Source organism: Mytilus trossulus, chromosome 13 (genome assembly GCF_036588685.1).
Source record: "Mytilus trossulus isolate FHL-02 chromosome 13, PNRI_Mtr1.1.1.hap1, whole genome shotgun sequence".
Lineage (NCBI taxonomy): Eukaryota > Metazoa > Mollusca > Bivalvia > Mytilida > Mytilidae > Mytilus > Mytilus trossulus.
Window position 1 is genome coordinate 42,325,433 of NC_086385.1, and position 72,089 is coordinate 42,397,521.

The 72,089-nt window shown below is 31.3% G+C and overlaps 2 protein-coding genes across 4 annotated transcripts; one reads left to right on the forward strand and one right to left on the reverse strand.

The window, feature by feature from the left end:
* Window positions 1-4,797: 4,797 nt before the first annotated feature.
* LOC134695003 (hemicentin-2-like) lies at window positions 4,798-14,749 on the reverse strand. The gene is made up of 8 exons (XM_063556129.1): window positions 14,686-14,749; window positions 12,698-12,991; window positions 11,750-12,031; window positions 10,008-10,271; window positions 8,505-8,810; window positions 7,601-7,936; window positions 5,810-6,100; window positions 4,798-5,167 (listed from the first exon to the last, which is right to left on the reverse strand). Exons 1-8 carry the CDS (start codon window positions 14,738-14,740, stop codon window positions 4,818-4,820), a joined length of 2,178 nt encoding a protein of 725 aa, XP_063412199.1. The 5' UTR covers window positions 14,741-14,749; the 3' UTR covers window positions 4,798-4,817.
* Window positions 14,750-20,874: 6,125 nt separating this feature from the next.
* Window positions 20,875-41,283, forward strand: LOC134695029 (uncharacterized). 3 transcript variants are annotated; one of them, XM_063556164.1, is made up of 10 exons: window positions 20,875-20,969; window positions 23,851-23,918; window positions 25,858-25,914; window positions 26,818-27,117; window positions 28,030-28,335; window positions 29,480-29,785; window positions 30,617-30,733; window positions 31,067-31,094; window positions 35,942-36,003; window positions 39,379-41,283. In XM_063556164.1, exons 2-9 carry the CDS (start codon window positions 23,852-23,854, stop codon window positions 35,961-35,963), a joined length of 1,203 nt encoding a protein of 400 aa, XP_063412234.1. In that variant the 5' UTR covers window positions 20,875-20,969; window position 23,851; the 3' UTR covers window positions 35,964-36,003; window positions 39,379-41,283. The 3 variants fall into 3 exon arrangements, with proteins under 3 accessions (XP_063412234.1, XP_063412235.1, XP_063412236.1); XM_063556165.1 differs by having other exon boundaries at window positions 39,503-41,283; XM_063556166.1 differs by lacking the exon at window positions 28,030-28,335.
* Window positions 41,284-72,089: the final 30,806 nt, after the last annotated feature.

Below are 72,089 nucleotides of genomic sequence, written 5' to 3' on the forward strand. Positions count from 1 at the left end.
AACGAATTCATACTTTAAAAGACAATGCAATATCTATTCTTCGTATATTTTGCGCCAATATATTCTTTGCCTTAATACTCATGAGTAACTAAAAGGTTTTTCAAAAATGTGACATTTTTTTATACAAACATCAAAAAACGCACGACGATATCAATGATAAAACGTGCTTGGTATTTTTAAACATTCAAAACTTAATGTTTCTCGTACCTCATAGTTTTTAAAACATACATTTTTGAAAACTTCATAGTATAAATTAACAAACTTATAAAGATCGTTTGTTTATGTTGTATCTAGAAACAAAAAAAATACACGTTTTAAAATGTCTCTATTTTCATGTTGTGTACGCTTCGTTGTCATTACACCTTTTTATACTGTACGCTTCGTTGACAAAATATTGCGTTTGTCAATGAATTTTGCATGTTTTAGATTATGCTTTGATATGATTATAACCAATATGCATGTTTGAAAATAATAATTTGCCATCATAACATGCAGACAGCAACCCATAATGTCAGTTGTATTGTCGAAAAACACTTGGAGGAAATTTTTACATTTAAAAAAATCCTCATGTATACAAAAGTGTGAATTGATAGGAAAATACAGTAACTCAAAAGATGCAACTATGACAAAGCATACAGATACACACGTCCGATTTCTAATTTCATAGCATATTTGAAAGTGTTTACCATACAACAGTCAATGTACGGTTAGGTGGTGGGTTGGGTGCTCGCTAACATGTTTAATCCCGCCATATTCTGTATGTGCCTGTCCAAAGCCAGGAGCCTGTAATTCAGTGGTTGTATATATTTTTTTGTTCACACTTTTGTGCAAAAATTGAGCCGTTAGTTTTCTCGTATGCACTGAATACATTTGTTATTTCGGTGTGCTTAATAGCGGTGTGGGCCTTTTCATTGTTAAAGGCCGTACGGTGACCTATAGTTGTTCATTTTTGTTTCGTTTGGTCTCTTGTGAAGAGCTGCTTCAATACCGCATCTTCTATTTGATATAGAAAGTAATCAAATATAATCAATGGATTATAGGTTAAGCCTTTTGGCCTGAATCTCAGAGACGGGTCCAAGGGGGTCATAGATTACCATAGAGTTACATTAAGGCTCAAGAATAGGTGTATGCAAGGAACATGTAACTGATAGCCATCAATAGTAATACAGTTACTTTAATGTGAAGATATAAAGATGAAGAGACAACACTCAATATTAACTGGTTTGCTTTCTTTAATTATGTTTTTGTGTTTGTTTAATTTTTATGGTATAAAGATTATGCTTAAATTCCTCGAACATTACAGTCTTTCTACTGTGGTGCAAAAATCTAAATGATTGGTCAGGTCATTCTGGTTATTATACACACCTTTAAAGTCTATACTCACCCATATGCATTTCATTCAAATTTTGATTTATTTCACAGAAGACCACAGGGACCATATAAATATTCCCCAGTTACCCTTGGCGTCATTGGTAAATTATGGGTTAGCAAAGCATCAATCACCAACTTAACCTTAGACATTTGCTGTGTTTCTTCTTTACTGTTGGTACTTAACAATATATGGACCCTTTTATTTGTTTATGACACGCGTACGTAATGGCTGATTAATGGTTGCTTAACGATCACTTGCAAATATGCCATGCATGTTCAGGATAAGCACAAAGTAGCAACACATACATGTAAGTCCTGTGGGGAGACCCTCCGGAATTACGTCAGGGACGTTTGGATTGCCACTGGATAAAATGATGTATATTTTATAAGGACACAAATGGTGCCTTTCAACAGGCTATTTATAGACATCTCTTGAAGTTTTTGCAGGGGTTCGTACTGTGTAGTTAGCGTGGTACTCTCTTTACACGAGACATTGGATTTTATATTCCCATTCGGACAGGACGTGACTGTGTACTGTTACATCCCACACAACTAAATGGGTGGCCAACTTCAGTCAGTTTTTACTGCCGATCGGAAAAAGACCAAAGTGATCATAACTTATAGTATATCTCCCAGTCATCCTTCACCAAATTCTTTCATAAATAAACTGTGAAAACAATTGGCCACAATATAGAAAGTTTTGCTCTACCTGTTAAATCAAAACATCACTTAACATTATTACAATTTATGCACACAATACCGTAAATCCTCTCGATACTGTTCATATTTGGCATAAAATTGCACAAGTTCGTGCGTTTTATTACGTCTTTACCTAAAAGCGTAGGATATACTGATTAAAACACTTTGGATACACAATTTACTTCTTAGTTGTAATTCGCTTTGAAATAACTATCAGTTACTACAATTACTCCTTTGTCGATATTTTATGTATATGGTTTTTGTGCCTTGTACCGACATTTTGAGTTAAGCCAATTGCAACTGAACTTTTTTATCATGTTGTGCTGTTACACCAGTGTTCTATGTTAAGGAAAGGGTTGGGGGCTCACATGTTTAAACCTGCCGCACTTTGTTTTGTCGGTCCAACGTCAGAATCCTGCAGTACATTGGTTATATAGATCTCTCATTTCAGAAATTATAAATTATTAACCGTTAGTTTAATCGTTTTTTTCATATTTTTTTCCCATATCGGGGCCTTTTTTATGCGACTGTATGGTATAGGTTTTCTTCATTGTTCAATGTTGTACATTGGACTATAATAGTTTATACGCCAACTTCATTTAAGCTTTGATGGACAGTTGTCTCACTGGCCATCACACCACATCTACAAAGCTCCGCATGTACAAAAAAGTAATAAAAAAATTAAAGCAGTTGGAATGCCATCTATGGCATTCGGCAAATTAAGTTCAACGAGCTCCTACATGTATGTCTGCTTTCGTCTCGGCGAATTTGGACCAACATCGGCATTTGGAAGAGCCTCAAATTGTGAAAAGGAAGTCATTAAAGTTTTAATGACTGTACTATACTTTTTGAAACTTTCTTTCCTCTGGAATATATTTATTAACTGTTCATTTCATCTGGAAAAACATTGAAAGTCTCAATTTTCAATAGAAACATTCCAAGCAGATGTACGCGAGTTACATATTTCAATTTTGGCTTTGTATGACAGATATTTTAAGTTCAACTACTTTGACTAAGTTAACAGATAAACATTTACAATAAAATACAGAAAAAGGGTCGCCGACACCATCTCGAAAACCTTGACAAGAAAGTGTTTGTCACGGTTTTTGTCAACGAACTGTACAGTGATTATTTCAAAACGCACAACGAACGCGACACATTTGGTGGAACGAACAATACAGTCAGAGAAAATTTATTTTGTATGATATTGCGTTTATTCTAAGTTCTAGGGCACATTTGAAGGCACGTAGTAATTCAATGTATAGTTATTTAGTATTGCTTAAGGTATTAATACTCAAAGGTGTATGCACGAAAAGATATTCAGCATTGTTTACATCGTAAACCGTATGAAATTGCACCATGTCTGTGCGTTTTGCATCTAGCAGTTTAATCAAACGTTTTATACAATATCTAAAACTTACTTGCTTGTCCTGATTATCGCTTCGAACGCGTCAACGTCCGGATTCATTTGTATCGGGGTTATACGGGGTGAACATCGTAAATTTGCCTCCACATGTTGTGAAGCAGAACCGGAAGTGATAAGTTGTTTACAAGACACGATGCACTGGACAAAAATCATCAATAAAAATGATTTTTCTATCCAATTTAACGCAATAAACAATGAATCTTAACTAAATTATTAATTTCTCAACACTGATAATTGCAGTTTTATAAAAAAAATGCAGAATACATTATGAAATATTTTTTTTTACTTGTTTTGAAGTTGAACAAGAGTTGTCTATCTTGAAATAGTTAGTAAAAGCGGTTAATTTAAAATGAAAATAACTTTTTTTTGATAACAGTCTACAAATATAATTTTTTGATATGTTGTTTGGGAGATTCCATATTTTCTAAAATGCTAAATGGTTGACTTCAACTCGCCTGATCACGGCAGATATATGTTGAAGAGCTATATGTCAAAAATATCTAAAATAAATTCATCTTAAGGTAACTTCTGCCTGAGGAGTTGGAACCTTATTTGCTTAAAAATTTGAAAATTTTTAAACGGATAATTTTTGTAAATTGTACTTAAACATGTCAGAACCGAAGTACAAACTTCTAAAGAGATTACACCCTCAGGGACTGAAAGTTCACTAACAGTGATGTAAAAATTTGAAAACAACACGGTTAATATTTTTCTAAGGGTGCTGCAGGTTGAAGCTCCTACCGTAGACTTAGGAATTACGACACATCATAAGAACACACATCATTTAAAAAGGAAATACTCTATCACAAGGAAACAAAGCTGCAAAACGTGTGGCTTTTGTATTTGATTAAGATAAAAGTTCAAACGGCATTGTAAGTAAAAATTTACTTTTGTGTACGAGTTTTTTGTTTAATGTTTTGTTTTAAACTGACCAACGAATAACTCGTGTTCGAAAATGAAATGAAATATGTTTTTGATAATCATGGTCCACTTCAACTGTGAAATAAGTGTTTGGTCCATATACATCTTTCCGTAAAATGTGGCTTGCTAACTTTCCAAAGAAGAATATAAACTGTATTAAATAGAACACACGTCGTATCTGTTTAAATTTTAGTAAAGACGTAGTACGCATATGTTTGTAAATAAACTCTTCAAAGATACCCGGTTTAAATTTTATATATACGCAAGATGCGAGTTTCGTATAAAAAAATTCATTAGTGACGCTCGAATCCAAAAAAGTTTAAAAAAAAAAGACAAATAAAGTACGAAGTTGAAGAGCATTGAGATACACAATTCTACTGTTCATACAAACACGTTTTTGTTAGAACTGTTCATACGCGTTTTTAACATGCAAGTTCTCATGAGATAGACGAGTGTTTGCATCTCTGTTTTCGGTTTGTATTGGCCGAATTCCATCCTTGTTGTCATTGCCTTTTTTTTTAGCAGTTTTTGTCAGGAAACTTACCGACAACTGGTTTTCGTCTATTTCATTATACACACGTTCCTCTAAATTGTATGCTTGAGAATAGTCTTTGATAACTGATTTTTTCTTTGTCTTGCCTTTTTTATTCGTCCTTTTCTTTATCATATAAATTAAACACAATATCAAAAAAAGGGATACCAAGGACACAGAACCAACAACACCGTAGAGTATTGCCTCGTTCTTCTCTTCTGAAAATATAAATCATATGGATAAAATACAAGAAAAAAAAAAGGCACACAAAACACAAACTTAAAAAAACTAAAGACTGAGGAACACGAAAACCATGCACAAACAAAGGGTTAGTCTCATACACTCCATGAAGGTTATCAGATTTCGTTCCACATACTCAACCCTCATGTTGCTAATGTAAGTGCCAATACGATATTAAGTATATTCCATTGTGTCACTTTTAAAAGAAAGGAAATTGTGATCACGAAGATTGGAACGGCCAACAAATTCGTTATGTTTTCAAGTTCATTTGAACTCTTGGTCAGCAACAATCCTAAATCAGGAAAATTATGATAGGAACAACTAGCCCCGAATACCATACCAACGGTTTGATATAGTCTCCGTATGTAGGTGCTGCTATACTTTCGCTACATAACAATTAAGCATTCCTACATAGATATAAAACAATATAACAGATCACCTGGTAAATACTATGAGTCTTTATACTAGACTTTTAGCGGGAATCGGCGTTTTAAGTTACCTTTCATGCAACACATAATTCTTATCAGATACTTAAAAAAATATGTGCACACATTTTTATAAACATCAATAGCAAACTTACTTATATTTAAGTTAAACACACATATATACAATAAACTTACTTAAGATTTTAAAATCAACCTCCCGCGTTGTATTACTGTCTCCAATTTTATTTCGAGAAAACATTCTGAAACTGTATGAACGATCTTCATGAAGATTGCCTATCGTCCAAAACATTCTGTTATTCAAAGTTGTGGGTAAAGTTTTCACTTTTTCCCATCTTTTATTTCCTTGCTCACGATATTCCACAAAGAAGGATTGCTTGAACCCGCCATTGAAATTTGTTGTCCATTCCACTCTGGCTCCGTTTGCAACAGGAGCGACGGTTACATTTAAAGGCGGTTCAGGAGTACCTGCAATATGACATATTAAGTATTTATTTCGCAACATTGAAAAGTTTTATTGCAAAACTAATATAGAGTAAATTTAAGACGCAAAAGCCTTCATCAAATAGAAATCTAAAACTAAAATATATCTTACCGAAAATGAAACAAGTGTCATATCTATAATTTGGTACAGGCATTTCCGTCAGCAGAAAATGGTTGATTGAACCTAGTGTTATGGCTTATTAAAACATTGACTGATAAAAAAAAAGTGGCATAAAATTCCATTCTATTGACATCAGTAAAAATTTGAAATGATCATATTGTAGTAAAACATGATCTTTATAAGACTCTACATGAATGTAAATATACAAAATAAAAAGGAGAGGCATTGGTATTAGGAATTGATGTGTATGTGTACTCTGTAGGTCTATTAATCTAAACTTGTATCAAATGCTTAACAAGAACTATCTTTAAAAAAGATATCCGACGTATTTAAATTTGAGTATATGTTTAAAACTGAAAATCATTTCGATAATTTTCGGAAGCACTATGACTTAATGATACAGGACCTCCTTACTGAAATCTCCAATCTAAATGTAGCTACAAGAAATTCTTTACTAAGTCTGGTTATATTAAGGCAATAATATATAAGAATAATGATTGTGATGACACCTAAAAATTCTATTTGTCAAAAAGTCCAGTGCAAAAAACTAGAAACAAAAAAACATTTACTACTGCTTACATTAAACTTAATTCATGGTTAACAAAGCTAGAAACTATTGGTAGTATGTCTCGAATAAACAGCTGCCATGGATGCAAAGAGCTATTGTAGAAACACTTATTTTAATAAAACTATAAATCTTTGTAACATCTAGTTCAAATATTTATAGTCTTTCACTTGCTTTCCATCACGATATAATTTTCGGGACGTTTTTACAAACACAACCAAATCACCTACCATGACAGCATTTTGTCAAATCACAGAAAGGATGTTCGAGCATGCGTATTATGTTGCCATAGTTGAGCGTCCTTAAGTTCAAAGTGCACAAACCGAAACTATACCGACTACGTCGGAAAAAATATTCTTCTAATGCATGCTAAAAGTTTCACCCTTATTTGGACAGTATCTAATAGCAATCATCATAGATACCAGGATTAAAATTTATATTTACGCCAGACGCGCGTTTAGTCTACATGGGACTTAAATTATTAATTGTTTTCTACTTAGTTGGGAGGGAGAAAAAAACGCTTAACGCACACATTACATATATGTCCACCATTTATAGCAAGGCTTATTATTAAAACATATTAACACACTGGCTTATTCTTAAACTTTTTTGTAATTCGGCACTTTTACTGTGGAAACCCATTTAATAATATGCAAAAATTTTAAAATTTGTCCTCGGATTGAGATTTAAACTCTTGTTTATCGACCATTAAACAATATTTTTCAAAGAATGATAATAAAGAAAAACATGTTAAAATGTATATGAAAAAAAAACTTTAGACTAATGAAAAAATGCTTACCTGCAGAAAGTACTGATATCTTGTGCACGCTTTGTCCAAAATCGTTCTTTGCTTTAAAAGTGTACGTGTCAATATTGTCATTTGCAAGCCGCTCTATTTTCACTGTTATTTTATAGCCTTTTACTTTTATCTCTGTTCCAAGAAACCGATCCATTACTGAAGTATTTTCTTCTATAAGTCTAAAATTACTTCCAAAAGTGATAGGTTGACTCCTTCCATCAAGGACTTCCAATTTGGTATATTTTGGGATACTGAAGATGTTCACGACCAAAAAAACGTAACCAAGGTATGTACCATATACTTCGTCAACGTTGTCAGAAACAAAAATAGGCTTTCCTGAAATATGAAATTGACAAAAAAATACAGAATGAAATGGGGAATTGTGTCAAAGAGACAAAAAAGGGAACCAAAGAGCGACAAAATTAATATGACACCAAGGGTTGAAAAAATCCACACCTGGAGGTGGGCTTCAGCTATCCCATTAACAAATAAACGCCGAAACATACAAATGACTCACAATTATTAAAGCTCAAAAGACTATCACAGCCTATACTTTCATATTTTATGACAGGCACAACAATGCGTCGAATAAATCGTATGTTACCAACCCTCCCCTATTCTAGCCAGTGTAAACTATAAGAAGAAAAAAAACACGCATAGTCGTGCAAGACTTAAATGATGAAATGTATTCTACTTATCGATTCAAACAGTACATGATTGAACAATTCAGAACAAACATTACAAAAAGGCATTTCTCAGTATTTGAGGAAAAATGATGTAACTACAACCATACAGAAATTCGTTTAAATAATCCTTATTGGTGGATTACTATTTTTTTTACAGCTATGACATTCCTATTTGTTCTCCGTGTTGTCCAACAAATTTCAAGCGAGTTTTACTATACCTTCAACTACTAAATACACCTCAGCACTTTGTTTCACAACACCGTGACTGTCAGCTATACCGTTACTAGCAGTACATTTATAATAGCCATTATCTTGATATCCAGAGTCTCTTATTGTATCTGTTTGTAAAGTAAGAGAACCAGTTTGATTCCCAGACATAAAACGGATGTGGTCACCATAGTATGACTTGTGTTCCCATTCATAGAAGGTGTATTTTTCAGGAACTCCTTTCACTTTACAGACCAAACACCTTTGTTTCGTGTTTTCTGTATAATTTGTGTACATTATATCTACTTTCGGGGAGTCTGTAATATAATAAGAAGTTAGGAAAAGACGCTTTATGTCAAACAGAGTGGTACATACATGTAAATGTGTTTAACTCACGACATTTAAGATTACGATAGAAATAGCATAAAACTTATTTAAATTCACTTTGGCATTTTGTAGCACTTATTATCGAGACAGGATTATTGCTGTTTTGTTTTGTTTGGTCGTAAGTTTCGTTTGTAGTCTTTTGTATAACATTGGTTATCGTTATATTGATTTGCACTTTTTTCTCCACCCTTTAAGTCGAAGGTTTTCCTTCGAAGTATACTTGTTACTTCGGTATATTTTCCTATTTGTTAAGTTAATTGAGAGTTGTGTACGAGTAAAATACCCAAGCGATAGATTTTTGGCATTCGATGCATTATATGTTTATTGAAAAAGTGTAGACATAATTGAAAATTTAATTAAAAAAGGCACTACAGAATGTTTGTGACATAGTTGTAAAACTGTTTATTTTGTCCGATCAAGTGAGTTTTTTTTAAATACATTACCTATGTTTTGTTCGTTCTTGTGTTTAACTGTTACTACACTGTCTCAGGTAAGGGGAGGATTCGGATCTACCTAGCATGTTTAATCCCGCGACACGCTGTATTCTTGTGCCTGTTCCGAGTCAAAAACCTGTTATTCAGTGGTTGTCGTTTGTTGATGTGTAACATATATGTATTTGTTTTATTTTCATTTTTGTACACACATTAGGTTGTTAGTTTTTTCTCGTTTGAATTGTTGTTTATTTGTCATCGTGGGGTCAATAATAGCTAACTATGCATCATGGTCTTCATTTATTGTTGAAGGCCGTGCCATAACATATAGTTGTTAGTTAGCATGTCATTTGATCTATACTGCTTAGGTGTTTCATTGGCAATCATACAACATCTTCTTTTTTTATATCTGAATTGTGCTTTACCAATGTATTTTGTATTATCTTCACAGTTTATATTTGAAAGCATATCATACTACTTATACAGGTTCACGATGTATGTTTTTACGCGGACGAATTATTTGCTGATTAAACATTATTTTATTCTTTCGGTCTGTATATTCCAATTAGCCAATTTGAATATCTTATTTTTGTAATTCAAAATTCTTCACTTGATACATTTTACCCGAAACAAATTAAAAGGTGAACGTTTACAAAAATTATTACAAAAGTAATAAATAATGGAGTAAATGCCTACACATAACAACAACATTTGTGTCAGCTTTTCCACTTCCTATATAATTGGTTACCACACAAGCATATAGACCTGCATCTTTCCTTTGAATGACGTCTATGTGAATTGTAGACAAAGTTGAAATAAGCCGTTTCGTCTCAGATATCTTTGCCCATGTATAATTATAAGGTTCCGGGTTACTATCAGCAATACAATGAACTGTCAATTTATTTCCCTCCTTTATTAATAATGATTTCCCAACTTTACCCAAGCTCACCTGTGGTGCATCTTTAAAATATGAAATTAAAAGAAAATAACACCAAACATTAAAAATTGTACGTCAATAGTTAATGACATAACATGACAAAATAAGATTTTATTATCTAAATGCACCCTTTAAGAATTTAATTTAATTTACTTTCTTCAATGACCTTGAAAGAACAACACATACACATTAATATGTGTTATACAGTAAATAAGTGAATATGTTTTCAAAACATCAAAGTCAATTTGCAATTAAAAGAACACAGACATTGAGAAACTGCAAACTGCATTTTGTAACTTAAACAAATTTATTTTTGCTTACGATTTATTATCGAGACTTTCAAAATAATACGGCGAATATAAATCGTCACTTTCATTCATCTTAATTATCTTTATCCAGAAAATTTGAGAATCGAAAAAAAATTGATTGCCTCGAAATGGTTTAAGTAGGACTGTACGCGAAAGAAAGTATCCGCGAATATAAGTTGGTTTACAGTACATGTATATAATCGTAATCCTAATTGAGCTATAACATGTATAATGCATGACCTGCAAAGTCATTGTGTCATTGAATTAAAATTATCATTTTCTTTTTGGAAATATATTGTCATCCCTTTTGATTCGAAAAAAAATATGTAATGCAGACTTTGAAAATGGTGTATACTAAGTGCTCTCTTGAAATATATTAAACGTAGCAACAAAAAAACATGCATTGGAATACATAATATGAGGAGAGAGTGATCTGCATTATCGAATTTGAAAACACGAATTGAAAATCAGAATTCGTTTTGATATCAAAATGATTAGAATAAGTAATATAAATACTTTCAGTGATCATCTTCTTTTAATGTTTTTATCCTTAACATAACACACCATATAAAGATGACATATAACTAGACCATCACATTAGACTATTGTGTCTGATTCTAACGATATAACACTTTTCTGCACTTTCCTATATTTAGGTTTCCTGTTGTACAATGGGTAATACCATGTTTTTATGTTACCACGAGGGTTGATTGTATTCTATTTCATAATCAATATTGTTTTAATACATACTTTCCTTCCTTAATTCAATTATGACAGTCTACTTCAAAATAAACAACGAATGATAAGCACATGAAATAGTTTAATTCAAAATCAGTTTCCAAAAAGTGCAATTCAACTAAGAAAAACAATCAAGCATTAACTGCACGTGATTTATTCAGTCTCATTTTTTTTAACATGCATCAACACAAACATATTTTATTTAATAGAATGTGCTTTGTTCGTTTATGTTCATATCTGAGAACGAAGCAATACTAGATGCTATGGTGGAACTGTAATCCAAGCAATGTCAATCACATAAAATAAATTTCAGCATTCTTTCAATATAAAACATGCTAGCGTTTACTATTTGTATTTGTTTATTCGATAATTAAAAACAAAAACATAATGCAATCTCATTTATGTAATATATTTGTATATATAATGAATGACCTTAAGAGGATACAAATACTCACACAAAACCATAACATTAACAGATTGAGAAAGTGATACATTCAAAGCAGTACTAATGGCCTTACAGGTATACCGACTCTGGTGGTCTGTATGGTTTAGGATGACAGTTAAATTTACAGTACTTGAATTACTTTCTTTAATGATGTTTCCATTCTTTTCAAATCGCAGAATCTCTTTAGGTTGGCCACTTTCCACTACACATTGTAATTTTAATTCTTCTCCTTCTCTTTTTTGAACAGTGCTTTGCTTTTCAATGTTTTCTATTCTAAGATTCTTTGGAGGTTCTATCAAGGACATTTAAAAACAAGTAACATTTTCATATACTATATTGAAAATACTGCAATAATATGATTGGTCAAGGTAAATCAAATTAAAATTTGTTATTCTTTTCCAGAAAAAAAGTAAAATAAATGAAGATTAGTTCACTGCAAAAAAAAAAAGGAGAACAAATCTACATGAAGACTGTCATTCACGAGTTCCAAATTTTTTACCGGTACAAAAAAAGAATGCATAAGGAATATAATGTACTTTGAACTATATTGGTTTACTTTTACAAAATATTTCTTGGATAGAGAACCGTCTCATTGGCATTCATACCTCATCAAACAAGAAAACAGTGTATTGTATCAAAATTATCTATCACGGATAGGTATACGTTTTGTTCTTTGTTGAAGGTCTTATCACAATAGAAATGACTGTTAAGTGTTCAAATCTATGTCATGTGCATATATGATTAACTGGGAAGCATACTACGCCTATATTTGTTCATATAAAATGCAAACACGTACATTGACACTACTGTTATAGTTAAAATTACAGTGTAACATATACATAATTCAAAAATAATCAATGTATTGCTCCCGAGGTTAAAAATTACTGAAACATATACCCGACTCGTCTAATATTCGAGAAAGCCATTGGCATGTTTTAGAATACATGTAGTTACTTACTTCCTATGAGTAGGTTAAATTCATGCTGATATGCTACGTTCTTGATGGATACAGTACACTTGTAGATTCCTACGTCTGAAGTTTGAAAGTTAGAAATTTGTAGATTGTATTCGCCTTTTCGGGGGTCACCAGTAATACTGATTCGGTTATCATCAGTATATACCGTTCTGTCTTTTGATATTGGGGGCACACGTCCCGGAGCAAACCAATTCATTGATGTGCTAGCTGAATGGGTTGGACATTTCAAGTTAGCAGATCCCTTAATAGTCACCAGTACATCTAGTTTTGCACATGCTAATAATAGTACAAAATACTTTTGTATTCAATATCAAGTAGAGTAGTCGTTATACATTTGTAGATACAATATATTGTTATGTGCATTTTCAGCTTCATATTTACTGATGCTTTTAGATATAAAAACAAATATATTTTTTAGATAACATTTTATGTTAAAAAACATCGAGGGCATTGGTTAACATCAAATCAATCGAATACTGATTCGTCTAAAAAGGAACGAAACATTATTTATTGGCATTTTTGTTTATAATGACTGATAAGCGTTTAAAACATTGGCTTTGTCCTGTTTGTACTATCTAGTTGTATTATCTCGATCCATTTTGTATATGTATATATAAAGTAAATAGTTACTAACTTAAAGGAACATACAGTTTTTTTCACCGTATATGCCTGAAATAAGCGTTGTATAATAATGGCATGTGATCATATTATGTTTTTACGTTCAGGGAGTTCGCTTCTCCGTTTCAAAGTTATTAACATTTTAAAACATAAGTTTATATTGGTAAGGAATTTATAAAGATATCCAAAAAGCAAAAAAAAATATATAGGTCACCGTGCTTGTTTTCGAGATATGAGCCATTGAAATTTTGGCGGGAAAATATTCTCTCTTGACTTTTCATAGCTTTATCATTGACAAGTTAAAGTTCTCAAAAACTGTTAAAAAGTAATTAAAATTTTATAAGACTTTTAAAGATGGCTTATCATTATACAAATAAAAGAATTTCAAAAAGAAAAATGGGGGTCACCGGTACCTTTTTTTCAAGGCATTCAAATGGATAAATCCAGAGGATTCCGAAAATCTGACAAAAAATCAAAAACATGACAATCCAGCTTCCTTAAAAGATAATATATAATTTTATCAAGGTTTTTTCGGGTCATACCTATACATGAAACGTATTCCTCTTAGTTTGATATTATAAAAATATAACCTTTGTATGATGTCGATACAAGGATATATTGACCTGGAAGAAGTATATTGACTGAGGCCGAGGTCGATATACTTCTTTTGGGTCGATATATCCTGATGGCTTTATTTGTCATATTTTTACTATTCGACCATATTTGTATTAAAATTGTAATGTGATGTCGTTGGAATTTTATAAATATCATATAGTTTCCTTGACAATAACAAAACAATAGTTGTTATTTCATTTACTTTGTTGACATCTAATGCATTTGAAGATTTTTTCGTCAAATAATTAATCACAGATATCATTTGTGTCAAAACGTAAACAATATCATGAAACTCAATACATGACGTCACAAAATATATCGGTTTTTAGATATTCTAAAAATAACCGTGATATATGCTTTTTGCAGTGCAATATGTTTTTTTTGCTATCCGTCGTTTTATCTCTACCTCAGAAAGTATTGTTTAACATGGGAATATCTCTAAACGAATCTAATTTGTTTAAATATACGAATTAATAATATGTATTTATATCAGATATTAGATTACACATGCCTTCTACATATCCGTAACATCATGATGGCATATGTTATAATATAATACGCATATGCATGCTTTTGACATAGATTTAACAGTATGCATCCATTGCAATGTGACCATTGTCACCATTTTGGACCGTTAAAAGAATGTTCATATAAGGTTTATATTTATATGGCGTTAATGAAATAGACGTACTGTAAATAATGCTTTATTAGGCATTGATAATAAAAATTATATTTACATGTATCAATTGTTGACCATATAATCAGTAATATCATGTTTTCCATAGTTTTCATCTCCTGAAATATGCAAAAAGGACAACGATAATCGTTTTTGAGTCAGAATATTACTGTTTATTCTGATAGTATAAGTCAAGGGATGATTTTCCACAAATTGTTGGTCATTTTGCTGTGGCAAAAAAGGCGTGATAGTTTAATGCTAGCGCAAACAATAGCAATACAATTTCACTTGTTAGCACGACTTTTCGGGGTTTCTAAAAAGTAAAACAGTAGGGTCCGATTGACGATAATGCAGTATTGATTGTCTACTTGTGTTAACATGGAGTAATTAGGTAATAACATTGACCTCTTGATATCTAAAAACATATATTATAAAATTAATAAAAACATTTGAAATAAACGAGGTTTTTAAGGAAGATTTCTTGTCTCAACAATACATGTACATGAAGTTCTGTTATCCTAAATATCTTTTCTTTATTATGTTAATTATACAGTTTCTAAACAATTGTACTTTTGTTTGCTTGCAAAAATATTTTTTTCGTAAATAGCAGATTTTTGGTCAAATAGTGAAAGTAAATTACACAGCTTGATGTTGTAGCAATCACATGTTGATCCTGCTTTTGAAATAATAGGCCGTCATTTATTTCATAACTAAAATTATTTATTTTAGCAGCTGCAGTATGCATGTACATGTATATGAATTCCTTTTGTCTATTATTGAATGTGTAAAATAGTTTTGAGGGCCTGTCATTATCGATATATTTGTAATTTCGTAAAAATATTTCACACATGCATATTTGCTATGGCAAGAATTATGCATCGCTAGATCAAAGAGTTTAATAAAACGAATCGAGATAACACAATTAAACGATATGAGTTGCATTAATTACAAAATTAGCGAGACCATGTGCAATGAAATTCATTAATCCCCATGCTGAAAAGATAGTCGGATGTATCGTTGAGGTAAAACAACTAGAAATATCAACCGAAAAAAGGTATGTAAGATCAATTCATGCAGTGGTGTTATTTAAGGGCCACAAGAATCCAGAGATTGTTATAAACTTAGAGTGAATACCAGAATAAACAATGTGTTTGCTCGACGTGCGTTTTGATTATAAACCATTCAGAGAAACGGTATATACGAATCGATACATTATCCATATTTTCATAATGCCTAGAGAGGAAATGGATATCCTTGGTGCCAAAAGTAAACTTGTTTGAGCTCACCTCATCTTGATGTTGTACCGGAAAAGGATTTGACATTTTTTGTTGTTTATTTTTCTTTTTCTATACGTGTTTTGCATTGAATACTACTAGCATGAATAGTGTTTCTGATTTATATATTTTGTTGAACTGCCCTTTATATTATAAGGTTTTATTTCCCCATCTCTGCTTTCAATTTGACTAGTCTGTGTGGAAAAATGTGTGATTGTCTGAAATACTCACATATAACCTCATGAATGATTTAAAGCATAGTTGTCTTCTTTCTCGTTTTCGTAAAAGTCTTGTTTTTGTATAAGTGAGCGCAAACTGAAACTAAAAAATGTTTAATGTATGGTTACACAAATAACGTATGCTATTTTAGATAATTTTCTTCGAAACACATGTTTGTAGCATCAAACGTGTCAAAAGAGGAGACACAGATTATGTTAAAAAAAAAAAAAATACTTACTTTTTTAAAATGAAGTCATTGCCGTTTTTGATAATTGAATGTGTATCAAACATCCTTTTAGAGTGTTATATATTTTTTGTTCAGGAAACATCACTTAATGTTTTCTAAAAATCATACTAATTGAATAATCAATGTTTTGTGATGATAAACAAATTAGGCACCAAATATGCAGATATTACCATATATGGTGAACATTATTAATACTTTCATGAAAACGTTTACATAAAATATTTGGCAATTTTGATCTGCGATATTATAAAACTGATAGCATGGTTTATCGACATTAAACATGCAATATACAATGGATAGGTTTTTATGGTGATATCTTTATTCGCCGATTGTGAATAATTTGTACTTGATAAGTTAACATATTGTATACTTATAGCGTAGTGTATCTGTATTCAGTTACAGGTACTTGTTCAAAATCTGTATAAATGTTATAAGTAATATTCATACTTAGTACTTAAATTTGAAATGTCGCAAACTATCCGTTTTATCTATACTTCGAAAGGCTTTGAGTAGAGATTTTGGAATGTTTTCTAAATAAAAAATAAAATAATTTTTAGCTGAAAACAAATTGTTCACATATCATTTTAAGGTAACATTGCAGGTAGACCGTACTTCAAGAAATATTGAAAACCGAAGGTCTCTTAGCAAGTCAAAAGTTCAAATATATCAAACGAATAGAAAAGACTGTGCTATTTCTCACTTTGCCTAAGCATGTCTTTGTGTAGTACATTTTTGAATTAATCTTATCTGATAGCGGATTAAACCTCTAACGTATAAGAAAGTCGCGTTAATTCCCATTTTATTGATAATAATATGTTTGCAAAACAAACAGATATGATAGGCAAACACGTACACATTTGGCAATGCAATGGTTTAAAAAAATAATCAAGCAATTACATGTAGGTAATCAAAGAAACACAAAGTGGCATTAGACACTCTATGGACCAAGCACATAAGCAAAAATAATAAAGAAACGACTACAAAAATTGACAACTGCAAAATCACATAATAACGTGGTTTACATTTACCGAACAACAACAAAGGGATATTACTTAAATTGAATCAAATAGCAAAAGTGTAAATTATACACTGGTGACGTTTTAAAACGTCAGAGAAGCAGCTGCAAGTTCTCAAATACCGAATGAGAGGGCATAATTCTGACTTACCTGGAGCAATGTCAGGTGTTAAGTTTACACACATTCGAAATTATATGTTGCTTTCATAGTATTTTGTTTAAAGTGAGGGATATGACTTGCCTCCTCCGGTTTTCAAAACATCTCATACAGTTTGACATGATAGATTGTTTTACATTGATGCAATAATATGTTTCTCTTATGAAAAAACAATATCCATTGTTTTTAAAACTGATAGTAAAGCATTTATATTCTCAATCTTTAATATGCTTTATCATATTATTTGGCAAGTAAGTTTCTTGTTATATTGAAACAAAGCATGTGTCAAATATCAAAAGCAATCATGACTTGGATAAAAGCAATGTTATTTTTCAACCTTTAAATAGGATCGATAAAACTAATTTCTATTTTTAGCTTCATGTCTGACTTTCAGAAAATCATTATATCAAATTGTAACGTGGTTATATTTATATTGACCTTGTCATTGACCTGGTTTCGACGTAATAATATCGTTTACATACAGTGTTTACCTCATTTTAATTTCCTTTCACAATTGTTTAACATGTTTCATATTGAACTTTCTAAATCTAAGTTCATTTCATAATCTGCAGAGTCTGGTGCTATTTAAGACCTGGTTTCTGCATTTATTGATAAGTTGTTTACCCTTTTCAGTCCATATAAAGTGTTGAAATTAAAAATCAAACCCAACACATAAATACTAATTGCAAATGGTATATATGTACCATTGAACTTAAGGTTACGAAACTAAAGGTAAGATAAAACTAGGAGTCGCACATTTGATAACTAGGACACAACTATCCATTTAACAAGGAAATGAACTAAAGATTTCAAATCATCCTTCAACAATTCAAATACGTACACAAGAAAGTGTACTGCAAATTGAAATGCACCAGTTGAACTGATAAAATGTTCGAAATAGTTTTAGAATAGTCTATGGACTCGTTCCCAAAACTTAAACAATGTAATTGACTACTTATTTAATGTTTGTTTATCAATGCGAATGTCTTAAGCATACCACAATGCAACACCAAATATTTCGGCATTGTCATGGTAGGTATAAAAAATCAGCTTCATTCAATCGACTGTTTGCATTGAGTTTGTGTTTATCATGAATCTCGATATAAAGGTAGGGACGTTCTGGAATTTTGTATTTATCGATTCGGATATCAGCAAATAGCTGACTATGCGGTATGAACTTTGCTCATTGTTAAAGGCCGTACGGTGACATTTAGTTGTTAATGTCTGTGTCATTTCGGTTTCTTGTTGACAGTTGTCTCATTGGCAACCATACCGAATCTTCTTTTTTTTTATAAATACGGAAATTATTCAAAGTGGAAGAGTTATTCTGTATTGGCTAATTTTACACTTGTGTATGCAAATAAAGCTATCATTATATAAAATCTAATTACAGAGTGTTACTATCAAACATATGATTATATAACATTTTCTCGATATCAAGTTACAACCTGACATACCTACAATGTATCTTCATTTGTGATAACTTACAAGTTGCATTTGTTTTCAGATAAGAAATAAATTGTATCTAATGCTTTTTGTTGAAAAAAAACTTTACGCATGTGTACAATCAAAATGAGCGGAGTGTGCTATATATTTTGGAAACTTGTTTCTCTAAGGAAAATACAATGTGGATTCAGCATACACATTTTTGGATTGGTGACTTCAACTAATGTTTTCTATATATAACATGTATAAGAAATTGACGGTTTACATCATTTGAAATGACCTTCAAGTTTAGACATTTGTAGCTAGAACTTTCTCACAGTCTTGATACACTCTAAATATGTGCTGCACCTAAAAATTGAGTTACCGTTATAATTATCGTGTAAAAATTAGTGCCTCATAATAGAATGATTTCTGAAAAATAAGAGTGAACTTTGTTAACATGTTGATGGTAAATATCTGAATTTCAGGTATACTTGTCTTTTGCTCTATTTAACTTTTGTTTTTGATCTTCAGTGCTGTACTTTTGTACTTTTTTTCACTTTCGAGCTTTTATATCTGGGTGTCACTGGTGATGCTTGCGTGGATAAGGCGCGTTTTTGGCATATTGAATTTTAAACCTGATGCCTTTTGTTATCTATTAAAAATGTTATTATTTTTCTAATACGTTCTCCTATTTATTAGAAGTGTAGTTCTGTAATATCATGTTGTCATTTCAATGTAAAATTTAACATTGCTATTAATGTGCGAGGTTTGGCATGCCATCAACATGATAAAACCAGGTTCATCCCACCATTTTTATTTAAAAAAAAAATTCCTGTACCAAGTCAGGAAAATGGTCATTCTTATATTATAGTTTGTTTCCGTGTGTGTAACATTTTAACGTTGTGTTTCCGTTGTGTCGTTTGTTTTCTCTTATATTTGAGTGTGAATTCACATTACTATAAGACGTGTCAATGTACTTTTTATCCCAAATTCATGTATTTGGTTTTGATGTTAGATTTGTCATTCTCATCGGATTTGGTCTCATGCTTAGTGCTACACTTTAATGTTGTGTCGTTGTTCTCCTCTTATATTTAATGCGTTTGCCTAGATTTTAGTTTGTTAACCCTATTTTGTTTTTTGTCCAAATATTTACGAGTTTTGAACAGCGGTATCTTACTGCTGCATTTATTTGTAATGTAATTTGAATTGGTATTATTTCTCTCTTGTTACATATTTTATACGTGTATAATAAAATGTCCCCATTATACATAACACCACGTGCATGGCAAGCAAGGATCTTAGAAGAATGTACCTTGCCGTTGTAGGTTCACGTTAAGTCATTTAACCCCTTACATGTATGTGCATGTGTACCTCATACCTCATTGACATTCAAATATTTAGGATTGAGAGTTCGTGATGAAAATGAATTCAGAAAATTGTACCGACGGATTACAAATATTTAACATTATATCACCCAAGAAGATATGTTGCCATATATAACACACATTTTTTTTTTTGGTTTTGACTGTCTATCAATTAATAAATAAAAATCGAACTTTCGCTGAATACTGAGATGAGACAAGTCGTTGCCTAATTGAGTTATTGTATGCCTCCCTTAGTAATTAGTGTTTAGAATTGCAACTTAAACTCAAATACTGTGTCCGTCCAAATCAAAAGTGAAAGTGAAGGTAAACTGGTACTATTTTACGCGTTGTTTTATCGTTTTAAACGTCCGCATTAAAAAAACAATAAGTATCCTGGGAAATTCTTTTTATTAAGATTGTCCTCAGATATAAATTTACGACAATTTTGGTCATCTGAAAGCAATAAACATCTAATATCAAATCGAAAATAGTATGAACATATATGCAAAACATTTATTTTATGTATGTAGTCATTACGCCGTGAAGTATGTAGCTAAAAATAGAATGACAGGTATTTTCGAAGAACCTGAACCTAATGGACGATAATGGTTTGAGTATTTGCCCTATTTAGCTATAATAAGGTAGGACACATTGTTTGACGACTATCTTGTATTGTTTACTAACATTCAGATAGTAACTGTTTGTTTTAAGTATACGACTTTATCAGTAGTACATGTATAAGTTATATGAAAACATAAGATCAGATTTCAGATGTCTTAAAATAGCAACAATGATAGCTAAGTTTTGCAAATCAAAATCGTTTATCCAAGAAATACTCGCACATAAGAAGAATATATAAAACTTTAACAAATATGTTTATCAAATGTAATGTACGTATGCAATAATATTCTTTGTTTGGCATTACGTTGAAAGTGATTTTTAACAAATACCAATTTTTTGACACCAACATATATGGGGGAAATTATTTAATTTTTTTTTACATTTAATATTCCTTCCCAGTCACTTTGTTTGTTTATGAAAAGTGAAGCTTTAGCAATAGAGAATGAAATCTGTTTATTCTTGAATATGTTAAACAATCAAGTCAACTGTAAGCTCTGTATTTTGTGATAGTCTATGATTACTTAAACGGATAAAACTATTCATCCGAAACAGGTTAAATTGAATATGTCGATACTTGATTTTTGAGGTATTTTAAAATAAAATAGATCAATGTATATAAGAGACGTATGAATTATAGGTGCGGATTTTTTCTGATACGGATTGACATTTTCATTGCTCGACCTTATTGATTTGTTGATTATGAATCATTATGTATTAAGTAATACATAATATAAAACTATGATTTAATGTTTGCCCGACAGTCACTTGAGGGGCTACGTACACTTTAATTATAAATATGTAGTTTTTATCGATCTTGATAAAAAATATTGAAATAATTAAAAGTTACTTATGTAGTTGTCAATAGTATAGCTTTGTACGGTCAACACACATTGTGTTTGTTCTTTTGTCTGCTTTATTTGCGCATTGTCCTCTATTCTGTAAATCCAATCTAGATTGTAAACTATTTTATAACATACTTATATTTTGTCATTGTTGAAGGCCATACGATGACTTTTAGTTACTCAAATTATGTAACTCGATCTCTTATTGGCAGTTTACTCACTGTCAAAAGTACTTCGTACATATTCCTTTATGTAAATGTTGCAAATTTATTAATGTTAACACATGGTATCATTTCTAATATTAATTAAATAAAATCAAAATAAAATTATGAATAAGACATCTCCACAATAGACCAAGATGACACAGAAATTTACAACTATAGGTTACAATACGGCCTTCTAAATGAGCCAAACTAACACCGTATAGTCTGCAATTAAATCCATTTCACAGGCGCAACCACGAGTTGATTTACTGTTATCGAATATCTGTTTCACAATTAATATCGGATGTATTTCTTATGTTGTAACCACAACCCCGTTCTTTTTTCCGATTTCAAACCGATAATCACATGTTTTAAGCGATATATACTTTGGTCATGTTTATTAAAAAAAAATATCAACAATTATTTCATCTTTTCACGAATCTAACCTACCTAATGAGACTTTTTACTGGATTTGTAATAACACGAGCCAAATGAAAGGTGCCACATGAGGAGTAGGATTTGCTTACCCTTCCAGTGCACCTGTTATCACCTCATGTTTACGTCGGGGTTCGTGTTAGTCTTTGGTTATCTATGTTGTGTCTTGTGTACTATTTTTTTTTTCAGTGTGTGTTTTTCTTTTTTAGCCAAGGCGTTGTCAGTTTAATTTCGATACATGAGTTTGATATGAAACAAGTGATTGGTAAAAACTAATGGTTATCCAATAATTGAATCATTTATATATCATAAACTTAGTCTTATGTGCACGATTTTATCATTTTCTTACTCAAACATAGTGTATACTCGTCAATTTTTTTTTATTCTCTCTATCTGTTATAATTTGAAAATATGGCAGCTATTTGATTGTCGAGTTTCAAAACGGTAGTTTGCCGATTGTCACCTTATATATTATAAATAATCAACAAAGAAGTATTGATATTGATCAAGTGTATTACATGTACAATCGGGTAAAAGTTATCCAGATCCATGCGTATTGCGATCACCGGATTTTACGAAAGGAGTTACGCTAAGGATACTAGCATACGGAAAAGATATCGGCAAATTGCTTTCTGAAAAAAACTTCTTCTAAATGTGGACAAATTAAAAAAAAATCGTCAGTGAAAAGTATATGTATAATAGGTTGTATAATGAACGCCATCTTTTAAGTTATAAAAAACATATGCTTTAGTTATTGTTTAATTTGAGGGCTGATATGACTTAAAACATAACATGCTAATTATCTATTTTTCTCAGAACAAAATCACTTAATATTACAATTATAGGACCAGTTTACAATAATAAATATTAAATCACCTGGCCTTCAAATTTCTTTCAAAATGTTCCGGATCAAAATGTGTTTGTCTTATAAAAAGAACTCTTATTGTTCTTTGAATAATTGTTTGTTCAACTATTGCAGTTAAGCAAATAGTTTGCAAATAACTACAACTTGAAAAATAGCATTTCAAATCTAAGTTTTTGGAACTATGCCATTCATCAAATATCCTCAACGATGTACTTGATGTTATATTGACAATTGCGTAAATTCTTTAATTGGAAATATTCAAATCTTTAAAGTCAGCATCTGATATGTTTTAATTTTTTTTTTTGGGGCTTCAAATTTAAATTGAAAAATATTGTGCTGGAGATATTGAATCCTCCCACTTTACATCGTGTTGTATAATACATCTTAACTTAGGATGATATGCATGGATGTATAAACAACGCACCAATTTCATATAAACTATTTGTTGATAAAATATCCCTTACATAAACAGAGAAAGTTTTGAAACACTTGCGTGCAACTGTTTCAATCTAAGTAACCATATTGTAATTGACATATTCATGGATTTTTTTTCCAGAATGGCAGTCCACACAAGTACATGTAAACCAAATATAGGAGCTGCAGGATGTACACTGATATGCCTAGGTTAATAAGATATATACCTGTACAACTGTTTGAGAGTAAAAAAAAATAAAAAAACGAACTCCGTGGAAAATAAGAAAAAATGAAAGCCAATAATCTAATGATAAAATCAAATCTTAAAACACATTAAACGAATGGTCACCAACGGTCATATTCTTGACTTGGTACAGGCAATTTCGTCAATAGAATATGGTGGATTAAATAGGGTTCATAGCTGCCTAACCGCTCACTTGTATGACAGTCGTAAACAACTCCATTATATTGACATCGATGTGAAAACATATCAAACAGATTTAATAGATACAATGACACGTCTACTAAACAATGTGTTTTTCTATTTCTTATTAAGCATGAATTCGCATGGTGGATGATGCTTTTTATTGTAGTACACTCTCACCATGTTGATAAGTCATGTTTTTTTGGGTTCTGTAAAAAAATATGTCGCCTCGATTGATTTTCGAGATTTGATTTACATTTACTGTTGAATGGTTTTATGTGATATCCGTTTGACATGGGTCGGTACTTATACATCTCGTCAATGTGTTTGTATTGCTTTCATTTTTTGCCGGTTTGTTTTGTATATGCGACTATTTGTATTTCTTCTGTTCTTATTACGTAACTCTGTACTTTCAAAGATCCCGTCAGTATGATATTGTTCTATTATATGTCATTGTGATATATTTCTATTATGAATTCCAATATACGTTGAACCACACACGTCAAAATCATCCAATGACGTAGTGGAATTAACTATTTGTTGATTCTTATCAATTTTATTTATAACTTTTTGACTAGCTTAAATCTCGGTCTATTTTTGAAATTTATTCTTACATACTTTTGATTTTTTAACCTTGTATGCTAACATTGCCTATGTAAAAACATTAAATTGTTTGCATGCACATTGAACGACAAATTTATGTGACGTATAAAAATTTCTGACGACATACACTCAAATCAATGAATGTGTTCGTAGATAGTAGATGATTTTGTTATCTGTTAAATTGTTCTTTAAAAATTGTTACACGATGATGACTGATGTACCCATAGTTTGACTATTTTATTTATTGTGTCTGTTTATTAAACGCATGGATGTAAAAATAACGGAATTTGAGGAGCCTGTCATTAAAGTGAAAGGATTAGCGCTATTGAACCAGGTTTAATCCACCATTTTCTACATTTGAAAATGCCTGAAACAAGTCAGGAATATGGCAGTTCTTGTCCATTCTTTTTTGATGCGTTTTGTTATTAGATTTTGCCACGTGATTATGGACATTCCGAATTGTTTTTCCTCTAAGTACAGTATTTTTGAGATTTTTCTTTTTGTGATAGTCTTTATAACATATAAAAAAAAAACGATGAACACATACCAATAAAGTTTTTGGTGGCCGTGTGTACTTTTCCTCGTCAGTTTTAACCTTACATCGTACTACAGTATATGATATATAAGGCATGGAGATGCTATTATTACAGATCAGATCAATTATCTATAGTAAATGATCCTACAAATTAATGTAAGATACAGTCACAGAAAATAATTATATTCATAAGTACGTCTGAGTCAGTGACAACTCTACAACAGATTTATAATTCGGATCTCCATCGATGATGGTGATACATGCTTGTGAACATAATGTATATACAACTCGTTTAAACATTAACACAATAATGTTAGATCTTTAAATTTGCTTTCGCAATTTTTTGGTTCCTCCCTCGTCAGGATTCGAATCAATGCTACTGAGATATCATGACAACTAATCGCCTGCACTGCAGCCGTCCCGCTATACCACACGACCACCTGGGCTTCACAATAATAAAGCTTTTGGTGGCCGTGTGTTACCTTTCCACGTCACGTCCCAATTACAAGGCTTTTTATTGTTAGAACTCTAGCTCTTAAATTACTAACTGTACTCAAAATTAATCAACACAGTGTTTACAATTTCAGCATTATTCACAGTTGCAACTAAGTGTGCAGATATTTCTGAACTGAGACATCTAAATGGTATATGTATTTAAGATATAGCAATTACGTGATGGCACAACTTATTCACACCTGTACATTTTACAAAGCAAATGGCACCCATTGCCTCAATACATATCAGTAACAGCAAATGCTTTTTTCCAAATTCAGAAAGGAACAATGTTTGTGCATACACAGTCGTGTTTAATGGATCAAAAGGGCTTATGTGTTTACTCAGATATATTGTAATCTTTGTATTGATGGACATGGTAGTAAAATACGCACGTATTCTTCAAAAGATGAAGATTCCTGTATTAACAAGAAAATCACACATAATATTTTGATTACTTTTGAGATGCTCTTCATGATGAATACTCTTGTCTCAACCTTCCAAAGCCTATGGTGCGGTATAGCCAAAAATAAAACCAAATTTATTCAACATTGCCTGTGTGACTTCCATAATAGTTTCCCAATGACTTATTATCTAAGAAATAGGAAATTAAAAAAAAAATAACTATATTTTAGTGAATGAAAAACAACACAACATTCATATCAATTGTGCGATGGAAGCTTTTTCTCGTTTCCATCATTTATAAACAATTGTATTATGTTAGCATGTTAAGTTTTTGACTAAAATTCTTTTTACGTTACGGCTTTTTATCCCGTTATATATGCTTTACGCTTGTTATCGAACTGAGTTTCATATTATAATCCACCAACTTTCAAACGAAGTAACACTCACTGAAGCAATATAAGGCAACCGTATGGCATCCAACAATGAGAAACACCTATGTATACGTTTTTATATAAGTCTTTCTTGAATATCATTCTTTTTTCTTGTTTCTGCTTCTTTTTTTATGGTGTATGTCGAAAACAGGAAAGACTCGCCTGTAGATTATTAAATACTGTACTGGTATTTAATTGTTCACTGTGTTTTATTTTCAGTAAATTTGACCTTAATGACTGATTTGGTCTTCACAAAAACAGTAAGCTTTAGATGTAGCAGTAATAATGGTAACGGAACCTGGTTTGTGTTTAAAGGATCCAGTCGTGATGTTCTATTTCAAGATAAAGCGATAGGTAATGGATACAAGGAATCAAAATTTACCATGGACTATTTTTCTAAAGACAGCATACAAATAAGTATAAGAAAGTTTGATAAAAACGACATTGATGTGTATATGTGTAGTCACAAAGACAAGTCATCAAACCAACTGAATATGGGAGAGATTGAATATCATCAAAGTACGTAGACATTATATTGTGAAAACTGTACAATGTACCTGTTCTTATAGAAATACAAAGGGTATTAGTATTCTATTCATGATATAAAAAAAACATGTACAGCACAAAAACAAAGCAAATGATCAGCTTTTTCATTGCTGTTTTTCATCTTAAAACATTACCTCAACACGATGCAAAAACAAATAAAAAATCAGCACACTGCCCCTTTGTAATCTATTATAATCACGATTGATTATAAGATATTGAATTGATTAGTTTCCTATTTGTGTATGCTTTTGAATAACACAGGGTAACACTACTTCAACATTTGTTTAAGAATCTTCGGTGAAATTAAATAAAACAAGAATTTCAAATATTAGCTGGAAAAGTCTTAGTAAAGGATCAGAATAAATTTAAATATTGATAGGTCATAGAGATCCTTTTCGAGATATATGATTTATAAAATATTGCGAGAAAAGGCTGACTCGGACTACTTTATATTTTCATTGGTATTATTTGGTACTTGATTCAAATGACAAAATTACAGAAATATTGAAATCCGAAGAAATTTTAAACGGAAAGTACCTCCTCGATATATTTATAATGCTCAAACACCTGACGAATGCCTGACTTGGAAGAAGCATTTTCGTACGTAGAAGATGGTGGATAAACCCTGGTTTTATATCTTATATGCAAAATCATACTTTTGGTACAAAATAAGAGATAAACACAATTATATAACAGCCGTATGTCCTTATTTTACTGGATATTGTTTAATTTTCCTATTAATACCGTAGTTGATTTTTAAATGTTTGGTATCCATTGAAGTATTACCACTTCTTATTGTAATTCAATAACGAACGCAGTAAAAAAGAACGAGTAAGAGTCTTTGTTATACATGATATATATTCATAACATTCTTTATTATGTAAGCCTCAGTAAACTTGACATTAATGACAGACTTAGTCCTGGAAAATACAGTGAAATTAAGATGTACAAGTAACACTGGTGATGGAACTTGGTTTGTGTATAAAGGTCCGGATCACGATGTCATTTTTCAGGATAAGGCAATTAGTAGTGCTTACAATCAATCCAAATTTAAGATGGCATACATCTCTACAGATACTATAGAAATTGAAATCAGAAGTTTTGATAAACACGATATTGATGTGTATATGTGTAGCCACAGAGACAAGTCATCAAAAAATCTAGATATGAGGACAATGGAAATATATGAACGTAAATATTTCTGTATAGAAATTTTGATGATTTTGTATTTTGTTATTTCTTATGCTGAACCATTTCGTGTCTGATTTGGTTTTCTTTTTTTTCCCCAGTGCTTTTGATTATTTTCTATTGAAATCAAGCTGCGAGGAAATGTGGTTAAAAACAATCTAAGATTTTTCATAAATAAATCTCTCAGGAAGATTTTCCACTTTACAAAATTGAATTTAAGACATTCGCCATAGTATTCCAGGTTTAATCTCTCAGATACTAAAATATAATTGGAACAACTACGTGTATTTTCATTAAATACCCTCGTGAATGATAAGTTCACTAGCCGAGGTCTTGTCCCAGTAGTGATACTAACAATACCGTTACAAATTTAACAGCACCAGATTCACATTTGGACAATTATTGTCCCTTCAGCATGTTCAGTGACCTTAGATATCAAATAATTCAAAACCCAAATGTTATTTAAAAGTGTGATGGCTGATAGAAACATATAGAACAAAATGCTTGAACAGTTTCAGTATTTTCATTTTTGAGCCTAGATCTTCAATTCTTTTTAACGCTTTAATTCTCAAACATACTAGTTCATAAGTGTTTGGATGAAAAGTGAAAACTTGCGTTATTTTATCACAATAATAAGTCTGTTTTGTTCTTTTTGGTAAGAGTGCGAGTTAGTGTATTGCACAGAATCGAAATCATAACTGTTAACTGAACCTTTTAAATTGTGAATACAAAACATCCGAACAATTTCTGACAGAGCAAAAAACATAATTGCATTGTTCGCATATGCTTCATTACAAGCATTGCTAACTTGTTTATAGGAATAAGTCACAGGTATAGTAGTACAAAAATAATAGTCATAAAACACTAACTCAAAGCAATCAATGAAATCACTATTGGTAAAATTTTGGTATTTTGTTTTGTTTGCTTTAAGTCACTGTATTTAGACTTCTATTTTAGCATATTTTAGCATATTATTCTTGATAAAGTGTCCTGATAAAATATGTATCAATGCGGATACATATTTTACATAGTTTACATGTATACATAGTAGATTTGTTTAATTAACGACTTGAAGCAGGAGTTGGAAACGAGATAAAATTTAGAAAGTCCCTGAATTGAGTTTTTATAATTGTTAAATGCTTTTCAGCTTCGGTTAATTTGACATTAATGACTGACTTGGTCTTTAACAACACAGTGAAATTAAAATGTACCAGTAACAATGGTTATGGAACCTGGTTCATGTATAAGGGAACCAATCATAGCGTTCTGTTTCAAGATGAAGTTATTGGCAGTCAATACAAAACATCAAAGTACAGCATGGTATATTTTTCTCAAGATAGTTTAGAAATGTCAATAATGCAGTTTGATACAGACGACCTTGATGTGTATATGTGCAAACATGAAGGAAAGTCATCAAATCTACTAGATTTAAGAGTTATAAGGAATATAACTGGTACGTGTCATATATATAAGTATTATTTATCTTATAAGACGTATTGACTTTTTAAAAGACATTTCTTTTTGTGTTTTTTTCAATCGTAACAATTGCTTTATAATCAGGGTTCATAGATGGTTAAACATATCGTTGAAAAACAGTAAGATATATAAAAGACGGACACACAAATCTGAAAAGCATAGAAAAACAAAAAGTATGACAAACGAGTCAATCTACGTATTAAAGGAGTGAGTACCCTTGAATAAAGATGTTTATTCACATAGATTTCTTTTCGTAAATGTTTTGAACACTATCACATTGTATATCACACATTTTCTCTCATAAAACCTAATCACACGACCTGTCTACTGACTGTTAAACTTAAAATAAAAGCAGTGTTGAAACCAAAAACTTCTTGTGTTCTGCTATCTCCTAGATTGTGTCCGCTCGTTTGTGTTTTTGTGAACTAGTATTAGCTCTACTGGATGTAAAATGCAAGGGAGTTGCAACAACTAATTAATTTAAGGAGGTGTCTTATCCATGTATCAGTGAACAGAGATTTTCAATTCAATTTTGAATCTCATTAAAGTATTCTTCACTAAGACGTATTTTGATAGTTTTCACCTAGCTGAGAGATGCAGGTTAATTGGAGTCTTCATCTAAACTGTATATATTAACGAAACACATAAAATCACAGTGAATTCATATTTATTCACAAAAAAATATTGATATTTGTTAACTTATTATTTGTCTCAGCTATACCAACTGTTTGCATTATTTGTATCCAAACATTAAAACAGGGCCGGTGTCTGTAGTATTAAATAAATTGACACGACGAGACCATTTCAGAAATAACTTCAGAGCAGCATGAAGCACACACACATGTAGCAGTTATAGTAGTGTGTACAGTAGTTATTATCATAGGAATCGTTGTTGCTGTTATATTCATCAAACGACGTAATCGAGGTAAGCCTTTATTTACTAAATGTCGTGTTTGCATATCGTCGTGTTGTAACCTTTTCAGATATAAATATCATAGCTCCCGGATCTCTACGTACACCAATTGCGAAAAGTTAGATTATCTGAAAATAAATTACTGTATTGGTAGAACAACTTGGTTTCTCCCGATGGTTAACACTTTTTTTTTTTATTTCTGTCATCAAATTGGTCTATTACTGTTATAAAACATCATTTGTACCGCCTAATTGCTTTTTCATTTCGTATTAAAAAATTCATTCAAAATGCACAAAAATATATTACATATTACCTAATGTATAGCTTATGGTTCTCTATCTTTAGGTTTAGAACGTGAAAAACTGAAAAAGCGGTGAGTAAATACTTAAGTTCGTTTATATCATTCTGCTTGGTTTAACAGGTGCGTGTGTGATACTACACTAAAACAATCATTTATTAACTGGATCAAGACGTTATATTCTGATATAAATAGCTCAGTATTCAATAATGGATGGATTTCTGCACCAATTAGTCTAAAAAGGGGGGTGCGTCAAGGATGCCCCTGCTCTTCCGTGATCTTCGTGATCGCAGTTGAAATCATGGCATGTAAATTAAGGAATGATTATAACATTAAAGGTTTTGAAATTAAACTTGACCATTCAAAACATAATTTGAAAATTTCCCAGTTAGCATATGATGCCACTCTGTTTCTTAAATCAAAAAATTAAATTAAAGCAGCATTAAACGTTTTGGCACATTTTCTGGTCTTCAATTAAATAAAAACAAAACGGAAGGCATTTGGAAAGGAAAAATAAAAAAATGTAAAGATAAAGTAGATAATATAAAATTCACAGATAAACCCCTTAAAGTGTTAGGACTATATTTCGGCACAAATAAAGCAGAATGCGCAAAACTAAATTGGGAAAATAAGTTTGAAAAAGCAAAAAAACTCTTTGGAAAAAAGACATCTTACTATCATCGGTAAAATTCTTATAATCAAATCACTTATCATTCCACAATTCACATACTTAGCTAGTATGACAGTTATAAATAAAACTTATCGCGACAATCTAGAAAGAGAAATTTTTAATTTCATTTGGAACGGTGAACAAGACAAATTAAAAAGGTCAACTATCATAGCAGATAACAGAACAGGGGAACTTCATATGATATATATCGACAGCTACTTTAATACCCTTAAAATTAAATGGATATCAAGATTAATGGAGTCAAAACATAAAAATTGGTCAATTATTCCGAGATTCTTTTTTGATAAATACAGGAAAAACTTCCTTATCTTCAAAATTAATTTAGAACTTAAAAATTTAAAACCACTTAAAATTACAACTGAACTACCAGAATTTTATCTAGATATTGTAAAATGCTGGATACGGACAGTTGGAGGTTAAACTAAATCACCCACTAACTTTATAGAGAAATACGCAAAGAAATTATGTGGGTTAATAAAAACATAAAAATAAAAAAATAAAGCATTATTAATGCGCAATTGGATCAGAAGCAATATAATCTTTATTAATGAAATTATTGACGAAAAAGGTCAAATCAACGAAAAGACAATACTGCGTAAGTTAGAAACAAAACACAACTGGATAGCCGAATTATCAATATTAAAATAAGCCATTCCAAAATGTTGGATAGATATCCTGAAAACAAATAAATATGTTAAAGCCCAAGTTAATATTAACGAAAAAATAATCAGAATAAATAAAACAGAAATAAATTTAGCAGATCTTGATAACAAAACCGTCTGTCAAAATCTTATAAAAAAACAAAATAACTCCAAACATTAGATTAATAAAATGGCAAAGAATATTAGGCGTAAAAATATTACAAATTAGACACTCCTTATCATTTACATACAAAGAAATATACACAAACAAACTTAAAGTTTATAAATGGAAATTATTTAGCCATATTTTGCTGAACACAGAAAATCTTTTTAAATGGACAAAAAAGTCAAAGTGTAGTTTATGCAAATGCACAGACAATTATCAACATTTTTTTTATCGATTGTGAATTTTTAAAAGACTTGTGGAATAAGATAACAGAAAAAAAAATGAATATCATAAACTTCTCTGAGAAAATAAACTTAATAGATATAGTCTTTGGATATAAAATATCTTATTATAACGTTGATAGGTTTCTCAATTTACAAATCATTTTACTCGTCGGAACAAAGAACAAAATCCGCCGACATATACAACATCTTCAAAAAAGAATTTGAATTATATTTTGAAGTTAACAGATATGTAAAAGAACGTAAAAGTAATCTAATTCGCAAATTTAAAAAAAATCTTTAAACTGTTAGATTATAAAATATGTAAGCATGCAATGCATATAGAGTTTCGAAACATAACGTAGAAAAGAGTTACTGAAGTATCTTTAAAATGAAATACTACAAATACAAGATAAAAATTGACACCTCAGCGGCCGTAAAGAAAAACCCTTTAATTACACCTATTCTAGAACTTTAAATCAAAACACAAAAAGGTACAGATTATGGAGAAAGAAAATAAATTCATATTTCGATAATAATTAATATAAAATATCTCACCTTTCGATAATAATCCAAAAGCGAAAAGCTTAACACGTGAACTATATTATCCTTCTATCATGTCAGGTTACAATTATTTGATCACACTAAGACACCTGTACGATTTTTCTAAACGAGCAATATGTGTCAGGTAAATTGTATCCAATAATGAGGATGTAAAAGTGAAGGTCAAATACGGAACAAAATTACGTAATTATAAATGTTAATGATTTGCAAGTATATATGCTTATATTGTATTTTTTTCTATTTGTAATTGACTTACAATCAGTTTGATTTTGTTATAAATTATAAATGTATGTTTTACACAGAAATTAAACTAACAAATACTAACAAAATTTATTATATACTACTAACGGTTAACGAGGCCGGAATAAGGTACCGGTATTTGATGTATCAACTAACAAATGTGAACAACTATTAATAAAACATGATTTAACTCTAAAAAGAAAAACAATCCTTTGAATGACACAAACCAAAAAGAAATACCAATTTGACACTAAAATGGTAAAATTGAAAATGGAAATGGGGACTGTGTCAAAGGGACAACAACCCGACCGTAGAAAAAATCTACAGCAGAAATGTAGCGAGAAATTCCCCCCCCCCCCCCCGGAGGCGTCCTTCAGTTGGCCCCTAAACAAATATATACTAGTTCAGTGATAATGATGTCAGAAGATGTAACCAAAGAAAATAAACAAAATGACAATAGTACATAAATAACAACATACTACTAGCAGTTAACTGACATGCTCCAGACTTCAATAAAACGGACTGAAAGATTATAATGTGTCAAAGAGACAACAACCCGACCAAATAAAAAAACAACAGCAGAAGGTCACCAACAGGTCTTCAATGTAGCGAGAAATTCCCGCACCGGAGGCGTCCTTCAGCTGGCCCTAAACAAATATATACTAGTTCAGTGATAATGAACGCCATACTAATTTCCAAATTGTACACAAGAAACTAAAATTAAAATAATACAAGACTAACAAAGGTTTGAGGCTCCTGACTTGGGACAGGCGCAAAAATGCGGCGGGGTTAAACGTGCTTGTGAGATCTCAACCCTCCCCTATACCTCTAACCAATGTAGAAAAGTAAACGCATAATAATACGCATATTAAAATTCAGTTCAAGAGAAGTCCGAGTCTGATGTCAGAAGATGTAACCAAAGAAAATAAACAAAATGACAATAATACATAAATAACAACAGACTACTAGCAGTTAACTGACATGCCAGCTCCAGACTTCAATTAAACTGACTGAAAGATTATGATTTCATCATATGAACATCAGGCACAATCCTTCCCATATAAGAAGAAGATAATCCTTGTCATGCCAACAACTGTTTTTTTTAATTTGTTTAGTTCCGACGCAAAAACCCTATAAATGAATCAATATTAACGCCAAAATATGCAAACTTTAATGACCTGACAACAGTATCGTAGCTATATCACGTCTTAATAAGTCTATTCACAGGTTTCGTTAGTTTCTGAGGTGAATACTGACACCTTTGTGCTTTATAAAGAACATTTCCATAAAAAATGGATGTGAAATACCTGAACGTATAAGAAGTCTGCATGTTGAGCTATATTTAAAAATGATGTCCTTATACATATGATAAAATTTAGTAAATGTTTTGACTAGTTTGTGATATCAAAAACCCTGGTGTAATAATTTTTCAGTAATACATAAATTTCTCTCGTTAAAATCTATAACATTGTTACATACACGAGCGAATCGTACAAGTTGAGATATATAAACACCGTAAGATGTACAAGGGTACGACACCATCTAAAAATGGATAATTAACGATAGGAAATAAAAAATCATCTCTTTTATCATAAATTTCAGGGTTTTTTTTTCTTATCTTGTGGCATCAGCAAAATATTTGATGATTTATCAAGGACATTAGTTCATGTACAGCTATATAACAAATTGTCGTTGCTAAAACGTTAAAACCATTTTCATGTCTGTCATTAGTACTAATAAGCCTAAGTAAAAGGCATATTTAAGCAGACAAAGCGATTGCATTGGTGCAAACCTGCATGACTACATAAAAACGATTCAAAACCTTTATTATAAAACTAAAGCAGTGTAAATGACTGCTGATAATTCTAATTGGAGGTAGATGACCGTTAATAGTATAACACAAAGTATGCTGAATTTTCGTTAAATACAGACAAAAAAAACTTACGTTGATCACAAACAAAATTAATCCTTTTGATAACGTTAATGGTCGCTTATATAATTTAATAACACATTCATATATTGACTTGTACATACAAAGAAAGATGCATGTATGCAAGATATTTCACACATGTTCTTGTTATTACATGGTTACGATCAATTCAACATAAACTCATGATAGATATCAGGACTAACATGTTATAGTTTTAATTAATATTTGATATTTATGACCACGAACCTTCTATACATACAGATTACGAGACCAACCATTGATATATTGATAAATTATTTGTTTTCAACTTTATAAACATATAATTATAACTTATGATTATAACGGATTGACGAGAAACAATCTGATCTTTTAACTTGAATAAAAACTTACAATATGTTGTAAATGGTATAAACTAAACAAATTCACTTACATATAAATTATATACACAAGAAAATATTTTATTTTAAAGGTTCAGTTGTGGCTATAACTAGTGTTACCGAACATTTACCGATAGCGTTTGTACTGAATAAGGTAAGCCATTCATATAGTTTTCAAAGTAGCCGTACAGAGAAGTGAAGTATTAAATTATACATATACATTTGAAATAACTTAACGCATGTACAGAATTTTGCAGGATATTGAAAACAAAACAAATCCTCCGCAAATTAATGTGTAGCACAACTCTTGGATTTCCAACATCCCTTTCGATTATCTCATCATCAAAATTACCTGAGGAACAGTGAAACTCGTAGATCAAAAATAAACTGACGACGCCATGGCCAAATAGAAAAGAGACACATATAGGTACACAATACATAATATAAAAACCTAAATACTAAGCAGCACAGACCCCACTAACAACGATGTGCTGGTTAATAGTCTAATTCGGTAATTCATATTTGTGTTTAAAAAGGTATATTGCTGTTAAAATATGAGGAACATAACCGAAATCGTCTGTTTGCTGTTTGCAAAAGTATGAATTATTCTTAATATTAAGGATGTTCGTATCCCAAGCAGGAAACCCTTGCTTTATTTATGTAGCCAGGTGTTAGGTAAGGCTGATAGAAGTGACATGGTTGATGGAAGATCTTTATTTTTACTTAATAACAAAAGGTGGCAGGTATTCCTGCAAAAAACAAAAAGAAGGTGTTTAATACATTTGTCTACTTGTTGAACACAACTTCAGTTATTATGTACACTATAATGTAAATGACATCAGCAAAATACCTAATTACAAAAATGGGCTTGCTTTAGCCAATAACTACTCATTATTAATACCAACAACTCTTGTATACATTTAATATGACAAAGTATGGTGTATATAGGAGTATATATTGCTTAAATCGTTTCATTAACTCTTGTTTGCATTTAAAATGAAGTTTTCGGACTTCTCTTGAACTGAATTTTAATGTGCGTATTGTTATGCGTTTACTTTTCTACATTGGTTAGAAGTATAAGGGGAGGGTTGAGATCTCACAAACATGTTTAACCCCGCCGCATTTTTGCGCCTGTCCCAAGTCAGGAGCCTCAAACCTTTGTTAGTCTTGTATTATTTTAATTTTAGTTTCTTGTGTACAATTTGGAAATTAGTATGGCGTTCAGTATCACGGAACTAGTATATATTTGTTTAGGGGCCAGCTGAAGGACGCCTCCGGTGCGGGAATTTCTCGCTACATTTAAGACCTGTTGGTCACCTTCTGCTGTTGATTTTTTTATTTGGTCGGGTTGTTGTCTCTTTGACACATTCCCCATTTCCATTCTCAATTTTATTTACTTAATCAAAACACTCAATGGAATGAAATTTCAAAATATTGTTAAACCTGCGTTCTATAACGTGAAACATTAATGTTAAACAGGCTTTCCATAGTTTTATAGCAAGTAGCTCTCGTTTCAACTTTGTGTACATAATAAATGTAAATTAAACATTGCAGAAGTAAACAGTGATGGATATTGTTCCATTATTATAAATGCATGTGACTAATATACCAAAAAACAATTAGTTAACAATGAAAAACAAACATGTTTATGCGTTTAAAACAACTACAACCTACATTATAATGTGACCTACCGAATAAGACTATTTACCGGATTTGTTATCACATAAGCAACACAACTGGTGACACATGTGCAACATGTGGAGCAGGATCTGCTCAACCTCCCAGAGCACCTGAGAGTACCCCTAGTTTTTGGTGGGGTTCGTGTTGTTTATTCTTTAGTTTTCTATGTTGTGTCATGTGTACTATTGTTTGTCTTTCTGTCTTTTTCATGTTTAGCCATGGTGTTGTCAGTTTGTTTTAGAATTATGATTTGACTGTCCTTTTGGTTTCTTTCGTCCCTCTTTTATAATATACTACGTGACATAAATTATGTGTCAAATAATTACAGAAGATATAATACGATATATTTGTCAGTATCATTAATTCATAGAGCAGCTGTACACACAGATAATGATACAACAATATGAAAGTACATCGCAATGGTTCGCCATGTGAATATTGTTGTTTTGGTGTGCTTATCATGTTGATAAAGATAATATTGTAAAGGCCAACGAATAGTTATTACAATGATAGTTTACCTGTAGATGACATAAAAAGCTAGGGCTAAGGTACACCAATTTATAGTTTTTCCTACATTTCAGCGTTATCATCATACGTCATCAAAACGGTGGTTTAGGTGACAATAAAAATAGAAAATTACCGGTTATACATAAATAAACTCCGGCATCATAAGTGGCTTGCTTAAATTTACAGTATAAGGCAAAATTCTACAATCTCATACAACTCATAATCAAAATAAGGCACAAACATAATCTCATTACTAACAAGGTGTAATTATCTTTGATTAGAAATAAAATATCAGGTTATATTTTTTCTAGAAACTTCACTTCAAAACGTTCAATGGAAAAATAGTAGAATCTTAATGAAAAAAAATCTAGAAAAAGTCAAATGTTTCAAAGTGTCAGGAACATATACATTTTTTTTTAAACAGGCACCTTAAATGGATTGAACAAAAATCATTAGCAAGCAACCTTGACTATCAAATATAACATACACAATTTTAAATCATTAAATAAAATCCATTGATACAATAGCAACAACAATTTGATTGTCAAACATTGTCAAAGACATACAATTTTAAACAGTTTATTTTGGGTCATTGTAAACTGTTGGACCGTCTAAGTTGTCCGTATCTGTTATATCAAACTGTAATAGGGTCTTCGTCTGAACTGTTGTCACCATCTGTTTGTGGATGGAATTTGCACACTTGTTATTTGTTCTATTTTCGACGCAAGGTTGTACCTATTTATCAATTGGCTCAATGAGGTAAACATAGCGGCCATTGTCTAAGCATTTCATCACTTGAAATTGGGAGCAACCCCTGATAAACAATTTGAAAGTTTCACCCGTTTTGTGTACAAATTATTAAAATCTTAACATGACAGAATACGGTCTGGCAACATCTTTACGTACTTTTGTATCCATGGTCTATTTTGGTCTGACACCGTCGTAACTTATCTAAACAGTTCGCTAGGAGATTCAATCTTGTTTATCTTGACATGCCTTAACGGACTGATTTACCTGATGAGACTAGCGATCGGAACGGCGCCTTAACGGTTTTAAAAAACTGAATGTTTTTCCTCTAGGGGTAAATCCAGTCGATGAAGTTTGATCAGACTAAAATCACCGTTTCAGACTGAAATCATGCTTCTAGTGTTAATCGTAATCACTTCAAGAAATTAGACTTTACTTAATAGTATACCAAAATACAAAGTTATCAAGGTTATATAGAATAAACTTAAGCGAAATATTAAAAACAATCACGAAATAGTGGTAAATGCTTTGGGAAGTAGAATCGGAAACGTTAGATAGAAAATTTAAAATTGCAAAACATCTTGTATATTGGCAGAATCAGACAGACCATTCACGGAAAAGGAACGTGAAGACAGTATAATTAGATTTAAAGGAAAATAGTTCTCCAAGGAACAATATTGTAAACCTATATATTATTGATAACAACCCCTTATTACTAGTTTCAGTGTGTAACATTTTCCTTGGATGGTGCAGTGGTAGAAAATGCTTATGATGTTATGAAATATAGTGTAAAAGAAATAGTGAAATGGTGTATGATGAATGGTGTGATTGTGTCACGTGTATATACTGTGTGGTTATCAAAATTCAAAACTATGCAAAATATTGATAGGAACTGATTTTTGATTGAATACAATAATTGACAATATGGTGATTACAATTCGTTTTGAAAATAAACCATTAGGTTTGTATTATTACATTTTTTTAAATCAAATTGCATGACGTGTTATTTGTGATGGTATAGATATAATGTGTATGGTGTATGGTGCAAATGTGTAGTTTGTGTGATTTAATGACACAGGGTGTATGGTAGAATGGTTTATGATGGTGTTCGTTGATATTTACACCATACAAGGACTGTAATGCAATTCAATGAAATGGATCTAGCCTAGAGATGAAAGGTATAGAAGGTCCCGCTAAATACCCTGGAAATAACCAAAGTTTAGCATAAGTGTGGATCTCAAAGAAAACTGTTTACAGCTTTTTCAGTATCAAACCGTGAGGAACTCTATATAAACTTAAATACACAGTTAGGTTTTGGATATGCACGCAGTACTACTATTGCAATATTTGCTCTTCATTACATCGTGCTTAAATCTTTGCAAATCGTAAAACTTTTAAATCTGTATCTTGTTGAGTAAATTTAGACTGTATAAACACAATATGTATAGTATTAGCTAAATTTTGTAATACTGGAATATTATTAAATCTAACGAAATGGATGTATTCTTACATAAAACCATAAGTTAAACTGAAGCAATATTGTTACGTTTTATTAACTGTGTTATTGGTGTACTGCAAGAAATCCAATTACTCCCTTTGTAGATGCTTTGTATGTCAGTGACATTGGAATAGAATCAATAAATCAGAGTTGTCCTGCATTATGTGTACATATTTCATGAGAATGCTTAATATTTATTGATGAATTATGCAGACAATACTTCTTTCTTCAGCTAAACTGTAAACGATAGTAAAGAAAGGATAGATGTTGATAACATATGTTTTGATTTGTATTATTTGTATATTGATATGTTAAAAACATTGTTGTCAATAGAGGTGTTACATTTGTTTAATTGTAACTGTATTTTAAATGATGTTTAAAAATCATGGTAAGTATTCGTTTCATTCAGTCAACAATATAGAATATACAAAAGAAGGTGTGGTATGATTGCCAATGACACAACTCATCACAAGTGACAACATAACACAACTATAAGTCACTATATGGTCTTCAATAATAAGCAAAGCCAATAACCCCGAAATTATAAACGAAAAACAATTCGAAGAGACAACATTCTGCCTATGTAATGTACCAAAAATATCTGAAAGAAATATGTAACACACATCAACAACAATTGAATTACAGGCTCCTTGATAGGCACATGCAGAATGTGGCATGGTTAAACATGTTAGCGGTATCCCACTCACCGATACCAGGACATTTGTGTAACAGTACAAAATAAGAACGAACTTTAAAATGAGTATTTTGAAAGTAAAAAAAGAAGTATCTCACATAACGTTGAAAAGGGAAAATTCATAAGATATATAGAAAAGCTAGAATACTTAATGAGTGCATATGAAGAATTTAGTAATTTAAGAATGTATATATGATTTTACGACCATTTTTTGAGGTTTTGAATTTGAATATCAGACTTTAAAATTGTTGAACTTTATGAACATGTATAATATGCTCTAAAAATTATGTTGAGTTGTGTGAACTTTATGAATTACTTTTTTTTTATTATATGTAATTTTCACTTCACTTTATAACTCCAAACTTATAAATTATTGCTTTAAGAATTAATCTATACAAATCAAAAATAAAATATCAAAACCGTGCAAGATATGTTTTCAAAACTTATAAAAAGAAGATGTGGTACGATTGCCAATGTGACAACTCTGCACAAGAAACCAAATGACACATACCTTTACAACTATAGCCACCATAACGACCCCCAACAACGAGCAAAGTCCATAACGCAAAGTAATTCATAAAAGGCCCTGAAATGACAATGTAAAACAATTCAAGCGAAAAAGCTAACAGCTTATTTTATATAAAAAAAATGAACGAAAAAAAAATATGTACACTTAAAAAAACGAAACCGTTCTATATATGAAAATATAATATAGAGAACAACAGTTTGCCGATTAACGATTCAGTTTGGTATTTCAACTTTTGCAGAGTAAATCAAAATTTGAATCTCAACCAGTAAGAAAATACACGTTGTTATAAACAAATACCGATTGTATTATATTTTCAATGAGTCTGTATTTTTATATTATATTCGCATATTGTTTTTTGAAATAAGGTCGGATGCTACAATTTTACAAGCTTAATCAGTATGTCAATACACCGAATAATTATTGTTTTTAAATATTGATTAAAGAGTTATGCTTAAAACCGAAAACAGACAACTCATTTGAAAATGCAAGCTGATCAATACACTATAATGCACTTTAGGCCAAATAAATAAAAATGTGTGTTTCCTATTTCTTTACCTACTCCTGATGTCATTTTTAATAAGCACTGTTAGAGCCAGAATTTGTCTACCTATTAACTCAGTAAAAACACAATTGTAAAATCAAATGAAATCCTTAAGCTACCCACAAACATCTTTTTTTGTCCAAAAGATTTAATAAAAAAAACACAAATCATTTTAGTTGGCCTCACACAAACAATATAATATCGTATTTCGATTTTTGTAATCGTCAGTAAAGGAAAAAGAGAAAAGAATTCACAACAATTTCGTTTGAACTTGCCTTTATCATTTTAAAGAAGCATACAATAAGTTTAATGCTCTATTTTTTTCTTGAAATCAAAAGTGTCCTAAGTATTGCATTTACGGCGAAAATTAACCATATTAAACTAAAGTGCATGTCTAACAAATAGAAATACCATTAAACATTTCATAAATAAAACACAAACAACATAAACAACTAACGACCGCGAAACACGAACCCATCCTAATAAGGGGGTGGGGAGGGTGGGGCGGGAGGTCGGTGTGTGGTTTGTGCTCCAGATTGGTAAGCACAATCTGTTATATATTTGGTAACCCACATGTTGCTCGTGTTGGTACTTACTCTTCAACAAATCTAATTATGTACGTCATATATGTGAAAATGGAACGGGGTTGTAGTACGACAAAAGGAACATATCCGCTATCATCTGTGAAACGGGTATTTTATAACGGTCAACAAACTCGTAAGCAAATTCTGTTCTACATGAACAGAATGTATTGGATATAACGTATGTAATTCTAATTGCAAACTGAATATGTGCTTATACCATGCAGTAATGAATAAAATGAACGTTCATACATTTGCTTTAAAAATTTCATATTTGAAAATGTGAACAAGAAAAAATCTACAGTCAGTACATAAGAGTGCTCGAGATGACAAAAGTGCAATAATTCAAACGAGAAAATAAACAAAAACAAAGGACATATATTTACTATATACAGAAAGCTTCAAAATCAAACGTCGCCCTTGAATAACACTAAGTGTCTTGGAATGGGCACATATTTCACAAATGACTACGGATATGTTATTATCATCGCAACCTTGATCTTGTCCTCTTTTTGAGTAATGTGACATCTAAAATTAGAATTATTATCGGGGATGTATTTACATGAGTAGCACAATAGTCGCCTCATGTGGAACAGGGTTTGCCTACTCTTGCGGGGCATTTCAAAACACTCGGGTTTGAGGCTGTGTTTGTGGCGCGTGTCCCAAATATAATAACTTTGAAAAGTGAAGCCACAACAAACATTTGAAGAAACCTACTTTCAATATCAGATTGATGCACTATCATAATAAGAAGAAATTACCAAAATACACAATGAACTGATCTGAGAGTAATCGCAGTTATCTGACAGCTACTTTAAAACCACTCACAAGTAATAAAAAAATCCTGCATTTGAAACTAAACTATCAATCCGTACACATTCAACATCCAATGGATTTAGTGTAATGACGGTACGCACAGTATTGGTGAACCCTACTAGTTCCGCGTTTTTTCTCCCTAATTTGAGCATGTCTTTTAGAATAAAAGAAAACTGGTATGATATGTAATGTCTAAAAGACTATAGTTTTATAGTAATATCTTTGAAATAATAAAATTATAACATAAAATTAAATCAAATAACCCTAAAGGGAAAAAAACGTCAAAAAATATGAGCGTAACTTGTAACATGGAAATCGAGTTTTTTTAGTAATTTGAATCAGAAAATCTTATTTTTGCACGCAAATTAGCAGGAAATCCTATGCGACATTTTAGCACAATTCGCTACGACGTCGTATCCGACGTTTTGGGCATTTTTTTCAAATATGCGAGTTAGAAGATGCATTGAAATGTTCAAAAGAGGATGTAACAAGACATATGAAATAGGGGGGAAATTACAATATGGATTCTACGGTAAGAAATTTTGTAGAATGCAATAATATGTAAACGAAAAAAAAAACATATATTCTTAATGTGCTTTTAATATCGTTTACAAATAGTACAACAATATGGTTTGGAAGTGGAGTTTTCTAATCGAATTTTAACTTTTTACTTGTCTAGTCCATTTTGTTACCGTGTGCTAAATGCACAAATTATGTGCGTTTTCGTAAAGATGTTGTACATTCGAACGTAAATATAAATCAATTGTGTATCTTATTCTTTAATGTATGTATTGTTTTCGTAATGTGTTTTTAAAAGTCTTTCTCATATAAAAGGAATTTTGAATAAATAACGAAAGACAAAAAAATAATAAGAATATCGAAATGTCTAGTCTGATTTGTTACCGTGCAATCTTGTAACGTTTTTCCGTGATTTTCAACGTAACGTTTATTTTGTCATTTAATTTTTTATGCATAAACTACGTTCTTGTAGGCCTAAACAAATTTTACCACCGCTAAAAGAATAACATTAAATATAGAAAAAAAGAAAAAAAGAAGAAGAGAACAAAAAGCGGGATGCTAAGATTTAGATACAAACGTTAACATTTGGCTTCAATAATGTTCTATCAACGTTCCGTCGATGAACGTTTTCTGACGTTACAAACGTAGCACCAATACCGTGCGTAACGTCTATGACATCGTAAACAGCCAGAGAAAAACATGACCTTGTGCAATGCCAGATTTCAGGTATCGACAAATTGTATATCCATGAATATGTATATGTTTATAACATACAGTAAAATTTAGTAAGCTTTTAATTTACTGATAACTGATAATCAATATTCATACCAATTAAAACAATATTCAATGATGTTATTACAGTGTTGAATAGGTAACCTTTTAGCATAAGTGTATTTAGAGGGGCGACAAGTTTACATGGATCATTTCTAAATTTGCGGGCACGGTTAACAACATTTCCGTAGAAATTAGGATGTGCTATACCGTTTGACATAAGTTTTCTACAGATACAATCTAACTTCAAAACCAAATTTTAATATCTACTTCGTCTCCATCATCGTCTCCAACAATTACCATTAAAAAATACTCTTTTCACTTTTCAACAACTGACGAAAAGGCTTATAAACTTAAAACATGAATTTTCATTAATTTTTATTCTATATTTTTTTATAACTAAATAATCTCACCTCAATTTAGCATATCGGATCAAGTAAACATACAAACAGCATGTACAATGTACAAGTACAACTTAAAAAAGGAACCGTATCAAATATGTATCACATTTATTACACAATGTATTAACAAAAAGATGAAATGCAAAATGAGTATATCCATAAAACATGACAAAACAAAACACATCATTTTATCAACAAAAAAAACAAATTATAATGATGAAGAAATATCATATTTCTATGGACAATCGATAGAATTACTGTTGACTATAAAATGCCCAATACTAGAAATTTAAAAAAACTAAAAGCAAAGATTTATTTCCAAACAGCATGCCAAAGATAGTTTATGTATTTTTGTTTTGCGGTAAGAATGTAACCATTGATAGTTTGTCCTCGCGAGTCGATAAAAAAGAATCATTAAACAGGAATATGACTTCGTTGACTGAAGCTATCGCACAAACATTGCAACAAATTTTAACTATCTACGCAAAAAACGTAGTTGATATGAAAGGACAATCAAAATGCATTAGTCGAAGGTCAATATACAAAATAATGTCATAAGGACAAATAATATATCCGAGTAACTACCGTCATCGACAACGGAAATGGGGTTTGCAATTTTTAGTCCATTAATAATACTGTTTTTGAAAAGAATCTTAACCGGCGCAGTCAGTTCTAAATACGAAAATCAATTAAACAACATTTTCTTTTAGGAAACAAATAATATATAAGAACCAATAGTTCTATTATCAGCACTGGTTTCTCTTTTTTTACACTGTTTTAACGTCATTTTATCTTAGAACCCGTCCTTTATATTTCAGTGGCTATTTTATTAAGTTTGTTTTTCTTCTCTTTAATTTATTTCTAAACTTTTTTTCCATTGTAGACTTGCAATCGTTTTGCAGGAACATAGTTTGCGAAAGTCATAAGGTCCAACTTTATTATGACATCATCTGATATAAGCATTCACATCATTTTGTTTGTCATTTAGATATGACGTAGATGAAGTTTTTGATACAACTTCCTCCCACAAAAAAACACAACTATCCGATTAGACCAAATAAAAGCAACAGTAGTATACCGCTGTTTAAAACTCATAAATCCATGGACAAAAAACAAAATCGGAGTAAAAGCGAGGGAAACGTATAACATACAAGAGGAGAACAACGACACAAAACCAAAATGTAACACACACAGAAACGGACCAAGCATCAGACAAAATCCCTCGAGAATAACAAATATAACAAATATAACATCAAAACCAACTACATGAATTTGGGATAGACAAGTACCGTGACACGTCTTATTGCAATGTGAATTTACACTAAAAAATAAGAGAAAACAAACGACGCAACGTTAAAATGTAACACACACAGAAACGAACAATAATATAACAATGGCCATATTCCTGACTTGGTACAGGATATTTTTAAAGGAAAAAATGGTGGGTTGAACCTGGTTTTGTGGCATGCCAAACCTCGCACTTTAATAGCAATGTTAAATATAACATTAAAATGACAACAAAATGTCGTGAAAACTCTAAGGGGATATTTGTTATAATAGTCACAAGAGAAATATAAGAAACAAAAAACATGACACATGTATAGTTTTCTGATATGAAAGTTAGTTAAACTAATTGCACCTTCTCGTCATTGTCTTTTTCATTATTTTTGTCAAATAACGTGCGTTAGACAATATGGGATAGTAAGTTAATACCCAAAAAAAATTGACACTAAGTTTGACGAATCTTCATTCACAGTTATATATTTTACTACATTTTGTTGTTTGTTTAATAAATACATGTTAGACAAGTTAGTTCTCGGCTTTGGCCGATACATTCGTTGATTTAATGAGATATTGATAGCTAAACAACTTTACATAATAATTGTATTTTTTTTGGAACTGACGTTATCAGCAAGGATATTCAAGCGAACTAACACTGGCGAGTTGATATTCGAGCTGACAATGCCAGCATCAGAGTATAACATGTATACAATGCAGTTATTCGTTGTTTCGACATATTTTTTGTTTGTTATGAATACAAAATAAAGTGAAATAGTCGCTAAGTACGCATTTCTACGCATACAAAACGTTGCAAAATGATTATTTTGTTTGGTGAAAGAAGTCTTTCAGTTCATTGATAGTTCGACGGTTATCGGCATTAACGCGTTAGTGTACATCGTTGTCAAATGATGTCATCATCTTATATTTTCTAGTATCAGGTACTGTTCATGAACTAGAAAAAAATATTCAATCAGAACAAAGAGATATTGTGCAAATTCCTGATCATCATGTGTGTTCCAAGTATCAGATAGTCAGTAAGATACCATCGATACATTATACCGTATAGCGGGTTATTTTCGCGGGTGTAAAATTTCGCGATTTTCATTGATTAAGGTATACGAAATATTTTGGCGGTTATTATTTTGGCGGATTCTAAACTTTCATCAATACCTTTGCATGTGCACTTTTAAATTGGGGAAATTTTAATTTGGCGATTTTGTTCTATCCGTGAAAATAAGCGAAAATTAACACCCCGCGAAAATAACCCGCTATACGGTAGTTCATCAGTGACTTTACTCGTGATGGATATAAAAGAATATAAGTCATGTGTTTTTTTTTTTACAAATAACGATACAAGATTGAACACAACGGTTAAACAAGATACGTTGTAATAGAGGTAACCGGAGAGATCACGAACCGACGAATAATGACGAACGAACATATTAGGAGCAGTAATTTTCATATTGGGTAAAGTTTATCAATATCGAATAATCGACTAAAATATTCCTTGACACCTCACAAAGTTGCCTTTATAAGAAAAGAACGATACAATACGAGCTTTTTAAGTATACGGATGGATATATAACATATATAAGACTATGTATCTTTAACTTACATGTACCGGAAGTGCCTATGTACGGATCAAAACGAAACAGTACGTATAAATGTATACCTGTGGTGGTCACCTTCTACACTTTTAATAGTCACGTCGAATGATAGCATGATTTAATCATGGAGACAATCTATTAATTAACCACAGTGCATGTGTTTGATAGAAAAACATATAGAAGATATTGAATATATATTTGTTCAAAAATAAACATTTTAACTAGTAGGGACCGACCATTTAACTTGAAAAAAAAAATCTGCGGCACAACAATTATTTCTTAATTTCACACTATTTTTTTGGGGTATTCTCCAAGATAAGATTTTTGTCTTCCTAATAATTCAAAATCAACTAATTATTTTTATATCATATCCGACAGAACCCCCTCTCCCTCCTCCCGCGCCACCTTTTCATGTAAATCTCAAATTTCTTGCAAGGGACAAGAAATTTGCAACCAATAATAATAAAAAAATCTGTTAGACACCCCATCCCCATTCCCCCCCCCGTCTTTTTCCTATTCTTTTTTATTTGATATCGCAGTTAAAGTGGGTATCGATCTATCTTTAAAGAGGGTATAAGGAGGCAATCATTTGAATTTGAGAGGAACCGGCCGGGTAGATTTGGTCTGTCAGATTACTTATTTTAGAAAAAAGAATTCAATTGCTTCACGACTACTCTAGGTGCTGGCCAGAATTATTTTTTTACCAAGATCAGAATCAAAATATTTGTTCTAAAAATATAGCCCCCCCCCCCCCCCCCCCCCCCCCCCCCCCACCTCCACTTCCACCAGAAAATGCTCCGTAATTGACGACGACATACAAACTTAAAAGAATAAAATAGGCAGTACGCGTATCAATCAATAAAAATGCACTTATAATCAAAGCGAGATACTCCTGAACAGTTAGGCATCCTTACTTGAAATGAATGAACCCGCTTCGTGCCATACGGCAAATTTGGTGATACGTGCGTGATTCGTACGTGATTCGTGATCTCACCGGTTACCTCTACTACAACTGGTTGTTAATATATATGTTATCTGTTGTTGTCTGATAGTATCGCAGAGCGGGTAAATTATTACGCTGTGATTGGTTAAGCGCGGTCACGTGATGACCCCCTATGAGACCGTATGGGGTACGTAAATTTTATAGGGGGTTCACGACGCGTTAATGGTGACGTCATCTTTTAACGTTGTTGTATTCCATTGTTTATCTTCTCAACAAAACGCAGCAGAAAAAGTCTAGCGTACGATAAATTCGTTATACGGTTAACTACTGACCCCTACGGATCTACAGAGGGTGAATAAAATCAATATGGGACTCGGCCTCCGGCATCACCCCCTATGGAGTTAACCAACCCTCTGTGGATCCGTAGGGTGTCAGTAGCAAACCGTATAACTTATATTACTGTCTGATATTAAATTCAAAGCACAAAAGGAACAGTTGGAATGTTATGTTGTTTGCAATAGTCTGTATAAAACATGGGTTAATAACATGTCTTTTTAATTTCCGTGTCTTGATTAACCGACATCTCAAATTTGTCGTCAACAACTATCAAAGTAAACGTTTTGTTAATAATGTTTTTTTTGTTGTTGAACAGGACAATAAATTAGGCTTACAGATCAATCGAATATCATCACTGCACACTTTTAAAGAGTGACAATTTTTTCTAGCATTGTCTAAGGCAACATTTATATTTTAGAATGATTGTATGAAGTGGACTCAACTGATTCAGTGGAATGAATGATTTTAGATTAAACATGTTGAATAGAATTTGTCTAACGGGCGTAGTTAACATACTTTTAATAATTTCTTAAAAGACTTCGTTTATAGTGCTGCGGACTATACTTTTTATATGATGTTGAGTACAAAAAGTTCTAAACATCACAACAATATTATCATTTTGATTTAGAACTAGTGATTTGCAATCTTTATAAGGTAGTCCCAACATCTTTAACCGTGAATGTGTATGTACATCGCTATAAATACACACAAAAAATGAGAAGATTCAAGAAAGAAAAGAAATAGGGAATATATCAACCACAGAGAATATAATATAAGATGGCCACCAAAATGATAAAATTCCGCATCCGCACCTATTCTAAAAGATCAAGTTCGATGTCAGAATAGGTTACAAAATAAACTCATCAAAATGACAACGAAACATAATTTAACAAAACGAATCAACAGTTACTGAATAATATACCAGCTCCAGACCATACTTGCACTGATTTAAAGTTATGTCTTTTATGACGACGTGACACTGTGCGTAAATTATTTTACAAGGTAAATTCATCAAAAATTGAAAGCAAAAATACATGTGAGTCTCAAGAAAGGTATTTCTAATTTGTTTAAAGAAAGGAAAACGTGCTTTTTGACATTTTTATTATCTTTAATTTTTTCATCAACTTTGAAAAACTGTTAACGTGTAAAATACAGAGCAAAGTCTATATAAAACTTGAAATATTGTAAACAAACAAGATCGGAGCTTTTATCATTATAGTTTATTATCAATGCTTTAATATTGTATCAACTAATTCCTCTTTTAATTGAAGATAACACTTGAAATCACCAATATCGATGCAACTTAAAAATGACAAAAAAATAAAGAGGTTATAGAATGATTCAATTTTAGTAATTATGAGGAGTTTACTGTCATTCTATCTCGTCCTCGTGTCGATATACAGTGTACATTATTTTTCTAAATCACTTCACATCATCTCTAAACAGAATGAACAGAATGCAATACAATTAATAGTATAAGTAAGAACAAGTGATTCACAAATGATACTATATTAGGAATTCCGAGATAAAAGTTTAACTCCTAACATTAACATGATTAAGGTTAAAGTCAAAGTGACAGTGTCTAATTTAGCCATTTATATTAAAAAAAAAAAAATTATCACATAAATAAATGACGCTAAGTCTGATGTATTCGCCTACATAATAATACACTGATGACATATAGGTACGTAACACATACTTTTGATTGTATACCACATAAAATATCATAATTGATTTTTAAAAGAAACAGTGAGACGAAATCAGTTAAAAAACACACATTGCAAATTGTGGATTTACATACTTAAGGATCAAGCTGCGATTGATATGCACGATATTTCAAAGATGAATATGTCGACAGATTAGTGTCTTGGTCTTCCAAACTCGTTTATTTATAATAAAATACGGCTACTTCAACCAACATTCATAATAAATTTACTATTATAGTTTTATGCTAATAGACCTATTTGTCTTATCAGCTGTATCCTTTATGTTTGGCGCAACATTGGAGGACGTACAAGGTATGTCCTCTAGTTGTTTTAAGCTTGTAATAGATAACTATGAAGCATGCCAATGAAATATGTACACATTAAAGTCGACACACATTTCAGTGTGTAGTTTTTCTGATTTTCTTTTGAAATCTCCATGAGCATGATGAGTGATTTATGACTTCTCAGTGTGTTATGTTTAATGCATTCCCAGTGTGTGGTTTAATGTTACTTTTTTTCAATCTCATTGATACATAAAGTATAATCTTCACTGGACTAAAACATTGTTTCGTCATTGAATTGTTTTGCTTAAACACAACCCATCATACACCAGAACCAACAGAGCATTACAGAAAATGCTACACATTATACAAAGAGGAACGTAATATCATAACCATTAGAACTAATAGCAAAGAACAGTAGAAAATAGAAAAAAGACGGAGAACACCATTACCAACAAAACAAAACAGACAAGCAATAAAAAGGCGAATGTAATTTATGTTCCCTTGAATCGCTATATTATATTATTATTGACTACATATTCAACATGTACTTCTGTTGTTCAAAGAAATCAGCAAAATCAAAACACATAGACTCTATTAGTTGACGTGATGCTTAGATTTGTATATGCTCATCCGTTCAAATTGAAAAGAATATGGTTGCATAATAAATGAAAAATATAATATTTTTTTTATTTTGGAAACAAAATGACATTATCCATTTTTATCGAGCTTAAAAAAAAACAGAAAAAAATGTCCACGATACAAAATAATTGGATTTCAACAGGTACTACAATGTAAAATTTATATAATTGAAAGTCACCATACAAAACAATGTCGTAAAACATAACATACACATTTAAATACTAATTTCTCTCGGAACTTTTAAACATTATTTTACCTATAATTGACAGTAAATATTCTAGAAGATCTCTCTAATGGATACATTCGTTTCTTATACATATTATAAATATTTATTTTTATCTAAAACAACTTGTCTTTCGGTTTGTGCAATCTATATTTCACACTAACATTTTAAAAGATTTTCGTAAATCATAAAAACGTCATATCCGGAATACGGTTCAATGCAATTTGTCACAAAATGCATATGATTATATCCGAATAAAACTTAATTCGGAATTCAAATAAAAAGGCTACAGTTAACATGACATTTACATATGTAATCATTATATGTGTTCTCTTTCATCCAGATACGAACTAATAATTGACGTTAAGTTTGACGAATCTTTATTCCCAGTTATATATCTTATTATAATTTTCATTTTTTTTTTATATTTTTATATTTAACCCCATAGCTGCCGGAGGAAAACATATGTCCATGGTTGAATTTATGCAAGCTTCTCGTCATTGATGTATCTCCTTCAATCAATAGAACGATGATTAAACAAGGAAATGGGTTTTTTTTTCATATATGTCCCAAATGTAACGGTCATTATGTTCTGACGTCATATATCGAATGACGTCATTGTTTGGCATGTTAAGTCACAGCTGTGTTCAGTGGACCGTGAAATTGGGATAAAAAATATAATTTGGCATTTAAATTAGAAAAATCATATCATAAGGAACATGTGTACAAAGTTTGAAGTTGATTGGACTTCAACTAAATCAAAAAGTACCTTGACCAAAAATGTTACCCTGAAATTTGCACTATCATTTTCTATGTTCAGTGGACCATGAAATTGGGTTCAAAAGTCAAATCTGCAAATTAAATTAAAATGATCATATCATAGGGAACATGTGTACTAAGTTTGAATTTGATTGGACTTCAACTTCATCAAAAACTACCTTGACATAAAAATTTAACCTGAACGAACGAACGGACGGACGGACGGACGCACATACTCATCTACTATCGTAGTTGGGGCATAAAAACACACTGCAAATTGTTAATTTACATACTGAATTTTTCATAAGTCACACTGGGATTTATATGCACAAAAGTTCTAAGATGAATATCAAAACAGATTAATATCTTTGTCTACGGAAGTCTCGTCATTATATTAGAATACGGCTCATTCAACCAACATTTATAATAAGTTTCAATACTATCATTGTTATGCTAATTTAACGTAGTTTTCTTATAACTGTACCTTAAATGTTTGGCAAAAAATTGAAGGACTTACGAGGTATGTCGTCAAGATGCTTTAAGCTTGTAATAGATAAAGATTAAGTATGCTTATGTCAAATTTGCACAAAAAAAAAGATATCACATATTTCAGTGTGTAATTTCAAATTATCAGATCAGTTTGCGTTTTTCTATTTATTTCATCTCCGATTTTCGATGTGAAATCTCCATGTGTAATATTCAATAATCAAGGTGTGTTATTTTTTTGATTTTTTATAATCTCTGTGCGACTTTATAAAATCTTAATGTGTTTTTGTTTTATTTATTTCCAGTGTGTGGTTTAAGGTTAACCTTTTCAATCTCATTGATACATATGGTATAATTTTCATTGGACGAAAAACAAATTTTTTTTTGTAATTGAAATATTTGATTGAATTGAAAGTTTACTGTGGATTCATTATTATTCGTTGGATACCAATTTTCGTGGGTTTCGTAGGTTAAGATGAACCACGAATTCAAATGTTCAACGAATATCATATCTTCAATAGGCTTTATAAACAGAATTTTACAAAACCACGAAATCAAATATTCACGAATATGCAAGTTTTCAGCAATCCACGAAAATTGATACCCACGAAAATAAATGAATCCACAGTAAATAAAAAGCAACTGATTTGTTAGCTCAATATTTAGGATTGTCATCTACGATTGTTCTCACATTCGTTAATTTTAATGTTACAAGCATTCATGGGATAATTAGCATTGACATTCTTTAGAAATTTCACGCATGTTTAGTATTTCATGGACACGACGTAGGATATTGACATGTCTTTTCTGTTTCCGTTGTTAAATTAACCGATATTACAATTATTTTCCTCAACGATGATATTTCTAGGTTCATTTAAAGTGTAATATTATGTATTTGAAATACAATTAATGTTATTAGATGGCAGTGTTCAAAAATTGTTATAAAAAATAACAAATCTTCTGTAAAGCTAATACTCTTTTATCTTGCGATTGCTACGATTGACTATGAACAAGATTTTCAAAAACATTTCCGTGTTACAAGCACAGAAAAAACAATAACAAAATTTGGGGAAGAAACATACGAAATATAATTATTTATTACCAAAATCAAATGCCACCATGACTTACTGAAAAAGACATCAAACACATTTGATGGAAATTTGGAACCTCAATGCTCTTCAACTTTGTTTGCTTGTTTAGCTTTATAAATTTTGATATGAGCGTCACTGATGAGTCTTATGTAGACGAAAGGCGCGTCTGGTACTTTTGATAATTATTCATAACTATTATCAATAAAAAACGACATATACGGCAATGTATAATTGACAAAGGCAAACACAGTGATATGACAGACAAAGACGAAAACAAGATAATGATCAACACAAACAAAAACCCAATAAAATACAAGAACTAACAAAAAATTGCAGACAATGCTATGAATGATCCAAAAAGGAAGGTACAGATAAATAGGTTGACTAACCTAAAGCGACGGATTTACCCATAACCACCAAACAAGACAAAATACAACATGTACAACATTCAGTAAAAACACGCATTATTAGGCAAATATAACTCGTGTTCCTCGAAGCGCAAGTAGTAGCTACATAATAAATAACTACACATGTTTATATGTTGCTTTCGATAAAACAAATGAGCAAAATTACAACACATGTACTGTATGATTCCCGACCTGTACTTAGAAACAAATGTGCTTTCAGTTCAAATTGATGATCATAGCGTTGTATAAACAACAGAAATATAGGAAGAAATTCATAGCTTCTGAAACAGTATAAATTTCCGCCAGACAAAATAATTTGATATAAATTGGTAGTAAAACTGCAATTAGAGCTCGTTATTTACAAATCATCATACAAAACAATGTCGTTAATAGAAATAAATACGAGAAATAAACATAAACATAAAAATACGCAACTTTCTCGGAACCTTTAACCTTTATTATACCTATAATTGATAGTAAATATTAAGAAAATATCGTCAAAGGATACATTGATAACTTTTTACGAGTTGTTTGAACTGAAATTTGTTTTTCTGTGTTTTCATTTGAATTATAAAATCAAACTTTGTTACATGAGTTTTTTAGATTACTAATCGTTATCTTAAAAAGAGAGGGACACAAGATACCAGAGGGACAGTCAAACTCATAGATTGAAAATAAACTGACAACGCCCTGATTAATAATGAAAAGACAAACAGACAAATAAAAGTACAGAAGACAAAACATAGAAATTAACAGACTAAGCAATACGATTCGTTGCACTTTGTCACAAGATACATACTATTATTTTGAAATTCAAGTATAAAGTTTACCGTAATCTTAGCACTATAGAATTTAAACATTATATTGGTTGTCTTTCATTTAGGTATACAATTGTTTTTGAAGCCACGTTTGAATCTTTATTCGCAATTATATATCCTACCTTCTACAATACAATATTCCATGTATTCATATAGTAAATGTAAATTGCACAAGTTACCTTTCCCGACATTGTCCAAGATATTCTCTGATCTGTTCTATATTGCAAGCTTATAAATATAAAAGATACACGATATTTTTTAGCAAGAACATTCAGCGAGCTCACACTAGCAAATTGATATTCGCATTACCAAAGCCAGCATCAAGTTCAAATTACCATTATTGAATTGGTCGGCAATATATATAATAGCATGAATAAAAATATGCTATTTTGGTTAATAATATAGAATAAGATGAAATAGTCAGTAAAACATTTCGTCGAACGCAGACCGTTCGCGTGGTGAAAGAAATCGCTTTATTGATAATTTGACGCTAATCGACATGAACGCGTAATGTCATGGAACTTACTAATGACGTGATTTCCTAATTTTTCGAGCATCAGGTACTGCCAATGATGATGAACAATATTATTCATAAGAACAATATATACTTGTGCATATTGCTTATAGTCATGTGTTTACCAAGTATCAGATAGTCAGTATTTATTTATTTACCTGAACAAATATTGAACTGTCAATGATGAAAATGTATGTAAAAATAGGGATTTACAAAACTGCATGTGATGTTGTATTTATTCAATATCAATACAACATTTTTAATTTGTTTGATATAAACGCTGATTTAAAAATCAAAATAGATATAGGAAGATGTGGTGTGAGTGCAAATGAGACAACACTCCATTCAAGTAACAATTTAAAAAGTAAACCATTATAGGTTAAAGTACGGCTTTCAACACGGAGCCTTGGCTCACACCGAACAACAAGCTATAAAGGGCCCCACAATTACTAGTGTAAAACCATTCAAACGGGAAAACCAACGGTCTAATGTTGATTTCTGAAAAATTTTAATATTTTATCTATTAAATTTTGCTTTTAGTCACAAATAAAATTTGAAAATGATAATGTTTAAATTACGATCTTCATAAATGTATTCTTTACTACTGAACAACCACAAAAAAATAACATGCATATTCTTTGGGACAACAGTAAAAACAAATCACAAAGAAACTTTTTATAATCGATCAGTGTTTATATTGAACAGATTGAAAATATAGTATTGACATTGAATAAATACTGCATCACATGCAGTTTATACATGTATTTTAATCAACAAGAGGATATTTTTTTTGGGAAGCTAAATTAATCAATGAGTGATAGATTTCTCCTAGAAGAAATCTAAAGAGTCCAAATGAATAAACTACACAGAGAACAATAGCTATTGTATTGATTCAATGAGACAGGTTAACTTTATAAAGTGGTAATACCTTGGTTAAGAGCAGACGACTCTGTGGTAAACTTTCATTCGGTTGGCAGTACTAGTGGTAAACGCAACCGTTTTTATGAGTTCCATTTTAGTTTATCTACTTGTTAAGAGATCTTGTATCAATTATATTCAAACTATTTGTCTGATATAAACATTCAAAACACAAAAGGAAAAATGTTGAACGTGTAGGAATTAGTCTTAACTCAACATAGGATAATTACATGTCTCATTAATTTCCCTCTCTAGATTACCCGGTATTTGAAATTTGTCTTCGTTTTATTATGTATGTTTTTAATTCCATTCAGAACATAAATCAGTCTTTAGATAAGTGAGATAGATAAGATATCAGCTGTTATACACTGCTTTATTTCAAAGATCGACAAAACTGTCCAGAATTGTGCAAGGCAAAATATCGTTATCTGATTTAATGCATGGTATAGGACAAATCGTATCAGTTGTATACATGGGTTTAATATAACTAACATAGCTATTCAGACTTCGGAGTATTCATTGAAGCAACTTCATTTATATGCGAAATGCAATGCTCTGTTCACTTTCTCTATTCTTAGATGCTGACTACAAGACGCTATCTGTAAAGTATTGTTAGAAAGCTCAAACACAATTTGCTTTCAAAAGAAGTTGAACATCGTTTTATTGTATATAGTATTAGTTAGATCTTATGCTGTTTTTGATACAAACTACAATGTATGTGACACAACTGCAAACGATTCCCAAAGGTATATGGCGTGAATTTGTATATAAATTATTATACCCTAACATTGCAAATTCAAATTATATTCTGGTTATTTTGTATACACCTATTATCATTAGAAAAACCTACAAATCTATACAAGGAATTTCCGATGTGTTTTTATATGGATAACAAAATGTTGTTTGATATCTTATCGTTAAACATAGTTTTGAAATGATTGACTTGCCATACATAAGGTATAATTTTCACTTGACCAAAAAAATGGTGGTTTAAATAGAACATTTGAATGCAAAGCAACTTCTATAGCTCGGTATTTAAGATTTTCATCTACGATCGTTCTCAGATCCGTCTAATATTAATGTTACAATCATGCATAGTATAATTAGCATTGTCAATCGTTAGAAATTTCACGTTTGGTTAGAAGTTCATGAACAGGACTAAGGATATTGACACGTCTTTTGTGTTTCTGTCTTTAAATTAACCGATATCAGAATCATTTTCTTCAACGATGATAGTCGTACGTTCATTTAAAGTGTTATATTGTGAATTTGAATTACAATCCAAACGAAATTAGGTCAATCAAGACTGCAAATTGATGGCATAGTACAAAATTAAAACTGATCAAACATCGAAAAGGATGGCTATTATCTAAAGAAAAGGGAGGATTGCAATGTACTAACTAATCTAAAGCTGTTAATCATCCAAGTTTAAAACCAAAGTTTACCATATGCAAAATCTATAAAGTGATGTGTGGACTTTTCTTATCTTTTTGTCTTTTTTTTTTTAATGAAAACGCAATTATTTCTTCAGTTTCATATAGATTTTCTTAACTTTAATTACTTTTTGCTCATCTGGAGTGGTTGCTGTCTGAACAATAAGATGAAGATAGAGTAAATGTAATGTATATTGTGTTAGAATTTTGGTAGAACTTTTAAACTTCTCCGTAAAATTTCCAGAATATTATTTGTATTTAGGTTTTACAATTTGTTTTCAAAAGTAGTTTGAAGAATGTATGACGTGAGTGTGAATATTTTTATAAGAATACACAATTTAAAGTCGAAAAGTCATCTGGTAATGTTGCATCCAACCATATTACAGAACAAATAAAATAGTCTTAAGAAAGCAATTATTTGGGTTACAGATAGAAAAATGAGGTTGTTGATATAATGTCAGCATTCACCTCAGAAGCCAACTAAACCTTTAGATAGATCGATTAATCAAGAAGGGATATAGTTACGATACTGATGTCAGGTCATTAAAAATTGCATATTTTGGTTTTAATATTGATCTACTTATAGGGTCTTTGCATCGGAACTAAACACATTTTTTTTTTTAAAAACTAGTTGTTGGCATGCCACGGACGATGCTCCTCTCATATATGTTATGATGGTATGAAACTAAACCTCTAACGGGGGGGGGGGTGCCTGATATTCATATGATAAAGACATAATCTTTCAATCAGAGTAATTGATCTGGAGCTGGCATGTCAGTTAACTGCTAGTAGTCTGTTGTTATTTGTGTATTATCGTCATTTTGTTTTATTTTCCTTAGTTATATATTTTGACATCAGACTCGGACCTCTCTTGAACTGAATTATTATGTCCGTAATTTTATGCGTTTACTTTTCCGCATATAGAATAATGGTATAGGTGGAGGGTTGAGATCTCATAAACATGTTTAAACCCGCCGCACTTTGCGCCTCTACCAAGTCAAGAGCTTCTGGCCTTTGTTATTCTTGTTATTCGTGTATTACTTTTAATTTAGTTTCTTGTGTATAATTTGGAGTTTAGTATGGCGTTCATTATCACTAGACTAGTATATATATATATCTGTTTAATGATCAGCTGCAGAACGCCTCTAGTTGCGGGAATTTCTTGCTGCATTGAAGACCTATTGGAGACCTTCTGCTATTGTCTTTTCTATGGTCGGGTTGTTGTCTCTTTGACACATTCTCTATTTCCATTCTCAATTTTATTGTTGTCTATTTGACACATTCCCTATTTCCATTTTCAATTGTATGTGACATATTTTTGTCATTCTGTTTAACAACTTCGAGAAGCGTTGGAACTAGTATCATCGTCATATGATATATGTTTCTCTAATTCTATGGAAATATATCTCTTTCCGAACCCATTGTATAAAATAATTTGATCGGATTTATCCAATATCGATAGTTAAAATATAATTTGTTAAGTCCTCGCTGAGGCTCGGACTTTAAAATTGACAATTTAACTATCTCGATTTGATAAATCCGATAATGCACTTGTATTAATGTAATACTCTATATATATACAACCGCTTCCAAATTCAACTTCAACATAAGTTGACGTAAATTCAAGTCAAAGGTTTGTTCAGGTTGATTTTGCGTTACATATACACAATGTATGTAAAAAAAACTGGAAATTCTTACGTTGCAGAAAGCAAGTTTTGACATTATTTGGCATACATGTTCGTCTAAATTACCATGCAAATTCTATTCTTATATATATAATTTATATTGACTGCATTGTTTTGATCGTGTGTTTCAAGTGGAAAATATTACCGTCCGATATGTCACCGATAGACTCCCCCAATTGAAAAAGTATGACCGTCTCTTAATTGAGTTTAACACAAACACAACATTGAAATTAATCAAAGCTAGATATTACAATTTGTAAACAAAAGAAAATTAGGATACAAAAATACGTTACTCATTATTAAAAGCCAAATGTTGGTACATTAGTTGTTTATTCACTTTGCTAACATTGAATAGTATGCATATAGAAGATACCGATGGTTTTAATCATTGATCAATTATTTATAAGATTTATGTATCAACAGTTGTATGTATTTACAAATTTATATTCCAATTGGTATAAATCAACAAACCCACGTTTGTATTTGTTAATTTTTTAAATGTCGTACTCATATTTGTATACAAGTATTTACATACCAACATTTTCAATTGTATTAATATTCATTACTTAGATTGTGTTGTAATACGTGTAACTTGAAACGACAGTATATTATATAAAAATAAATAAAGATAAAGCTATATCATGTCTAAAGATCATGATTTGTAAAACTCAGAATTTTCAGATAAATTTAAGAATTCATTCAAAATGTTCAGAATATGTCAAGCAATATTGAGAAAAAAAAGAATGTCGTATTCAAAGACAGACACAACTCTCCCACATAACACATCAAACTTTAAGGGTTGAATCGTATGCTTTGGGAGGTTTAGTAGTGTCTTTAAGGTCATAGTTTACCACCATTGGATGTAATTAAATCCATCAAACCCTTCAAACAAATTCATAACATATTATCTGAATGATTTCCTACCTGATGGTGTTGTTGAGAATTAAAATGAAGATAACAGTGATGTATAAGGAGGATAAAATGCAATAAGCACATCTGAAAATATCATAAGTAAGCTAATAAACACTAACATTGTGTACTAGATAAAATATTCAATATCAACGGGCTATAAAACTCCGTTGTTAAATGTTAACAACCAAATTAGTGTCGTAAATAGCAACATATACCCGAAATCTCACATAAACATTTACATATGCAACTCTCTCAGCACTAATACATATCATTATGTCTATGATGGATAGTAACTTTTGAGTACAATCTCTACAAATTATCCAATCTGAAGTTGTTATGAGTCATTTAAATGGCATCGTGTCTTTCGACGTGATTAATTTTGTTTTATTTCACATTTTTTTTTTGTACGTTACTTAATGTCATCTTGAGAATTGACACCATTACACTTTGTCGTACGAAAAAGAGAGGCGATATATATCAGACGGACATTCAAACTTGTAACTAGATATAAAAACTAACAATGACAAGGCTGAAAAAAATCCAGACGTACCAGTTAACACAGAGGAGTACATAAAAAAGACTGAGCAACACAATCTCCATTAAAAACTGGGATTGTCTCAGGTGTTCCGGAAGGGTAAGTAGATCCTGCTCCACATATGACTACCGTCGTTTTGTTCATTTTTGTAAAAACACGGTAATAAAATTATTCTATAGGTCCTGTTCGGAGAATCGAGGACTGGGTAGTTAGAATATATCCGCTATCATTGTAAAACGGAAATTGTATAACGTTCAACAAACTATTGATGTTGCCCGTAAAATTTATGAAGGTTTGATTTCAACTTTGCACTTTTAACTCATGGTTTAATAGCTGATAGCGCAAACGAATGCCGAATTTTTTTCTAAACCATTTATGTTCGTAAGATGTTCGTTCGTATCCGGTAGACGTCCATCCTCATCTGTTTCATATCCGTACAGTGTCCGTTTTATCCGTCGATGTTTGTTCTGTCCGTAGAAACATCTGGAACATGCTCAAAACTTTTAAAATAAAGAGCAGGCGTTCATACTCTGAATTTTAACGCAGTCATCAAATCTTATAACAAGTTTATCTTAAAATTCGTAGCACATGTTCACCAATTTTATTCAGTAACGAATTACTTGATTACGATGTTTTAAATAGCATCTGTTGCACATGGGGAAATGACATCTCGTTAGAATTAACCGATATTCTAATTGTGTTTTCAACGATTGCATTACCAAATAAGTAGTTAACTTTGATTGAATCCAGACAAATGTTCCGTCTATAATTGATGCAGATAAATTGAGTATCAGCTGTAACCTTTATTTCTTTACCGTAAGTAAAAGGTATGACCCACTTGATATCAATTATATATTCTCAAAAAGTATGAACTGACAGACATTATCAAAATTTGCAGTATGATTCAGTCTTCAGTCATTTTTGAGAGATACCGACATCCTTTTTTTTCCCTGTGCTAAATGTTATATCTTGTACATTATTTTCAGTCAATGCTTTTGTAAAAAACTATACATTATCTTTAGAAAGATTGCAATGCAAATATTAAAAGAAATATATTGAGTAATTGCCGAATGACCCTCAATTCGTAATATCGAGATACAGTTTTAACCTTTAATCTTAAGATTAACTCAAAGTGACACTGTCTGATACAGCCATTTATATTGTGTTCTCTTCATTTAAAAATGAAATGATACTTGCTATTATTATTGACACATCATCTCATTAACTTATATTCAGATTAAAGTTTGTTTCTGCAGTACAGATTTGTTTATAAATATTACGATTAACTATTTGAATCAAATAAAACTAAATCCTTAGATTAAATTTTGATTGAACGAAAAGTAAAATAGTATTTCTGCAACTTTGCAAATATCAAATTGTCAGTTTCTTGTTAAACTTGGGTGTACTCGATTTATAACTAGTAATATTTGTATATGAGAATATAAAAAAGCAAGAAAATTCAAGGCAAAATTACTGTTATTATGGTTATAAGAGATATGTAACCAGTTGTTCATTACGATTTTTTAGATTTCAGTGTAACAATGCAAATGGACCAACAAGAATTGTCACTAGTTTGAAATGTTAAGCGGATATTTAGAATTTATACAGATATAGTGGTAATTAATACATGACTTGTTCTTTCCCGTTGCTAATTTCACCAATATCATAGTATTTTCTTAACAATTGAAGTGCATAGTTTATTATAATGGGTATATTATGTTGTTAATACAATCTTACTAATAATTCCGTCAAGTAAAGATGCAAATGGGTAGAAGACTAACCTTTAACCTCGTAATATCGGAAACAGATTGATGTTCCTTTTATTTAGCGATTTGATGACTTATTTGGAATGTATTCCTGGATAATCTTCGTTAAAGTGTAACATTACAGCGGACTACTAAAAGCTCTTATTTAAAAGTGTTTTTTTAAGTAATAAACATTTAGATAAAAAAAATTCTCTCCATAATTTTCAATAACACAGACAATTTAACATTCCATTTCTGTTTACATTTGCAATGGTAAATTTATGTAATACATAACAGTTCAATATTTACCTCACAGGCCAATCGTGGTTTTTGTAAAAAAAAAAATTTTTTATGAAGGAATAGAATATGTGTGATGTAACAGACGTATGCGGAATTCGAAACATTGTTTGCAAGAGTTATTTACCAGTGGTTTCTGATAGCTTTTATGCATTTCAAACTTTAGTGTTTCTATTTGCTTTATTGCTTTTTGTCATATGACTTTTATTTTTATTTTCTTTCTATGCTATCGGTTTTTTATTGATTCTAAGTGTCCCCATGATTTATTTTTCCATCAGATAATTTTTTACGCAAAATAAGATGAGAAAATGTTTTTTTTATTTTTTAAAGTCATAAGAAACCTCAAATTAAAAAAGAATAACTATGTTTTTATAACTAAAAGGATAGTGTTCACTATACAACTTATGTACATATATTTTTTTCCGAGGAAAATTCTTTAATTTGTCCACATTTAGAAGAAGTTTACTAATTTTTAATTGGTTGCTTCAAGGAAGCAATTCGCCGACATATTTTCCGTCTGCATAGTGACCCGAGCGTAACACTCCTCGTAAAAATCCGGTGATCGCATTACGCATGGGTCTGTCATTGAAATAAACAAATATCTGATTATACATGTTAAACCCGTACTCAATACCCATGCTTTTTGTGATTTGTTTACTATAAGGTGACAATCGGTAAAACTCTGCTTCAAAACACGGCATTTAATGAGCAGCCATATTTGTTAAATCATAACAGACAGACAGACAGAAAATTGACGATTATATGATATATTTGCGAAAATAATATAACAATCATTCACAGAGGACTTATTAGTTATCAAAGGTACCAGGATTATAATTTACTACGACAGACGCGCGTTTGTGCTATATACATGCATTGGTTCAGGAATTGGATAAACATTATTTTTCACCACTCACTCGTTTCATATGACTTTAAATAATCGTTGTACGAAGTTTAGATGACTGTAAATTTAGTTGAGAACTAAATCGGGATATTGGTTAATTTAGCGTCGAAAAAAATAAATTCAATTTTCTCAAGTTATATACATGCGATTTCAAACATCATTACGATTTAATACAACTGTCGATGTCAGTTGTGACATTCATGTTTTGCATTTAAATATCAGACAAATTGCCGTTTAAAAGATCACGATTATTAAATTCGATGACCGCGTTAGTATATCTAAAATTAACATTTTCTGCACTTTTTCTTAAGGATGTACTTAGGTTTTGAAATTCCTGTCAAACATTTGGACTCCTTGGTATTTTTCCATACAATACAAGGTAACGTATTTAGTCCCATAACACCAATTATTTTTTTTATTTAATACTTAATAGTTCATGAAAGGACATTTACCAACATTTAAGAAGATTCTTGATTTTCGTTCTTTTGTTTTGAGACCCAAATAATACCAATGCAAATATAATGTAAAATTCCTAGTCAGCCTTTCCAACCATATCTTAACTATCAAATATATCGAAAGGAGTACCATGACCTATAAATATTGTTACCGTATTTTTATTTTTAACGAATGCTCTACCTGACCATGTCTACCGGCTAAAAGTTTCAATTTCTTTATTTATTAATTTTCGCCTAACCTCATCTAAGTACATCCTTAACTGAGTATCGTGTATTACTATTTTTTTTTTAAATCCGAATGAACATAAATCATAAAACACAGATCTGACATTTGTAGGCGTAAGTAAATCAACGTTTAATATAGTTAGCATCCGACTTCATCATCAATCCGTCAGACTAATATCGATCAGCTTTGACCGATCACATTAGTCCGACGACTTAACCTTCTGGTTGGTTGAACTCTTAAGCTTCTAGTCACATCTTGAAATTTTACAAATTGTCGGAAGGAATTTAAGAATTTACTGAATAAGGTTTAAACATTTTACTAAGGAAAACATTTCACTTTTTGCCGAGTCAGCTTAATTTTAAATATTTATTTACAACAATACACAATATTAGTTATCTGTGGATGACCAACGGATACATGTTGCATTATTATGATTGTATTCATTATACACCTGATAACCATTGAAGTTATAATTGGGATCTACGTTCGATGTTTGCTTACGTCAACGTCTGCCGAAAACGGTTGAAAAACGATAATTTCGATTGTTGAAGTTAATGATTTGGAAGTAACACCTGATTCTGTTCAATGTGTCATTCAGTTGATGAAAAGAAAATATAGTCACAGACAAAAATAACTAGAACAAATTACTCCAGTCAAATATTTAACACAACCAATATAAAAAACGAACTTCAATTGCGTTGTATTGATTGTTTTCTATTAATCAACGTAATTATAGATTATATTTGATTGTGAACGTATCTGACGGAACTTATATCCTGTTTTAAGAAATTGTACATAAATGAATTGCCAATGAACCCAAATCATTTATCTTCGTCTGGACAAACATCGAGTATGTAGAAGTCACGCATTGTGAACGTACCTGACGGATCTTATAACAGCATTACGCAACTCGTTTTAGGCATTTGTACATTCAATTTGATAAATAATCAATGAATCTTAAATCATATTTCCATGAATTGACGAACAATGACTATCTTAAAGTCATGATGTCACATTTCTTATATTTATGTTGTTTGTTAGAAAAAATGAGGGTAATTAATTTAAAAAATGTTGATGACTACTTAACATTAACATTAACCCTATAGCTAAAGATACGAAATGGTGGCAATGTAGAGTTTACAATTGAGTCTTAAACAACTCTGTTATAAAAAAAACCACAATAATATCAACACTAAAAAGAATAAAGCGGAAATGTGAGAGACAAGCTGACTGCTGTACCCCTATATATGACATTTAAACCTAATATGGCTGGTTTTTTTTTCATTTATTGGTGTTAATATCATGAAAATTATTGTCACTGTATACATATGAGATGTTTAGCTAGCTGTAAAATAAGATTTAATCCACCATTTTCTACATAAGAAAATGTCTGCACAAAATTCAGGTATGTAATAATTGTTCACCATTCGTTTGTACGTGTGTTAAAGCTTTTGATGTTACCATTTGCTAAGGGACTTTCCGTTTGATTTTATTGTAGAGACATTCTGTGTATAGAGCCCGACATGTATGTTAGCTTTTAATTAACGTATTCGTTCGGTATAGTAAAAGAAAGTTCGTATTTACTGGTATTGGGTCGATACCTAATTACTCTTCGCGGGTACCAACAGCATTGCAGTCAGAACCTGTACACGTGCTCATCATGTTAACCGAATAAAAGATGTGAACAAGAACTTGTAGATATCAGACGAAATATGGTAATTATGAAATGACGTCAATTTAACGCATGTGTTCTCTACGTGTCAAATAAGATCGTAAATAATGTTATCTTCACGCGCGTTTACGAGAACTGTGTTTGACATTGAATTCAAACATACAAATTAAGGAGTGCATGTGTTAAATATCATAGGGTTCTGTATTAGAATATAGTCAGAATTTAATAAGTCTCTAATAAAAAATATTTAATTATATATGCATGAAATTCGCCCTGAAATGTCATTAAAAATAAAGAATAAGTTAAACAGAATGTTTTAACAGATTTATAAAATAAAATATGTTACAATCCCTTGAATAAAGCAATTATCATTGACAGTTGTTTGAAATGATTACGGATGCTAAAAATTCTAAACAGGAAATAGATTTATAACATGTTTTGTTCATTTCCGTTGCTAAATTAGCCAACATCACAATTTCTTTCTCAAGGATGATAGTGCTGCAATCATAATCAGGGTTATATTATATTTTTTGTAGCATTTGAAATAAGCCTATCTAAAAATAACAGATTGGCTTGTAATCATCAAAGTTTAATAAATTGGAGGGTTATTAAACCTTGACACACAATTGCCCTTGTACTTTAAGGGCATCCGATACAGTTTCTCGATTAAATGTCATTTTTATAATTTTGTAATATGTTGTAGGCCTTGGCGAGTTATAAAATAAAACACAAAATAAAACATAGGTCACCGTGCTTGTTTTCGAGAAAATTAAGGCTGAAAATTGGGGATTTGTGCAATTTTGTAAAAGAATTGGCAATGTTATAATTTTTTTGGAGCAGATATTTTTCGTCGTAAATATTTAAGATCGGGTTCTATCTGAAGCTGTGATAAATGACAAAAAGGAAAAAAATAAATCACTACACGAATAACTATGCAATTATTCAAGCCTTGCTTGACATTGCAGACCAGATGCTCAAAGTGGTATTTTTTAAACCTAAAAAAATGGAAATAAACTGTTTCTGAAAATGTCATTTTTATCATTTTTCTGCACAAACTGCATTTTGTCATGCTTTCTCCAAATCTCAAATAAAAAATATAGGTCACCGTGCTTGATTCCATGATAAACGCGATTTATCCTAAAAATTGCGTCCCCCCTTTGTAACCTCAACGTTAGCGCCAAAGTGCACGACGTCGCTGGCAGACAATTCCGACGTTATCTCTGCAAATTACCGGCGACATTTTTCAGATGTATAAATATTGTTTGTAAAGTACTAACTCTAAATAGGTAATATTGTTTCCGGGGAAAAAAACCCATGTGAATGATAAATACCTCTCTCTGTTTGTGGTCTAAGTGAGAAACATCTCAAGAAAAACTTTTTTTTAAAGTTATTACGGACTGTTGATAAGTTTTACGGCTTTTGAAATTAAAGACTCGGCAATTTAGAACTTGACATACAGTTACATGTACTGTACACACTCATGTATTAATTTGATGTATTAATCTATAAAATATGTTGACCTCTAGGTGTTGTTTTTTTATTTTGTTTGATGTGCTGCTGCGGGCGTATGACATTTGCGCCGATTTTGAAAATTTTCATTCTTTCATTTGCGCCGATTTCATTTTTTCATTTGCGCCGATTTTATATTTTTTCCTAATTGGATTTACAGGTAAGTTACAGGTAAGTTCATACTTTAACATTGGCCGATCACAGAGTATAAAGACAAATCAGTGACATTGCAATTGGTAAATGGCTATCCCAATGTTTCGGGTTACCATTCCTTTCCCTAAATGAAATCGATGACTGCTTCACGTTTGACATTGTCTGACGCTCCGCTTCTTCTGATGACAAATTTCATACATTCGTAGACAACGTACAAGTACACATTCCATAACGGTAAACCAATTCGTGATGGCGTCCATAAAATTAACGAAGGAATGATTTCAACTTCCCCGTGTGGAACTCTTGGTTTAATAGCTCCCTTGTGAGAAATACAAACTCTAGAAATGCCCCCACCAGTTCGTATGCCAGACAAAGAAAAGATGGCCTTCTTTATCGACAATTACGCCAAATATAGAAGAGACGAAATCATAAGTCAGAAAGGAATATATTAGATGTGTTGCCTACTATACATACTCGACAACAGTTATATGCATGTTATAATAGACAATTCCGGCATAACATATGTACAACTGGCTAACGGAAGAGGTCTTTAATGATAAATGAAAATAACATTACTGGGATGGAGAGTTGTCTCATTGGCACTCATACCACATCTTCTTATATCATTTCACCTGACAAAATCATAAGTCAAAAAGGAATATATTAGATGTGTTGCCTACTATACATACTCGGCAAAAACAGATTTATGATTAAAATTCATTCCGTTTTTATGGATTTGAATGCTGTACATATATAATTCGTCATTTTAGTATAAACAAAGTGCTGTTATCTTACGTTTTTACTTCTTGATTTAAAACAGGAGACAACAGTTATATGCATGTTATGATAGACAATTCATAACATATGTAGAACTGGCTAACGGAAGAGGTCTTTAATGATAAATGAAAATAACATTACTGGGATGGAGAGTTGTCTCATTGGCATTCAAACCACCTCTTCTATATCATTTCACCTGTAATTTACCTGTAAAAAATTCGGCGCAAATGAAAAAAAAATCGGCGCAAATGAAAGAAAAAATCGGCGCAAATGAAATGCAGATCGGCGCAAATGCAAAACGGCTGCTGCTTCATTACAATACTCCTTTACATCCCTCTATTCACGTTTTAATCACTTTTTATAATTTAACATTTATTCATAAAATCTAACTTTTTTTCGGGTCATTGATTAAAATTGAATAAAATTGAGAGGCTCCTAAACAGTTTAAAATTCACAGTTTGTATAGCTCAAAGGCTATGCGGTATGGGCTTTGTTCATTGTTGAAGACCGTACGGTGTCCTATAGATAACTTTGTTAATTTTTGTGTCGTGTTTGTTTCTTGTGGAGAGTTATCTCATTTACATTTATGCCATATCTTGTGTTTTATGTTGTGAGAAAACAAAAACAAAATCTTATAAAGGAGATTCTTCAATATGCTAAAAGATGCTTTTGTCCAGAGAGAGAAACTATACAATAATTTTGATTTTTTTTTATTCGGAAAACACGATTGAGTTAATAGCGAGAGGACTGGACAAAGGGGCCTATTACCTATGGGTAATTTAATTGGTAATTTACTATACATATTTTTTCACCACAGTGCTACACATTGCGGGGTACGTACAATATCGCACATGCTTTGTATCTGTCTGTCCTTCCGGTCCTTGTGGTTAATAAGATTTTTCAAGTGTACAATTCTTGCCATATTTCTATGAAACTGATATCGTATGGACACGTTCGAAAATCACTGCATATCAACTATTCGTTAAAAGAGTCAGAGTCAGTATGCCATTCGGAAATATTAACTATATCGGAAATTGCATTGTATTTGCTGTCATTCCGTCATTTCTATAGTGTATTTGTAAAAAAAAAGTCAAGAATAAACGTCTGAGCTACAAGCTCATGATACGCCCGTAGTCTAATGAGAAAACCAACAATGCATGTTTTTAAAATAACACGGGGTGGTACAGGAAGTTATTGGAAGTATATCCTGACTCATTCCTTATCCTTATAAATAAAATTTGAATACAGATCGTTTAACCATCCTGAAAAAGAACCATGTTAAGTTTAATGACAGTAGGATAATATGATATACTGTACCATATTTACGACGGACAGCCGGACGCCGGACATTTTTATACCATACTACGTCCAATCAAAATGTTTACGGGCGTATGCAAATATTGTTGGCTATTGCCTTTAGAAATTTCCTCGGAGTTCGGTATTTTTGTGATGTTACTTTTTGTTTGATAGAATACGTGCTACGTGGAGGTAATATAAACTTTGTTCTTTTATTAAAGTTGTATCATTGTTGATATTAGCGGAATACCATTATTTATCTAAAATAAATAAATTGAATAAATTGTACTGTAATGAAGTTTACTTCTTCGTGTAAAATATTCGGTATCAGTTTTAAAATAGCATTGTTGGTTTTCTGTGCTGTAATAAATTGACAGGTAATCGGAACCGGACTAAATCATGGTTTATGAAGGATGATGATATATTTGCCACTGGACGTTAAGCAATCAAAAATCAATCACTACATAGGACATAGTCTTGGTATATAGCTGGCATTTAAGGTAGCGCCTTCCCCATATCAAAATGATAATTGACATGCATTATATTACTAGTAACACCAAAAGGGTCAGTCATCTTGGGATTGCTTTACTATACGATATTTTGTTAAAGATCTCACAGAAACAGTAATGTGTTTTATTTCTTATCATTTGATTAGCCTGTTATCCTGTTAGAATCAAATGCACTAATATTAATGTTGTAGAAGTTAGCATGCGGGAGAACCAGAAATTGGAGCACCAAAAATTCACATTACGTTTCTTATTACGGAAAATTACACGCTTTACGTCCCGCAAAAAGTGACGTTTTGCCGGAATTCAAACGCTTAACTTCGCGCCAAGAGTTAGCTCCCTTGAAACTGTATCGGATGCCCTTAAAAAAAAACAATGTTTAAGAAAGCACTTTATTACTTAACCCTAAAAATAATTATTTTGCAAAAACGAAGTCTGAATATTTGAAATTCAGCTGACACATAGCTGTAAGTTTATCAAAACAATAAACACATTGAGATAATATGACAAGTGGATTTATTGACATTTTTTTTTTAATTCAACAAGAAAAAAAGCAAAACAAATGCTCCATTGACATGGAAAACAAAAAGTAGAGATTTTAGTAAATAGACTTATGTTTTGTCTCTAACAAAATTCTATATTGTTCCCTTGATATTAGATGAAAACGTGGCACAGCAATCAACTGTACTGATTTATACTTATACTGAAGTGAATTTGCATCAAAATAAAAAAAAAGTTTGTTTGGATTTTCGGCGTGAAAACATTGTCCTTCACCTGCAATTTTAGAAGTTCGAATATAAATAGAAGTGAACGTTAGTGTTAACTTTCCCTGTCAAATA

Coding starts and splice junctions, on each gene's coding strand:
- LOC134695003 (XM_063556129.1), bottom strand. CDS start 14,740: ATGAAAACTATGGAAAACATGATATTACTGATTATATGGTCAACAATT. Junction 12,992..14,685: donor ATGGTCAACAATTGATACAT/GTAAATATAATT, acceptor TACTATTATTAG/CATGTGCAAAACTAGATGTA. Junction 5,168..5,809: donor GGTTGATTTTAAAATCTTAA/GTAAGTTTATTG, acceptor TTATATTTTCAG/AAGAGAAGAACGAGGCAATA.
- LOC134695029 (XM_063556164.1), top strand. CDS start 23,852: ATGGCAGTCCACACAAGTACATGTAAACCAAATATAGGAGCTGCAGGA. Junction 30,734..31,066: donor CATCAAACGACGTAATCGAG/GTAAGCCTTTAT, acceptor CTCTATCTTTAG/GTTTAGAACGTGAAAAACTG. Junction 31,095..35,941: donor CGTGAAAAACTGAAAAAGCG/GTGAGTAAATAC, acceptor TTTATTTTAAAG/GTTCAGTTGTGGCTATAACT.